This window comes from Silene latifolia, chromosome 8, assembly GCF_048544455.1.
Source record: "Silene latifolia isolate original U9 population chromosome 8, ASM4854445v1, whole genome shotgun sequence".
NCBI lineage: Eukaryota > Viridiplantae > Streptophyta > Magnoliopsida > Caryophyllales > Caryophyllaceae > Silene > Silene latifolia.
Window position 1 is genome coordinate 87082769 of NC_133533.1, and position 72089 is coordinate 87154857.

At 40.4% G+C, this 72089-nt stretch overlaps 2 protein-coding genes across 4 annotated transcripts; both read left to right on the plus strand.

The window, feature by feature from the left end:
- Positions 1-18038: 18038 nt before the first annotated feature.
- On the plus strand, positions 18039-21909 carry LOC141597048 (disease resistance protein RPS2-like). 3 transcript variants are annotated; one of them, XR_012522672.1, is made up of 3 exons: positions 18039-20966; positions 21195-21378; positions 21508-21909. XR_012522672.1 is itself a non-coding variant. In XM_074417366.1 (2 exons), exon 1 carries the CDS (start codon positions 18209-18211, stop codon positions 20924-20926), a length of 2718 nt encoding a protein of 905 aa, XP_074273467.1. In that variant the 5' UTR covers positions 18081-18208; the 3' UTR covers positions 20927-20966; positions 21508-21909. The 3 variants fall into 3 exon arrangements, 1 of the variants encoding a protein (XP_074273467.1); XR_012522673.1 differs by having other exon boundaries at positions 18095-20966; positions 21496-21909; XM_074417366.1 differs by lacking the exon at positions 21195-21378 and having other exon boundaries at positions 18081-20966.
- Positions 21910-22371: 462 nt separating this feature from the next.
- LOC141597049 (diacylglycerol O-acyltransferase 1A-like) lies at positions 22372-47971 on the plus strand. The gene is made up of 16 exons (XM_074417367.1): positions 22372-23244; positions 26079-26159; positions 26281-26354; positions 26469-26544; positions 26804-26871; positions 27613-27736; positions 28168-28254; positions 28767-28868; positions 28961-29097; positions 31268-31349; positions 31471-31491; positions 32029-32091; positions 32412-32459; positions 34367-34429; positions 47127-47180; positions 47449-47971. The coding sequence occupies exons 1-16, from the start codon at positions 22945-22947 to the stop codon at positions 47551-47553; spliced, it is 1485 nt and encodes a 494-aa protein (XP_074273468.1). The 5' UTR covers positions 22372-22944; the 3' UTR covers positions 47554-47971.
- The last annotated feature ends 24118 nt before the right edge of the window (positions 47972-72089 follow it).

Consider the following 72089-nt stretch of genomic DNA (forward strand, 5'->3'; position numbering starts at 1 on the left):
GCCAACATACGACATATCCAGCAATCAAGCAACACCTATAACCACAACACAATCATCTATCACTACCAAGCAAACTCTAACTGCAAAGACAAGGATACGGACGATGATGACGACATACCTATAAGGAGAAACTTGGCAAAAGACCGCTACCCGAATCAAGTTACGCTCTCCTAAGGCACAAGAACCTTCAAAGGCTTCCACGGAGGTTTTATGGTGAAGGGAAGGGAAAGAGGCGACTAAAGGATTGAAGAAATGAGGCGGAAATGATTTGCGGATTTAACAAAACGCGATTATAAACCCTCGCTGAAAACCCGTTACTCAATCGAGTGTCCCACATACTCGATCGAGTGACCTCCTACTCGATCGAGTAACCACGCTACTTGATCGAGTAGCCTCTACTCTATCGAGTACCACTCACAACTCGCAACCCAAGATAACTTTGGCACGCACTTCTAAGGACTATTATCGCTCCCAAGGTCAGTCAATGCTGGTCAAAGGGTCTCCAAAAGGGCGGGTATTACACTCTTCCCCCCTTAAAAAGAACTTCGTCCCCGAAGTTCAACTCACCTATCTCAAAGCACAAGACACGGGAACACAACGACATCACTACTTTTTCGACACAGGTCACTACTCCCCTGAAATGCCATCCCTTATGTCATCATCATCATTGTCTAACGCTCTCTCTCTCTCTCTCTCTCTCTCTCTCTCTCTCTCTCTCTATATATATATATATATATATATATATATATATATATATATATATATATATCGACTCTTACAAACTATCATATAAATCACCAACCTCGCAATACGAACCAGCACAATCAAAACCAGCACAATCAACGATCACCCATCATATATGAGATTACCCCACTCACTAGTAACAACTATCAACACGAAACATATCTTATATCAACATACCGCATGACTATGCCACCATGTTACTCAACAACGCGATTCTACTACGACACATGGCACCACAACTATCTCTTTACGACCGTCTTTTAAAACATACTATCAACTTTCACTTCGACGCATGAATTACTCAACGAACTAAAGTAACCACTTACAACTTCATACAAGCAATATGACCAATAAACAACAACACATTATAAACGAACAACAACATAATTTCAAAATCAGCCTTTTTATTTTGCGACATTACTCTTCCCCTCTAAAAAGGAACTTCGTCCCCGAAGTTCACTACCAAATTACCACACATGTTACTTATTACTTGCATCGTAACATAAATCAAAACCATATTATTTATTATGGACATTACTCATGTTATTCGTACAACCAGTAACCCATAAAGATATATGCAACCATGTTCGAATAACTAGTCACCGTCAGCAGGCATGTGTATATTATTTGAATTTGTATATATATATATATAGAATTCGGCGAGAAATCACTTGTAGACAAAACGGATGTAAAATGAATGCAATAAGAATAATTACACTTCATTATTCGTTGCAAATACGCCTTTAAAACCAAACACGATCTCCAACAATTGAAATTAACGGTTCAAACATGTTACTACTCATTAATTACCATGTTAAGCATCAAATATGTAATTATATAACAAGTAAACGATTTTAATTTTTTCAAAAGTTCCTGTAACAGTGCTACTCGATCGAGTAGGTAGTGGTACTCGATCGAGTGCCCGCTACTCGATCGAGTGTCTAGGCTACTCGATCGAGTAGCCATGAGATCAGAATGCTTCATTCTGCCACACCTGTAGCTACTCGACCGAGTATGGGGTACTCTGTCGAGTACCTACAGGCCAAAATCTTGGAAAACCTGTCATAACCCGCATATATAAATACATAATGTCACATAACATGAGCCGGGATGACTTCCCGACTCCCAGAATCCTGCAATCAAGTCAAGCTAGTAAATCCGGCCTTATGGCCAACCATACAAATCCGAAAATAAAAGTTCTAGCTATCAACAACTACTAACATCCAACACCAACGACCATCACAAGGATAAAGAAATAGGAGTATCACTTCTGCTGCTGCTACTGCTCCTCCTCTATCACCTCATCATCACCACCATCGCCTCCCGACGTGCCCGCTCCCGATGACCCAATGCCCGCATCAACCCCCGCTCCAGCTCCAGGGCTCACATACCATGGGGGTCAAGCCACCATAAGCAAAGGACTGAGGCGTCCCCCAAGCTGACTGATCCACCCCGTAAGAGTGGAAAACCCCACTATAGTCCCTGACTCCACTCCACCAAACTGGATGTGGTCCCTCGGTCCCTATCCCCTGAGTGTACGCCATCTCATGCATATTCCTGAGTGTCAGAGTGGATGACACTCTCTCTACCAAATAGCTCGAACGCGTCTCCAGGGTGTCGAGGTAGGGGTAGCACGGAAAAGGGTGCTGCTGCGGTGGTGCTACCGGCCCTGGTCTAGTCTCTGCGGTCCTCTCCCTCACTCGACGGGGTCCTCTCCCCAACCTAGGCCTCTCCTCCACTACGGCTGCATTCTCTCCCTTCTTCGGCTCGGGCATCACCTGGAGGATCGTGTCATCAATGAGGTACGTCCGCAACTGTCGAGGTCCACCATCACCCTCCTCGTCCTCATCGGAGTCCACAGCTATAACCACCGGGTCTAACGGCTCTGTCGGTGGAAGGTGCTCAGGAGCCGGAATCTTCATCCAGCTCATGCCCCACACCCTCCAAGCTAGGCTGCCATCAGCTAAAGTTCTCAACCATTTCAGGTCGAGGTAGTAGTCACGGTCCATAATAGGCACCGGTGTAGCCAGAGGAACGTACTCGGAAGAAGCCTCAAAGGAGGTTAGCTTTTCAGCTAACCGAGTGGCGATCGCACCACAACTCAAGTACCGAGAAGTGGTCGTAGTCATCAAAGCAAGTCTAGCGCAGACTATGGCAGGAGCATTAAAGACCACCCTCTCAGTCCGCTCCGGGTTGAGGTAAGACATCAGAAGCAACACCTCATGGTTGTTCAGTTTACTGATATCCGGTCTATCATAAAGGAGGTTCGAAAGAGAACGAAGAAAGATCCTCAAGGTAACATGCTGAACGGCATTAATCAACATGTTGCTTGAGGTGGGAGCTGGCTTTCCAGTAAGACAAGGCATTAGGCGGCAGACATCGCACTCAGCAGGAATATCAGTGATGGAATCCTTGGGAGGCTTGGCCAACCCAAGGTGAGACGCGAAAAGGTCCATGGTCAACAAGAAACTTGTGTTCATCAAACGAAACTCAACGGTTTGGGCAGCTGGGTTGTAACTAAACGAGCTCATAAACTCCAAGGTAAGGAAAGGGTAGGAATGTTTCCTCAGCCGGTACAACTTCGTAAATCCCAAAGTCTCAAATATGTGACGGACATCCGTCTCAATTCCCAAATCCTCCAAAAGTGAGGTATCCACACACCGAGTTGGCCTCATTTTGCGTTTTTGCAAAACCACAAAACGCTCCCTTTGTTTAAAGTCCACAAACATAACCGTAGGCTACTCCGGTACCGCGGGGTACTACGGGTCCACTACCCTCCCCAGGCTCGGGCTGTGAAGCCCTCCCCCTCTTGCTCTGTCGGGTCCCTATGTTCAGTCTCGGCATCTGTTTCAGCATATAACTTAAACCAACTTGCATAACATATAAGGCACATAATTCATACAATTGAACTTGGATACGAAACTAGGTACACACTTTCACCAGTAATTTCCCAATTTGATATACAAATTCAGTTTATAGCAACTCATATTCAATAGTTGTGAAAAGTTTAGCATGGCAAACACAACATACCTAACCAATTCTAACATCCTAGCATGATTCAAATGTTACTCTATATACACACCTAATAACATGTGAGGTATTTGTACATGCTCATAGAAAAGTAATTTAAAACATATCATCAACCCTCAATATTAGAAACAAACGACTCAATTAGACTTGTCAGACGGTCTCTACAGCTGTAACAATTTTGACATATTCACCATCAATTAACATCACCATTATCATATTGAAGTTTACCCTTACTTAAACAATCATATGCAACACCAAATTCCAGATATAGAAAACGAATTTCAATTTGGGGCACTTTTCAGACGGAGTTTTAAGGCACTTTTAGGGTGAAAATCACTAAAATTCAACTTTCAACATGGTATATACAACATGTAGTACTCAATTTCATCATCCAACATGTAGAAAACAATCAAACAAAATTTTGATTTTTGTAACCCTAGAAAATTTCGGCCCCCAAATCGGCAATTTCTAGCCTATTTTACAGCAATTAATCACCAACATTCATGAAAGGGAAGCATGTGAATCATATTGCAACAATTAAAAGCAACAATTCGCCCATATGAATCGAAAATTTCAGATTATACCATCATCCCAACAAATTTAAAGGTATAAAAACATGTAAATATGGGAGAAATCATACCTTGATTAGCTAGGGCAAGTAAAAGAACAAAATTAACAAGCAATTAACCCAAATAATCACCAACAACACAAGAAGAGAGGAGAGTTTTGTGAGAGATTTGAGGCTTATGGTTCAAAATAAGAAGAAAGAATGAGGAAAGAAAGATGAAATAAGGGTTTTAAGAAACCCGTGGGTGACTCTGTACTGTAGCCTACTCGATCGAGTGACTAGGGTACTCGATCGAGTGCCCTCTACTCGATCGAGTAGGTGCTATTTCGTCGAGTATCTGCCGAAAATTTCCACATCCCGACGTCATAGCTTCCTAACTAGATCGAGTGAGGTCTACTCGGTCTAGTAAGCACTCGCACTCGGTCAAGTAAGGTTGAGTACTCGGTCAGAAATACGAGATAACTTGAAGATTCCTGCAAAAACAATATCGCGTGTCGATCCCAAACTAAGTTCGGAATTCGCCACTAGTCATCACACTTACTCATTTATTAACATTACTACTCAATCGTGTCATACTGTCTCAACAAATAAGGTTTATGTCATAATACGATACAACAAATTACCCAACTCGGTTTACCTGCTACCGAGTTATTCATAGGCATAATCCCGTCATCATACCATACTTAAGCTTATCTTACCACATTACTACCAAACTCATGTTCACATCAACATGAAACATATAATTAACGATAAATCATTCTTTCATATAAATGCATACTCTACATAGCAAATTAAGGCCTATCATGTCCCAATTTCAATATAAACAAAATTATTCTACACCAATTAATCATTACACAGCGGAAAGTTTCAATCATCGAGCATTGTATACACGCATTATTAATTACTAATTCTCGTACTACATCTCATCACTTCCTTAATTATCATCATTATAGCTACGGTAGAAATTATAAACTCATATAGGATCACCGTTATTAACAACTTGAAGCAAATACCAACACGATTACTATTCATACTACAACATACACTTCCACACTTTTCACGCATTTTTATATCATAAAACCTTTAACGTTTTTCTTTAACATCACGTAAGCCCACTAATTCTACCAAAACTTCACTGCACACAATTCAAATGCAACCATTACACTCATACCGACTTTAATAAAGGCTCAACCTCGGATACTTCCGACGCAATCTATATACACATCAATTACATATACACGGACTCCACATTCCCATGCCCAGTGACTGGCTTAAGTACCATGGGGCCAAGATTTTGAAATAAGGGCGCCTACTCACCCAAAATCTAGCATCAGCGAGGCTCCCATTATACATACACCAGGTTCATTTTATTAGACTCGCTACGTTCATTATTTTCATTGGTTACAGGTTCCAAAATCGTCGCTCTGATACCACTTTGTAACACCCCCATATCCAGAGGAGCCTTAACTAGGCCTTCCTTATCATATAAGGGCATTACCATCTCGGTTGCCCGAGGACAGTAATAATCAAATGTCGATAAAAGAACTATTATGTTATATTACAAGTGATTTAAACCAACAAACATTATAAAAGTTACAACTCAAAGGATACTCGCTATTACTATCAAATCTCGTGAGGACTCATCCCTGCCCGGACTCCAGCTATCAACGACATCAACACCTGCTAAGACAGACTGCTCACCATAAGGGATCACGGCAGACACATAAAATAACAAGACAACCACACAAGGTCAGTACTGATGTAAGACATGACAATACCAACAACATCTATCAATACAACACAACACAATCAGTCACACACACAAGCACACCCACTCCGATCAATCTCCGTCACCGACTGTCCACTGGACCAGCCCTGCCAGTGGGGGACCGCAGCCATTCCCACCTAAGCCCCGCTCATCATACCGAGCGATAACCCTGTACCATTAATAAGCACATCTCCTCCCGTGGCGGGTTCCACGGAGGGCGAAACTAGGGCGTGAAGCCACTCCCGCAAGTGACTCCACTCAGCCGAGAACGCATCTCGAGAACCAGAGACAAACAATCACAAACCGCTGCAATACAACAACAACCAACAACCATATATACGCTGCCACACAAACACAACCACAATTTCACAACGACGACACAACAATCGACACACTAGACTATCCACAGAAACTGAGTAGGCGAACCTACCTTTAAGCAACTGCAACCAATCCATGCCAACATACGACATATCCAGCAATCAAGCAACACCTATAACCACAAAACAATCATCTATCACTACCAAGCAAACCCTAACTGTAAAGACAAGGATACGGACGATGATGACGACATACCTATAAGGAGAAACTTGGCAAAAGACCGCTACCCGACTCAAGTTACGCTCTCCTAAGGCACAAGAACCATCAAAGGCTTCCATGGAGGTTTTATGGTGAAGGGAAGGGAAAGAGGTGACTAAAGGATTGAACAAATGAGGCGGAAATGATTTGCGGATTTAACAAAATGCGATTATAAACCCTCGCTGAAAACCCGTTACTCGATCGAGTGTCCCACATACTCGATCGAGTGACCCCCTACTCGATCGAGTAACCACGCTACTCGATCAAGTAGCCTCTACTCTATCGAGTACCACTCACAACTCGCAACCCAAGATAACTTTGGCACGCACTTCTAAGGACTATTACCGCTCCCAAGGTCAGTCAATGCTGGTCAAAGGGTCTCCAAAAGGGCGGGTATTACAGTTTGGTTGTGGTTGTTATAAATTGATTATGTTTGCTGTGTCTTGTCTCAGTTACTGACCTTGTGTGGTTTGTCTTGTTTGTTTTGTTGTGTCTGCCGTGATCCCTTATGGTGAGCAGTCAGTCTTAGCAGGTGTTGTCTTGGATGGTTGCTGGAGTCCGGGCTGGGATGAGTCCTCACGAGTTATGACAGGAAGTAGTATATAGTGACGAGTTGTATCTTTGTTTTAACAGTTTGGTTGCAACACTTGTAAAATAGTTTAAGTGTTCTTTTATTGACCTTTGATGATTACTTTCCTCGGGCAACCGAGATGGTGATGTCTTTATATGCTAGGGAAGGTCTTAGTAAGGCTCCTTGGTATATGGGGGTGTCACAAAGTGGTATCAGAGCGACGATTTTGGAACCTGAACAAATGAACCCAATGAACGTAGTGAGTCTAATAAAATGAACCTGGTGTATGTATAATGGGAGCCCCAGCTGATGCTAGATTTTGGGTGAGTAGGCGCCCTCACTTCGAAATCTTGGCCCCATTGCACTTAAGCCAGTCGCTGGGTATGGGAATGTAGAGTCGGCAGATATGTGCTTAATGTGTATTGTGACTGTGATAGTAATGTTTATGGCTGAGCCTTTGGTGAAGTTAGTAAGTGTGTCAGGGTCATGTTAGAGGTATATGTGATTGTATGCGAAAGAATAGAAATGTGTGATGTGATCTGGAATGAGGTAACGGCTATATTTGCTTCATCTTGTTAGTAATGGTAGTTTTATACGATCTTTTTTTTTATAAGTCATATAATAGTGCTTATGTTGGTAATTAAAATAGCTATAGAATTGTAATGAGAATTATAAAATGTTAATGGGTGAATATGATACATATATGGTTGAAAGCTTCCGCGTATGATGTGATTAATTTGAGTAGATTAGTTGTTCAGGTTGAAGCATAATCATGTTGTTAGTACATTTGAATGATACCTGTAAATTCAATGTTAAAAGAGCGATTAGAGTGATGTGTTTATAAGTTCATTAGCGGAACGATTTAATAATGTGGTAAATAATATCGTGTGAAGTTCGTTGTAGAATAATATGATATGAATCCGAGTGATGAAACCATTGCGATACAATTGAGTAGTAATGGTATAATGTGTATGAATATGATAACAAGTGACGATTTCCGTACTTGGTTTGGAATCGACACGTGATATTGTTTTGCAGGAATCTTCAGTTAACCTTGTAATTCCGACCATGTACCCAACCTTACTTGACCGAGTGTGAGTGCCTACTAGACCGAGTAGACCTCACTCGATCTAGTTAGGAAGCTATGACGTCGAGATGTAGGAATTCCTACGGTTACTCGATAAAATAGCGCCTACTCGATCACGTAAGCTACAGTACCGGAAATTATACGGGTTCATAAACCCTTTTTCTTCCTCATTCTTCTTATTTCCTCCTCACATATCGCAAACCCTAACCCCTAAATCTTTCTCAAGCTCTTCAATCCTTGTGTTTGTGGTGATATATTTGGGTGATTTTCATTACTTTGATTCATTCTTTCACTTCCTAATTGCTTAAGGTATGAATTTCTTTTATATATTGAAGTTTCCATTATTTATGAACAATTAGAATGATAGAAAATCCGAAATTTCGATTTATATGAAAGGAAAGTTGCTTGTAGTTGTTGTAATATGATCCACATGCTTCCCTATTATGATTGTTGTTGTTTATTATGCTAAAAATTGAATAGAAATTGCATAAATTGGGGCCGAATTTTCTAGGGTTTGAGAAATTAAGTTGATTTTTTGTTGTCTTTTACATGTTATAGGATGAAATTTGGGTGATGTATGCTGTATATATGATGTGGGAAGTTGATTTTTGTGATTTTCACCTCAAAATTTGCCTTAAAACTCCGTCTTAAAAGTGCCTCATATTGATATTCGTTTCATATGATTGGGATTTTGTGTTATACATGGATGTAATTTGAATGTAGGAGTCCTAGAAATTGTAATAGATGAATTAATTCATGTTGATTTTTGACAAAATTTTCGCAGCTGTAAAGACCGTCTGAACTTTGAAAATTTGAATTTTACTTGTAATTTGGGAAATTGTTGGTGATAGTGTATACTTAGATGATTCTTTCATGGCATAATTGGTGTATTTAGCATGTTTTGGTGCATCCATGTTGGTGTATTTAAATTATATGTTGAACAGATGCCGAGACTAAACTTGGGAACCCGACAAAGTAAGAGGGGAAGGGCTTCTCAGCCCGAAGTTGGGGAGGGTAGCGGACCAAAGAGTACCGGTATGTAGTACCCTTCGGTAGTTTTTGTAGACTTTAACCAACGGAAGAGGTTTGTAGCTTTACAGACTCGCAAGATGAGACCAACCTGTTGTGTTGACACGACTATCTTAGAGGACCTGGGTATTGAGAGGATGTCCGTCACATTTTCGAGACTTTGGGGTTCACTGGGCTATATCGTCTACGGAAGCATTCTTATGCTTTTCTGACCCTTGAGTTCATGAGCTCGTTTAAATACGAGCCGGTTGAGCAGACTGTGCAATTCCGTCTTATGAACACCAGTTTCCTTTTAACCATGGACCTGTTTGCCTCCCACCTTGGTTTGGCTAAGCCTCCCAAGGGATCTCTCCGTGACATTCCAGCTGAGTGCGGGGTTTGCCGCCTTATGCCCTGCATTACCGGGAAATCAGCCTCCACCGCTAGTAACATGTTGATTAATGATGTGCAACATATTACCTTGAGGATCTTCCTACGTGCTGTGTCGAGCCTTCTTTACGAGAGGTCGGATATGAGTAAGTTGAACTCTCATAAGTTGTTACTTCTGATGGCCTATCTTAACCCCGAGCGGACCGAGAAAGTGGTCTTCAATGCTCCCGCTATGGTTTGTGCCAGCCTTGCCTTGATGGCCTCTTCTAGTACCAGGTACCTGAGTTGTGGTGCTATTGCCACCCGGTTAGCTGAAAAGCTAGCTTCTTTTGAGGCTTCCTCTGAGTACGTTACCTTAGCCACTCCGGTGCCTACCATGGATAGAGATTATTTCCTCGACCTGAAATGGTTGAGAACTTTGGCGAATGGTAGCCTAGCATGGAGGGTGTGGGGTATGAGCTGGATGAGGATACCGGCTCCTGAGCACCTCCCACCGACTGAGCCTTTAGATGCGGTTGATTCTGATGAGGAGGAGGATGAGGATGTACCTCGGCCGAGACAGACGTACCTCATTGATGATACGATCCTTCAGGTTATGCCCGAGCCGAAGAAGAGGGAGAATGTGAGAGCGGCGGAGGATAGACCCAGGTTAGGGAGAGGACCACGTTGTGTGAGGGAGAGGACGGCTAAGACCCAGCCACAGCCAGCAGCACCACCGCAGCACCCATTTCCTTGCTATCCCTACCTTGATACCCCAGAAACACGTGCGAGCTACTTGGCGGAGAGAGTGTCCTCTACCTTGACGCTCTGGAACTTGCACGAGATGGCATATACTCAGGGTATTGGGACCGAGGGACCGCATCCAGTGTGGTGGAGCGGAGTTGGAGACTATAGCGGAGTTTTCCACTCCTACGGGGTGGACATGTCCGCGTGGGGAACACCACAGTCTTTTTCTTTTGGCGGTTTGACCCCATGGTACATGAGTCCAGAGGTTGGAGCAGGGGTTGATGCGGGTCTTGGGACTTCAGGAGCAGACACCTCAGGGGGTGACGGAGCGGAGGATGAGGTGATGGAGGAGCAGCAGCAGCAGCAGGAGTGATACTCCTTTTCTTTCTCTTTTGTTTATGGTTATTGGTTGTGTTGGATAGTAGCTTATTTCGGTTCATACTTATTACATTCAGTTTGTATTGGTGGCCATAAGGCCGTATTTGCTTAGCTTAGGCTTGTTTGCAGGATTTTGGAGTCGGGTTATCATCCCGACTCGCGGTTATGAGATGTTGTGCACATATTTATTTACCTTGTGATGTGTCAGGAAATTTTGGAGTAGCATTTGACCTGTGGCCACTCGATCGAGTAGCTGCAGGTGTGACAGAAAAAGAGCATTCTAATCTCAGGCTACTCGATTGAGTAGCTAAGACACTCGATCGAGTAGGGTCAGCTCGATCGAGTACCCTATACACTCGATCGAGTAGCACTGTTTCAGGGACATTTCGGTGATTAAAATTGTTTTAATGATTATATTCTTGCATGTTTGGATGTTTAACATAGTTGCTGACGATTAGTCTTATGTTTGGACCGTTAATTTGATATGTTGGAAGCCGTGCTTGGATTATGAATGCAAATTTGTGACGAATAGTGCAAGTAGTAGTTGGTTCTTCTTGCATTCATTTGTCATCTTCAACGTCTACTAGCTTAGTAGCCTAACTTACTTATTATCGAAAAGACTCGTTATTTATTTCACAGGATTCGCATATTTCCTTTATATACAAATTGATACATACATGTGTTCATGATTGTTGCTAAACATTTGAGTAAAGTAGCAGATGCATTTATAAATTCATGTTTGTATGATTAATGAGTAATTCAACAAGGGATTTATATCTGTTGGGTAAATGACAAGAGATAAGTGTTGGTAATGTGTGTAATAATTCGGTGGTGAACTTCGGGGACGAAGTTCCTTTTAGAGGGGAAGAGCAATGTCGCAAAATAAAAAGGCCGATATTATAATAATCTTGTTATTTGTTTATAATGTTTTCTATTGTTCCTGTTATATTTCCAGCATGAAGTTATAATTGTTTTCATTGTTTGATGAGTAATGTGTATTTTTAAGTAAAAGTTGAGTAATTTGCTATGAAAGGTAAAAGTTGAGTAATTTGCTATGAAAGGACGGTAATAGAGAGATAAGTATGTCAGGAACGGTAACGAAGTAGTACAGTTTTGAGTCATACATTTTAATAGGATTGTTAGGTAACATGTTTGTGTTATGTGACACATTTCGTGTTGGTAATCATGGACTAGTGAGAGTATAGTTCCATAGCTGTGTGGCTAAAAGTTCGGAGTAGTATTATGGTCGTTAGTTGTGTTAGCACATGTGGTGAATTTGGTAATTAACATTACGATTCGTAGAAGTTGGTGTATATGGTATTAGACAGTTGATGATGATGATGTGGTGGGATAGTACTTCTAGAGAGTAGTGACCAACGTCGGAAGAACGGCGGTGTCGACCTTGTTTCCGTGTCTTGTGCTTTGGGGAAGGGTGAGTTGAACTTCGGGGTCGAAGTTCTTTTTAAGGGGGGAAGACTGTAATACCCGCCTTTTAGGGACCCGTTGACCAGCATTGACAGACCTTGGGAGCAGGTAATATCCCTTAGTGATGCGTGCCAGAGTTACCGTTTGCCTTGCTTGCCATTTAGGTGGGGTGGTACTCGATAGAGTAGAGGCTACTCGATCGAGTAGCTTGGGCACTCGATCGAGTAGGGGATACTCGATCGAGTACGTTAGTTACTCGATCGAGTAGCGTCTTTTCAGCGAGGGTTTATAATCGTGTTTTCTTAAAACCGAAAATCATTTCCGCCTCTTTCCTTTAAACCTAGATGTCGTCCCTTCCTCTTCCCTTCACCAAATACCTTCCATGGGAGCCTTTGAGGGTGCATGTGCCATAGGAGTGCATAGCTTGAGTCGGGTAGCAGTTCCTTTGCCAGATTTCCACATGTAGGTATGTCGTCATCATCGTCCGTGTCTTTGTGTTTTCAGTTAAGGTTAAAAGGATAGTGATAGAGGATTGTATTGTGTGTATAGGTGCTTCTTGATTGCTGGGTGTTGCGTGTGTGGATATGGAATTGTTGCAGTCGCTTAAAGGTAGGTTCGCCTACTCAGTTTCTGTTGATTGTCTAGTGTGTCGATTGCTGCGTTGTTGTTGTGTTATTGTCGTGACCAGGTGGTTGAGTATACATGGTAATCGGTTGGTGTATGCTGTTTTGTTGATTGTTGTTGTATTGTAGCTGTCTATGATTATTGTCGTTGGTTCTCGAGGTGTGTCCTCGGCTGAGTGGAGTCACTTACGGGAGTGGCTTCACGCCCTAGTTTCGCTCTCCGTGGAACCCGCCACGAGAGGGGATGTGCACATTAATGGGACAGGGTTATCGCTCGGTATGATGAGAGGGGCTTAGGTGGGAACGGCTGCGGTCCCCCACTGGCAGGGCTGGTCCAGTGGACAGTCGGTGACGGAGATTGGTTGGAGTGGTTGTGATTGTGTGTGTGTTTGGTTGTGGTTGTTATAAATTGATTATGTTTGCCGTGTCTTGTCTCAGTTACTGACCTTGTGTGGTTTGTCTTGTTTGTTTTGTTGTGTCTGTCGTGATCCCTTATGGTGAGCAGTCAGTATTAGCAGGTGTTGTCTTGGATGGTTGCTGGAGTCCGGGCTGGGATGAGTCCTCACGAGTTATGACAGGAAGTAGTATATAGTGACGAGTTGTATCTTTCTTTTAACAGTTTGGTTGCAACACTTGTAAAACAGTTTAAATGTTCTTTTATTGACCTTTGATGATTACTTTCCTCGGGCAACCGAGATGGTGATGTCCTTATATGCTAGGGAAGGTCTTAGTAAGGTTCCTTGGTATATGGGGGTGTCACAATTTTAGACTTAGGTTTCTTTAGGTCAATTCTGTCACTACAAGATGAACATCTAGCAAGGACAGTAGAGGAGTTGGTCAAGAGCGTACAAGATTCTTATGAAGAGGAAACAGTGGAGGTTTTAGACAATGTATGGCTTAGTTTACAAGCTTGTATGATTGACATAATGAAACTGAAAGGGCACAACAATACCCACTACCATACTTAGCAAAGGCAGCACAAAGAAGAGCAAGAACACTTCCAAGAAATTTAGAGGTTGATGAAGAACTAGTTAATGAATGTATTCAGTTTTTAATTACTTGTGGTTTGATAAAAGATTTAGAGAAACTAATGTTAGACATAGGTATCCAAGTTCCATTTTGAACAATGGGAAGGTGGCAGTTTGTATGACAAACAAACATTAAGGCAGTTTTTGACATGTTTGTTTGTCAATTCAAACAGCAAATCCTTAGTTCTGTATTTTGTTTATTGAACTCATTTTAGTTTATTCTGAATGTAAACTGATTATGGAAATGAAATGAATGAACTTAAGAGTTTGATGAAAGAACATGTCTGTTAAATGTGCAACAATTACTCTCAGCAAACAAGTTGTCCTCATTGAGTAATGTGACCTAATCATAAAAGTGCCTCATCAAAAGGGAAAACCATGGAACTAACCCCAAAATATGAGTACCTCAACATGAATTAAATCTTCTGGTGGCAGCAAATATAGGTCACTAAGTGTCACTACTGATCCAACACCAACATACAACCTCTCAGTCCAATTGGAACTTCACTGAGGTTGCATAGACCACTACTCTCAGCAAGCAAGTTCTCTTCATTTAGTAATTTCAACACCAAAGTCAAGCACATCCAATTATCATAACACACAGAAAAAGAGGGAGTCAACATGGCTACAACAATTTAAACTGTTTGGCAACAACATGGACCTCTTTTTCATATAGTGATATGATCAGTAGCCTGTCAGGATGTTGGGTAACCTCTCAGACCAGCAGGCCCTTCATTGAGGAATTATCAACATATACAATCCCAACACATCACAGAACACCTATACATTACAGAAGAGCCAAAGAACTTGCAGAAAATAGAACACCCAAACAACCTGTAGAAAACATAACACCCAAACAACCTGCAGAAAACAGATAATCCAAACAACCAACAGAAAACGGATAACCCAAACAACCTACAGAAAATAGAACAGCCCAAACAACCAACAAAAAACAGAACAACAAATCAATCAACAAACCCAAACTATCGATATCAACAGCAAATGCAGAAATGCAGAAACAGCAACCCACAATACTCAACATAAAACATTTAAAAACATTTAAAGGGAGAGTTTAAGAAATGAACCTCCCTTGAGCATCATTTAGTTCTCCGCTTTTTACCAAAATTCATAACATAATCGAGGAATCTCTTGGATTTTGGTGACAACTCAACATCTTCATCGATGGCGTTAACTTTTGCAGCAGCAACAACAGCTTCATAAGAGAAAAATACCAGCAAAAATCAATCAACAGCATAACAAAACATAAAAATATAGTGATAAACGACATTAAAAAACAATTGAAGGAAGAGTTTTAGAAATTTACCCTTTTTTTCATCCTTTATTCTCTGTTTTTCCAAGTGAACCGCGCAAAAAGCTTCAATTTTTTTTGATTTCGGTGACAGATCCGGAGATTTACATGCATGCAGTTCTTCAATATCCTCATCAACAGATCTATCGGCTTCACCAACAATTGAAGCCTCTTGATCTACAAAAGTATCAGGAACAAAGTTTGTCGAGTCCATATCAAACGGAGACGTGGACTCCGTATCATCGTCAATCTGAGAATCAAGTAGTGATCCATAACCAGAGAGAGAATCATGTACTACATGCCTAACCCCACGAATAAACAAGACCCCGTCCATGGAACTGTGGTAAGATGGCTTCTCAACAGATTTTTTCTTATTTGATGAAATAGAGGAATATGATTTTTTTGAGGGAACTTAGACATGATCGGAACGGAAAGGTTTAAGAATGGAAAATAGGAGTATATAGAACAAGAGAGCGAGAGAGAGAGAGAGAGAGAGAGAGAGAGAGAGAGAGAGAGAGAGAGAGAGAGAGAGAGAGAGATGGAAAATAAAGCGACGGCTGGTGAGAGTGAGATTTAGGTTTTTTTAGGGAGAATATTCTAGAGAGTATTGAAGAGAGGGGGAGGGACGGATGGGTTGGTGTTATTTATGAGGGAGTATTGAAGAGAGGGAGAGGGACGAATGGGTTGTTGAGATTTGTGAGGGAGTATTGAAGAAGAGACGGTTGGTTGGTGAGATTTTTTGGTGGGAAATTTAGAGGGGAATGAATAAATAGAGGGAGTCATTTATTAATGGGTATGTTAATTGGGTTTAGGGTTGTTAAGTGGAGGGTATTTTGTGTAAATATAAGGGTTACATAAGGATACTTTGGTCAATTATTAAATCCATAAAAGGAAATAAGACAAATGGGTATATTATTGTGGGATGTCCAAAATAAGAAAGTGGGAACATCATTGTGGAATGGAGGGGGTACGTCTTAGTTTATTTACGTGTATTTTGTTCTATTATGATAGGTTAATATATAAACCCTACCTTAACCTAGTTATTTTTTAAGGAGAGATTTGTTAGGCAAACACATTGAGAGTTTTAAGAGGCAGATCTGAAAAAACTGTGCTCATCTTTTGTAATCTGTAATTTCTCCCGACATAGTGAATTATTCTCCCTCGCCCTTGTGAATGTAGCTATCGCATTGATAGTGAACCACGTTAAATCTTTGTGTCTTTTATTTTTACATCTACTCCATATCGTTTCCGCACAAGAGTAACCAAGGATTAATTTACACAATTCTAATTGCTGCTTATGCAACTACAGAATGGTTTTACTTGGTTCATTGGTTGCGAATCACTCCACATCATGACATCATGTGCTTCACCGCATGAGAAGTGAGGTAGTGGCATAATCAGCTAGAATGAGGTTAAGGTTTTTATATAATTTGATTATTAATTTTCGAAATATTGGTCTATTACGGTATATAAATGTGTATTTTGGTCTATTACTGTATATATAAATTAAATCTGTATTTTGTTTAAGTAATTTCGTCTAGGAGTTGAAGTTCTTATGGTACTCCAATTCGTATGGTTTGGGGTAAACAAACGACTAGAATCGTAATTCATGTGTTTTAGCAAGGTCCATTCACAAGGTTTAATGGCTTATCATTTTGCCATACAAAATGGTGGGACTTATGAAACTTATATAAATGGCGGAATATGAACCTTATTTTACGATTTTAGGTCAAAATTGATAGATGAATATCTCAATTAAAATTTTAAGATGATGGTTGAGATCCAACAATTATATTTATTTCATATCACGCCACCTCACTTGAATTTTCAATGGTTTGAAGAGTAGTTAGTGCACAGGTTCTCCAATACCATGCATTGAAAGTCCAATCTGTGAGTTATTGGAGGTTGTCAGGATTTGAACCCGTGACCTTTAACACTGACTCTGATACGGGGGAGTTTGTGCATTAACTACTCTTCGAGCCCAATGGGCACTCGAGTGAGGGGGCATAATAGGATATAAATATACACAAATTCACGGATAATGACCGTCTATAATGAGACCGAATGATAAATATAATAGTTGGGTCTCAATTATCACCATGATAAATATAATAGTTGAGTCTCAATTATCATCTTAAGGTTTTGGTTCAGATGATTCATCTATTGACGGTCGCTAATTCGCTATGAAAATTATTGATAAGTTCCGTTATCGGGCTCGGACCGGGCCGTACCATGGGGTGAGTTGTATCTTGACAATTATTGTGCGAGAGAGATGGAGTACTACTTTTAGTTCAATTATTATTAGGTGTAACGGTATACTTTTAGCAATCACAAATTTATCAAGTTTGAAGGCATATCCGTCACAGTGAAGACGGATACATTTTACCATAAAATACCCACTTTTTTCTTCTTCGCAACACTTATTCATGTGGTCCCTTTCTTCCACTAACCCATTTATTCTGGTTTTATCTCACAAAATATCAATCATTAAATGGTAACCCGTCACAAGGGAGACCAATTGTTTAGCAATTGGTCTCCCTTTGTGACGGGTTACCATTTGTGGCGGATATTTTGTGAGATAAAATGATAACAAAATAGGTTAGTGGAGAAAGAGAACCACATGAATAGTGTTGCAGAGAGAGAAAAAGTGGATACTTTATGAGGTAAAATGGTATCCGTCATTCAAGAGTGACGGATATGTCATGAGAATTTGTGTACTTTTAGAGACTGATAGGAGTATGTTTTACTGTAAGAAGGAAGAAGCCAGGCAGTTTCTTTATGTGTGGTAGCTAGGCAATTGACTATTCAAACTTAATAAGTCAACAAAAAGTTTTAATACTCACTCAATTTGTTAGAAAACAAAATTAACTAACAGCTAATAACACTACATCAAAACTCCTTAATTCCAGTGAATAAAACTTGGTCCAAATTAAAGCACAACAAAATTAGATTGCAACATTGTTCAGTTATTTTTAAAATGGACTTTGTGACACCTTTGTTGGGTATTATTGATACTTCTTACACTTTCGTAGCAACTCGGGTCAATCATGTTAGAAAGTTCAGACGTAATATGAATGGGTTGATGACTAAACTTGAGTTACTGAAGAATGCTAAGGATGATCTAAAACAAGAGGTTTATCTCGCCGAGTTAGCGGGCAGGAAGAGTACCAAGCAGGTTACAGGTTGGTTAAAAGTAGTCGAAAAGGCCGAAGCTGAGGTCAATGATCTTATCCGTGCACAAGCTACACATCAAGCTGGGAAATGTTGCAGTAGACAATCTGGTAATGTAACTTGGTATACAAGATATAAGCTTAGTAAGAAATCGCTGAAGAAGGATTTCGAAATTAGTGAACTGATGGCTAGTAAGCCAATTATGAATGTTATTGCTGGTGATTTGCGGCAAGTAGAAGTAATACCATCAAATCCGACATGGGGATTGGCTGCGACATTAGAGACCGCGATCAGTTATATTGCAGATGATAATGTTGGAATATTGGGTATATATGGAATGGGTGGAGTAGGGAAGACAACCCTTTTGAAAGAGATCAACAACGAGTACTTATCGAGACCTCATGATTTCGAGGTAGTGATATGGGTAAGTGTTTCTAATTCTAAGGATTTTGGTGTGGATCGGATACAATGTTCTCTTTTGTCGCGGTTGGGTTTGTCATGGGATGAGAACGAAAGCCAGATGCAGCTTTCTTCCAGAATACATTCCTTGATGAGTAGCATTAAGTTTTTACTATTACTTGATGACTTGTGGCAAGGCCTTGTTTTTGAGGACATCGGAATACCTTTGCCTAACAAGGAAAATAAATGCAAAGTTGTGTTCACTACTCGTTCTACGGATGTTTGCTGCGACATGGATGCTAGTAAGACCATGAAAGTTGAATTCTTGAATGAAGAAGACTCATGGCAGCTCTTTAGGGAGAAGGTAGGTGAGACGAATGCTGTGGATTCATGTATAGAGAGTTATAAACAAGCGATTGTCAGGAAATGCGGGGGTCTGCCACTCGCTCTTATTACAGCAGGAAGGGCCATGGCGAACAAAAAGACCGAGGAAGAATGGAAGTATTCATTAGAAGCTCTTAACAATGCTCCATCAGAATTCCGAGGTATGGGAAATGTATTTTCCATCTTGAAGTTTAGCTATGATAATTTAAGTGATGATTCATTGAAGATGTGTTTCTTGTACTGTGCATTATTTCCCGAAGAATTTCCTCTTGAGAAAGAACAACTCATAGACTATTGGATTGGGGAAGGGTTTTTAGATGGTGAAAATAATTATACGCTCCATTACAAGGGGCACGCCTTCATAGGTTCGTTGAATGCTGCGTGCCTGCTGGAAACAGGCGAGGAAGAAAACCAGGTAAAGATGCATGATGTTGTCAGGAGCTTTGCGATATGGGTAGTTTCTAGTGGAGGAAAGAATAAGGAAAAGTTCGTAGTCCAAGGTTGTAACGGACTATCTGAGACCCCGAATGTTGAAAAATGGAAGGAGGCTGAGAGAATTTCGTTATTAGACAATGAAATCAGCATGCTTACAGGGAATCCTATTTGCCCTAACTTATCAACCTTGTTGCTCAACTGGAATTGTAGTCTAAGCAAGATAAGTTGCGATTTTTTCCATTATATGCCTTCCCTTAAAGTTTTAGACTTGTCGGTCACTACCATCCGGGAAATCCCTAAGAGCATTGGCCAACTTGTTGAATTACGTTTCCTAGATTTGTCGAGGACTAACATAACTTCACTCCCTAATGAGTTAGGGTGTCTATCGAAGTTGAGGCACATGGATTTGCAGCGAACTCATTTGCTTAAAACAATCCCTAGAGAAGCCATTTTGAGACTTTCAAACCTGAGGGTGTTAAACATGTATTATAGCTATGGAGAGTGGGAATCACCAACACCATCTCTCGAGATGGAAAGAAGGAAAATAACATTTTCAGACCTGCAATGTTTGAAGCACTTAACTGCACTTGGAATTACAGTTGCCGAAAATTCTGCTTTGAAAGAACTTTCTGGTTTTGACAACTTGTTAGATTGTATTCACTATCTTTTCATAAAAGGCTGTCAGGGGTTGAGGTATCTAATGGTAGCCTCTGCTGATGGTGGTGGGGAGAAAGTGAGACGGGTAAGCATCTATAACTGCGATACTCTGGAAGAAATAGACTTGGGTTCCGATGAAGGGATAGATTGGTTGCCTAGTCTTGAGGTTCTATCTTTGCATACTCTTCCTAACTTGAGAGCCATTTGGCGAAAATCAGTAACCCCTAGATGCCATAGAAATCTTCGGTACATTAAGATATGGTTTTGCCCAAACTTGAAGAATATATCTTGGATTTTGCAGTTACCTAAGCTTGAGAAACTTTATGTCTTTCACTGTGAAGAAATGGAAGAAATTATAGGAGAAAATGATATTGCCGAAGGAACAGAAGAGCTACATTTTCCTCAACTCAAGATTATATCATTTCGAGGTCTCTCTAAGCTAAGGAGTTTCTCCAAAGTGGTACTAAACTCACCAGTGCTTCAGTCTATAGCTGTGATTGATTGTCCGGAGCTTAAGAAGCTGCCATTTATGTGTCATTGTACATCCGATTTGCCGACAGTGCATTGTAGCAGGAATTGGTGGATGGACTTGGAGTGGGATAATTACGTCTCGGCCTCTAGTTTAGTACCTCAGTTCATTGCAGTTTGATTGATTGCAAACAAACACAGCAACAAAGTACACAGTTTTGGTAAGTTTCAACTCTTGAGTATGTCATTTCATTTCATTTTATTTATGGATTCATGCTGCCCGCGGTCACTGCTTTTTACACCCGATTAACTCCCCTTATTTCACTCATTTGTTTACCTTTTATATTCCTTTTGAGAATTATTATAATCAAAACTTGACAAGTAAACAAATTATTGGGGTGGAGGAAGTATAAAGTTTGGAAATGTAACTAACAGTGCTTCTTCTGAAGCACACACGGACAACAGCTCCAACATGTCCAACGTTTTCATCAAGGGACATATAGACGGTGGACAATACAGAAGATTTCTTCTGAAGCCACTGGCCTCAAGGACCTATATTCAGTGGGTTTCAGCTGGAACAAGATCAATCAATGAGGGGTCAAGAGCCATCTGAGGAATGATCATTTTCTTAATGTTAGTGACTAAATTTTGGCTACTGACCCTTGTTTTCTCAATGAACCGTTCCTATATTCATTTAATTTTTTACGACTTTTTTTTATCTTTTCACTTTTGATTATGTTCTCACTTCAGGTTTGCTTTCAGGCAGGACAGGCGGCAGGCAATAGGTAACAAGAAAGATGTACCATTGTACTCGACATCAACATGAATACCTTCCTGAAATAATGTGTTATTTCAGCTTTTGCCTTCAGCGAAACCTTATCTGTAAGAAATGAGTTATTCTGCTACCAGCAAGGGTGTTTGACCCTGCCTGAAAGCAAACTTGAAGTGAGAACATAATCAAAAGTTAAGCCCAGAGTAGTACCATCAAGTACAGAAATCGGGTGGACATCAAGTGGATAGACTAGGTGGTACGACTAAGGCCGTTTTTCTGGTGGTTGTGGCCTGGTGTGATATTGTGTAAATGAAACGATCACTATCAACTGTCGAATAATCCTCGTCACTTTGTAATAGTAATGACTTTATGCCTTCTTTCACCCAAACAAACGTCACTAGTCTACTATCCGTTCACTAATGGTTCTATCAGTAGGAACATATTTGATATATGGACCAGGTAGCCATTGATCCCTGCCCACATGAACTTAGGCAAGTCATTAGAAGCAGCAAAAGCCGCAGCTTACGAAGGTGGTTGAAGGCTTGAAGCAAAAGCCAAATCATATATGAATTCTATTTATGATAGCTCTGTGCCTCTTTCTATTAGGAATACTAGGAATGCTGCATCCTGCAAACCACACTAATCATATACGGAATACAATTCATGAGATAGAGTTTATAACTAATCCTAGTCTATCAATGACATACAACCGACGTGGAGCGATAAACAATATACACAAGACATTATCACATAAGTCATACAGCACCCAAATTCAACCTAACCCGAATGTTTATTATCATAGGCTGGTTGTTAAAAATAACTTGATAATAACCTAACTGAAAACGACCAATCCCGAAATGACTTTATGAACCCGAATTAAATTCTTGCAAACCCAATAAATCCAAATTCATAGTAATCCAACTTGAACACGACCTGATTGACCCCTTACCAGGTCTACTCGTGACTTAACAACTAAGATAGCCACCAACATAATACACTTTACACTTTCCCATACGTAAGGCTAAATATCTCCCCTTGCAATTCAATGTCGGCATTAAAAGTTTAAAACTTAAAAATGATTCGCAAAATGAAAATGAGCGTACACATCTCTGCCCATCACCTCCTCTCTCTCCTACCCTCTCTTAACACTTAAAACCATATACATCCAATTTCCACCATCAATCATTTTCAACCTCCATTTTTAATCAACATTCTTAAGTTTATTCAATCTCCTTCATTTTAAACGCAACATTCAATTCAATATACAAATCACATTAATCATACTCTTCAACTCCTTCAATTCTCAACTCTTTTGACTTTTCTCAATCAATTGAAAGTTTCCCAATTTCGGATATTTTTGTTGTTGTCGAATCTTATTTATTTACATGTGCATGAAGTTATAGAAGTTTCCAGAAAACCTAATTTCGATGTCGATCTCCGAATCGCCGGAGACAGTAATAAGGCGGCGAAGTGTTGGTAATGAATCGCCGAGTAATAATGACGGTGATAGGATTGTTGATGAGAGTGATGTGAATCCTAGAACTAATTTCGAGAGCACTAGGTGTGAAGTTGAAGGTGACGGTGACGGTGAAGGTGAAGATAAGGATGTTAATGGCGGACGTAGTCAAGATTTTCAAAATGCGATTAAGTATACGTATCGGCCTTCTGCACCGGCTCATCGCAAGATTAAGGAGAGTCCGCTTAGTTCCGATGCCATTTTTCGTCAGGTTTGTTGCTTTTGTTGAATGCTTATTGTTTAATGTTGTTTTGAATTTTGTTTTTATGATGTTCTCTGTAATGTGTTTAGAATTAGGTGATTTAGTCTTGTGTGAGACGGTTTCATGTACAACAAAGACACTAACGTTTATCTGTCACGACTTGTTCATATGCTTAATTGCATGCGACCGACCGTCTCATATGTATTCAAGTCATAATGAGTGAAGAATACGGCGTTAAATGACTTGTTGTATGCATAAAATTGTACCGAAGTTTTTGTATAATTGTCAAGTACTGTGAAAGGCTTATGCATGTAGGGCAAGCAATTAATCCTATTATTTATTACATGAGAAGCACAGCATTAAATTGCTTGATTGTATTCCTACAACCGTCTGATGTGATGTTTATTTGTGTAGTTAACTTATGGTTTTAATTACTGAAAGCCATGTGTAAGCTCATTTGCAATGGAATTTCTTTTTCTAGTTGTAGTTTCGAGAGATAATTTAGAGACTAATGTAAGTTGAGGGAAGTTTCTCATTTTTGATGCACTTACGAAAGGTAGGAAGAAACACAATAAAAGATATACAGAGTATGAGTTATGGCGAAGCTTGTTTGTTTGTCACATTTTGGCTCCTTTTAGACGGAAAGACAACTAGTGCTCACTTAGAGATGAAGTTTCATGTGTATCTTTGTCCATGGCACTTAGTTGAATAGTGTTAGCTTAAGAATGTTATAGTTAGCCGATTATGTTGCTTGAGGCACTCCCTCAATTGTACTCAACTTCTAGTGTTTGTGGGTTTTGGGTGTTGGGACATCTCTCTCGCATTAAAGATCTTCCCAAATCATGTAAAGAACTCAATTGGATGAAATAGTTAACATGTAAAAAAGTTAATAGGAATGAAGTTGGTGAAATTGATTACTAGATTGGACATGATATTAAATCGTGATACGTAACACTCTAGCATACCATGAGTCCATGACACAATGGTGTAGTCGATAGAAGCTTTTGTTTTTGTATAGGTTATAGGCAATATTAATCAAAATATCAAATATAGTAATGGCCAAAAACATCTGTCAAATATTTGGCGTAACTAACAATAATGAGATTTTAAAAGATCATTGCAAAAACGGAATTTTTTTGCTTCTCGGGGAGGGGGTCATAGACTCATAGTTGTAACTCTTTTCTTACCACAAAAGGATGTTTATTTAGGACACAATGATTGAATATATAAGGTTAGTATACATCAATTGAATCATTTTGCTTTGGTTTGTCGCACTTATATCTTAAAGACCTTTTGATTCACTAGAAATGTAAATTAAGATATGAAGATTACCACTTGGACAAGGGGTAGGGTTAATGGGTAAACGAGTTGCCACTTGGAGAAGGAAAATTGAAGAAACTTTATGATCAAATCAAATACTCCCTCATATTCACTCATTTTTCCCCCTTCCATTTTGTACAAGAAATAAGAAAATAAATTTGGACCACACAAACACTCTACTCCACTGTACCCCATAAGCAATTGAATTTGGACCACACAAAAATTTTCAAAAAAGGAAAGAGGGAAGAAATCCGACTACCATGAACAAGGAAAGAGGGAAGAAATAAGTGAATAGGAGGGAGTATATGATTTAGGAGGTATTCCTTCGAAGTAGATAGGTAGGAGTTGTTGATCAACTTGAAGGATTCATGCGAGGTTGTTGTTCTTAGTTTAAAAAGGAGCGAGACACTAGCTAAACGCCTCAGTGCACCTTAAGTATGTCATTTAGATCATCTAACGTAGTGCACTACTATCCCTAGCTTTTTAGTTGCATGTAAGCGGTCTTTAAAATCCAAATAAACGTGTTGCATATGATTTTACTTTTAGGTTATGTTTGAATTAAGGGATTTGGAGGGAAAAGAAAGGGAGGGAGAGTAGGGGATTTAATATCCCTTGTTTGGATAGCAAACAAGGGTGGAGGAAATGAAGGGGGAAAGATTTGGAGGGACCCATTTTTCCTCCTTCAAAGCAAATCAAAATCTCTTCACAATAGGCAAGATTTGGAGAGAAATAGTGTCCAAACACACATACTCTATTGCCCCTCCCCTCCCTTTCTCTTCCCTCCTTCCCCCTCCCCTCCATTTCCCTCCACTTTTGCTATCCAAACACACAACTATGTGTGTAAAAGCAATGCACCTTGTGTCAATAGAGTGCGTGCCTTTACCTCGCGTCTTTGTGTTAATAAAGCGCGCGCCTTTCCTTGCCTCATACTCCTCATTTTCACGGACCGGAGCCTCACGCTGTGCCAGTGTCTGACACTAGACACTTAGACATCTCATTACATGCGAAAATGGTAAAATATGCAAATTTTTCATAAATTAGCCAAGGACATGCACCCTTTCGGGTATTTCTGAAGGAGTAACATAGCCTATGTTAAGCAGCAGCAATTGATTCCAAGATCAAGATTGAAATAACATGTAATAGCACGGATATTGTTTTATCTTAATATGATGGTCTCAGATTCTAGTTTCTTGGTATTCTCGAGAGCAGTAGCTTGTGTTACAATCAGTTTCTAAAGATGATGTTATGCCTTCTTCGACAACGCCATGGTTAGCTTTGGTTAACAGAGATAAAGGCATAAAATCTGATTCTAAGATCTTGAGTTGTTGAATAATAGCTATGTTAAAATAGCCTTGGCTAAGATGCTATGTAAAATATTGCTGATTCGTCCCTTACATCTCTTATTGCACTTTCATTGGTATTCTAAATATTAAGTGATTAAGCGCTTTTTATGATATTTTTTGTTTGATTGTATCTATTTAAAACCACGTGATATTGACCATCATAATTTTGATCACTTGCAGAGTCATGCTGGTCTCTTCAACCTCTGTGTAGTAGTACTTGTCGCGTTGAACAGCCGGCTTATCATTGAGAATCTAATGAAGGTTTAGTGTTAGTGAACTTCGATCGTTCTCCTCTTTACTCATTCGTCTATTTAGTTGACTACCTGGCTTTATTGTCTTTTCCAGTTTGAAATGATTGTTTTTATCTGTTAAACTTTTGCAGTATGGTTTGCTAATCAGAGCTGGTTTCTGGTTTGGCTCAAGGTCGCTCAGAGATTGGCCTCTTTTTATGTGTGGGTAATAATCTTGACACAGCTAATATTGTGACAGATCATTTGACAAGTTGTAGAGATAGTGCTGCTTCCCCTTGTGTATTTTTGGCTATTCCTGATTTTTTTTTTTCATTTGTAGTCTTACACTCCCAATTTTTCCGTTGACTGCTTTCCTGATCGAGAAGTTGGCACAACGACAGCGTATTTCTGATCCGGTAGGTGATAACTTACTGTGACTTGGTAGCCGTTTCTAGCCTGTTGATAATTTCTATACTTTGTGGTAGTTAGTGCGTTCTTGCTTTTCTTGTGGGCTGAACCGGTGGTGCTTTTAATGATACCCCTCTCCTGGTAGTTCAAAGGAGTGGGAGCCTATGTAAAGTTTTAGCTCTTCAAATCCTGTCCGTTATTGTTCTTTCTACTAGTAACTTTTTTTTTTTTTTCCATCACTCGTTAACCACACAAATTTCTGGTCAGGTGGTTGTCTTGCTTCATACACTTAATGCGGGGATCTCCATCTTATATCCAGTTTTTGTAATACTGAGGTTGGTTTCCTGGACTATCTCATGTGTGTATATGATTTTAGAATAGTTAGACATGGAATATATTCCTCTGAATTATTTTTGGATACTATTATTGTTCTTGTACATGGAAAACTCTGTAACAATGTTTGATATATTGAGAACATGTGTTCTCTTTTTTGATAGTTTAAAATGACCAATGTCTAAGTTGCTTTATTTTGCCCTAATGTGGATACCTTGTTCAACAGTCTTTTTCACTGAGATTTTATATCTTATGCTTTACCTATCACTATTGGTTTTGTTTAACCAAGGGCGGTCATGTTTGTTACATCATTGAGACAGTTACAACACAAAAGGTTCATCTAGCAAATCATTTAAACTAGTTTTTCTTGTATCCTCTTTACTCGGTTGCATGTAGTGGTGGATGTGAAGTCCCTTCTTACATTTGAGGAAGGCCTTGGTTTTGGACCATGTCGTCTTCATTTTTTTTTGATAGAAACAATGCTAGATCAGGTTGCTAAGGGTCTTTATCATTTTGAGCATCAGATCAATGTAAGTTTCTTTTAAGAGGGCGCCAAGGGTGTGATGGTCAGTTACACAAAGAGGCGAAATTAATGAGTATAAGAAAGTCAAAGTTGAGAGTTGAAACCGCAAAGAAACATCTCAAACAAGTGTAAATCAGGCAAAATGGTCATGTAATTATCAGATTCGTTTCCCATAATCTGGGGAATTAACTTATCATCATAGGATTTAGCAATTTTGCAGGTGTGATTCAGCTGTCCTTTTTGGCGTTGCACTAATGCTCTTTGCTTGCACCATGTGGTTAAAGTTGGTATCATACGCACACACAAACTATGATATGAGGGCTATTGCCAAAACTTCTGCAAAGGTAATGAAATCTTTACCTTAATTTTCTTCTTTGTGTAACTTGACAACTTGTGGCATAGTTTCATCTTTTAAATAATACGTGACATCCGTACACGACATAATGATATCCGTTTCAACTAAAACATGTGTGTAAGTGTCATGTGTGTGCGTTCATGCCTATGTGCTGAAAGTCGCACTTGAAATCTGCCTTTCAATTATCAGTTGCCTTATATCTGTCCTGCATCGCCTGTCCATTTCTGGGTTCCAAAATGTCGTTATTGTCCTTGTTGCAGCTCCTTTAACAGCCAATTACACCACATTTACTGTTAACTGTGTCGAGTAATTTTTTGTTTGGTCTCATAAGTTGATTGTTTGATATAAGAAATGTGTCTTGGTCAGCTGGGATGTAGTATTTGTACTCTTCCTTATTGGATTTTTTTTGTTTGGTTTCAGGAGGATAAATTGACTGCAGAAGTTCCTTACGATGTCAACTTCAGGAGTATAGTGTACTTCATGCTTGCTCCAACTCTCTGTTACCAGGTGATTGTCATCCTTGACCTTTAGGTGCTTTTGTCTTCGCTATGACCACGTAGTTGATGTTGACAGAAGTATGGTTTTTTCATGCGTAACCTTCACATATATAGCATATTTGGGCCTTTTTTACCTCATATCAATGCATCACGATAGTTCTCTTAAGTTCTGGTAAATAAAATATCAGGATCCTTTACTCAATCCACTGTACTTATTGGTAATTGTTTCAGAATGATATTGATGCCTTTTGTTTAACTGCGTGGTCGATTGTTTAGACGCATATAAATGTCATTTATGCTTCATGAATGTTCCCTACCTGACTATTATAGCTGTTCTTTCTTTGTCCATCTAGACTGTTCTAGTTTTTTGCATGTTTTTTTGCCTTCTGTTAATCTTTGTTGGTGAATAGAGTGTACTGCTGTTTAATTGTTTACTTTTTAAAACACAACTTTTTCTGGTCAGTGTCATTTTATAGCGTTTTGATTTTGTCACTTACATCTTCTGGCTTCTTTATTGTGCAGCCAAGTTATCCTCGAACGTCTCACATTCGAAAGGGATGGGTTGCTCGACAACTTTTCAAGCTGGTGATATTTACTGGACTGATGGGCTTTATCGTTGAACAAGTCCGTATATTGCATCCATTAAACTTCTTTATTAGGGGCCTCGGTTGAATTCTAACATCATCTTGACATATATTATTGTGTGTTTTTTGTAGTATATCAACCCTATAGTACAAAACTCACAGCACCCTCTGAAGGGCAACCTGTTGTATGCAATAGAAAGGGTTTTGAAGCTCTCTGTCCCAAATCTTTACGTGTGGTTATGCATGTTCTACTGCTTTTTTCACCTTTGGTAAGTTGTCCTCTTGGCTACTTAGTTACTTTATTCTTCAAAATAATCCTACATGGAATGGGCATTCCAGTGTATTCTACGGAGTATTAGTTTGCAGCTTTGTACTTAATTACTAAAATTATCATTGCTAATGAGTAAGGACTTCTTAGTTGAGAGACTTGTGATTGTGTACATTGACGCTGTTATGTATAAGAAGTTTATTGGTAGCACAAGAGATTAAGAAATGAAGTTAAAATTTTGAATAAGCTGGTCTCTGGATTGTACGAGCTGTGATAATCTCCTGAATTCTATTTAGATACAGTATTTGTTCAAGCTTTTTTAAGGTCTTATTAGTTATTACTTGCACTGGTTATGTCTCACTTAGCGATGTGGTATATAGATTGGTAGTTAGGTTCATCAACGAGGTGCTGTGCTGCTTAAATTATGTTCACTACCTTATGTTTATGATAACTGAAATATGCTTATTCATCTGGTTTTATTGAAATGATGCTATAATGACTATTAACGGAACATATTCTACTCTTCTAATTTGGGCTGTACAGCCATCTTAAACCTATTATTTCTCCTTCTTTCTCTTATAGCTGTTGCATGACTTGCATCTACTCATCTGGTAGCATCAGACATGTCTTTTACCTCTTCTCTCAGAAATTTCTCGGCTTAGATTTAACAAAAAAGTTCACAGGACTTCTCCTTTCTTAACTTGGGACTGATAGGTGCAACTTTTGAAATTTTTTGCGTGTGTTTTATCAATGCTGTGAAATTACCATTTTGGAATGTTTTTTTATTACTACTTCCTCCACATCTATTTGTTCCTCACATATGGTTTAGGGCTTTAGGCACGGCTATAATGAAAAGGACTTAACAACCTTCACATTAAAACAAACCGACTCTATATTGAACTAGTAATAACAGAGAGCTATCAGCCCGCCAAGCCGCCGCCCTCCACCAAACTATCACCAATTCTAACTCGCGTGACCACCCAAATCACTTCACCAACCCAACACTTAACCCTGCTACGGTACCACCACCGTCACGAGAATGCCAACCAGCACAAACGGAAAGACGACCACCGCCAGCTTTGTATGACGCCGGAGAATGCATCCATGGTGGTCATTTTCGAAAGTTTTATATAACCTTGTAAATCTAGTGTTTTATGTTGGGTTTGGGGAGGGGTGGAGGTCGAACAAGGAGGACGTAGTGATGGAAGAAGTTGTTGATTGCCCAAGCAGCCCCAATTGTGGTGGAAAGAGATGATTGCTGGCAAAAGAGCGTGTTTCATGGTGATCGATCGTTCGGTGATGAAAGGAGGAGAGAGGAGATGAGGACGGTGGTGACGCCGGCAGAAAACAAGAAGAGTGAAAAAGAGGGCGGCGGTGGTACCGGTGATCTTAGGGAGGAGAGCAGTGATGGTGTCGGTGGTCTTAGGGAGGATAGTGGTGGGCTGATGTTTCCTCGATAAGGGAGGTAGGTGGTGAGGAGGGAGGTTAATGATGTTTATTGGTTGGGTTAATTATAAGTGGGTTTGTTGGGATATATGACTAATATTAGGGATACAAAACACACACTAATGAACATCAATTTTGGAAATGTTAGGGGAGGATAAGGTTATGTGGTCAATAAAATTGCCATTTTAGGAATGAAATGAAATGGGAGGAGCAAAAAGATATGTAACAAAGAGGAGGGAGTATAAAGTATTCAATCTGCTCATGTGTTCTCCTCATTCTCAAATTCTTAACCGCGTAGATCAAAACTTCTGGTCTTGTTTGGTTTAGAGCCTTTGTATGGATCTGAATATCAGACAATTGAGTCTGGATTGTAGCTTTAAAGGAGAAAAAGATGGCGAGAAGGAAAGGTTGAGCTGTTGAAGAGACCTAATATTTGTTGGGAAACTCATTTGTTCGCTTGTTTGTTTTCTTTCAATCAAGCCTAATTTGAAGCTCGATGTAAAAAGATAAAAGTTTTACCTCTGAAGTTCTAACCAAAACATGGAATCTGATGTGCTTATTGTAGGGCTTCTATTTCGGCAAAATTGTTGTGTAGACTGCTGATCATGCTGGATCCTCTTTTTCTGATGATGACTGAAAAAATATATGCTACAGTCTAGAATCTAGATATCATGCTGAATTGCTGATGTACATAAACAATCATTAATGCTGCCTTCTAATTGCAGGTTAAACATATTGGCCGAGCTCCTTATGTTTGGTGACCGCGAGTTTTACAAGGATTGGTGGAATGCAAGAACATTTGAAGAGGTATACATTTATCTTAAGTTTCAGCGAATGCCCATAGGAATACATGAGTTGCTAATGGTTTTTTTTTTTTGTGAACTCTATTTTGTTGCATGTGCTTGCTACATTGATAACTTTCTATCAGTATTGGAGAATGTGGAATATGGTATGTATCCTTACTGAGTACTGTCTATTTAAGTTTTTGTGAGGTTTGCCAGACATGTATTTCTATCACATTGCCCACAGTATTAGGTAGTTATGTTTAGAAGGCTTGATACAGTGAGCTAGCCAGTTTGGATAAAGCGAGTTCACTATGTCCGTTCGGTACTTCTGTTAATTTTGTTTTTAGAATGGATGGATGAGAACTGAGAAAGAAACTTCTAGGTGGATTAAAATATGCTCGAAATGGACAAGTAGCTGACAAAATTGTAGGGAATTATAATCAAATTTTGAGGGAGAACTGTTTTCTTTGACCCTTGTTTAATATTCACGTTGGGGAACTTTTGGGGGACCCTTGCCAAAAAAACACTGAAATGGCGTGGATGTAGAGTAACACCTGCTGCCAGTTTAAATGATTTGCATCCCCTAGCGTATAAAATTCATTTATAAGATGTGTCATTTTAACTTCAACTGCTATATTCATGTTTTTTTAAGTTATTATATGTGTACTGTCCATTCATAGAATTCACTTGTTTTGCCACAGCCTGTACATAAATGGATGGTTCGGCATATCTATTTTCCATGCTTGCGGAATGGAATATCAAAGGTTTGACACTACTTAGCAAAATGTGTTCTGTTCTGGATCATTATGGCTTAGATGCTTGTTTTTCCAATTCCTCTTTGCTGTCAATGATCTCCGACAGATAGTTATACTGGATTTGTGTGCGCTTCCTCTTAAGTCTTGATGAACCAATTGGTAGACAATAGTCATCCAGCAGTATAGACTCTTAAAGATTTATTCATGTTACATAAACAAGCTGTCTTCATATCAATTCATCATTAAGAAAATCTGTTTGGCTGCTGCCTACAGTTCATTGTCAGAACTCGGTGTTACTAAGTAGTTCATAACCATGCATTTCCTTCCAGGGAGTTGCGGTGCTGATTGCCTTTCTTATATCGGCCATATTTCATGAGGTATATTTTAATTTCAATCTCGTAAATACTTGTGCAATGTTAAAGCCACTTTGATGTCTAAACTTTGTGATATGAGTCCTTTCATGTTATAGAGTTCTTCCTTAAATTGGTAACCGACACTAGCAACTAGCTTGGTTTGAAGTCATTTTAGGATTCTACCTCTAGTCGAATTAGGCTTTAAGTTACCACAGTATTAAATCTCAGTTTTAATTGTGGTCGTAGTATTGGCTGTCATGGCATATTCTCGCTAATAATTGTCATATCGCCTTAAAACGTGCTAAAATGCGTCGCGGTAAACTCGAAAACCTTTTATAGCTCCGTCACACATCGGTGTCGTGTAAGATATTTAAAACGATGGCTTTAACCTTTGATTGCCTAGTTCATAGCCAGATTGCTATGATGAAATTCAGGGGTTAACAATGAAACTTCGCATGCGGAAAGCTTTGGTGTTAAGAGTAATCTAGATAAGCCTGTTCTCTGCCCTTGTAGCCTTGCCTATTGTCTATCCTTTGGTATCCTCTTTGTATCACTAATATACATAACACCCCGCCTCCAATGGGGAGATCCTCCATTGAATACAAGAAGAAAGTCCAGGATCCCTTCCACAAAATGGAAATAATTTTACGTTTTCATGGTTTTGCGTATCAAAGAAAAGTCAAAACGCGATTTACCTCTTGTTTATCTTCATTTTCGTCTTGTTTGTTGTCGAGATATCGTTTTATTCGTTGTTTAAATCATGTCGTTGGTTGTTGAAATCCTGTTGTTCTTTGTAGAAATAATGTTGTTTGTCGTATGAACTGAAAACGATATTCTATGAAGCGTTGTGAAAATCGTTGACGCTCGTACTTGAAATTGAAAAAAAGGAAAGAAACCAATTTTAGAGTTTTAGAGAGAAAGGGCAAAACTGAAATTTTATGAAAAGTTGGGGTTAGCTGTGAAAAGTAGGGGAGAAAATATAGAAGCTCCCTTAGATAATAAATATGTCTCGAGTTAAAAAAAACGATAATATCTGGTGAGGGATGGATGACGGATTGACGGGTGAGATTAAGCTTTATCCATCCACCATCTATCCGTTTCACCCGTCATCCGTTAAGTCAAAATTTTCATCGTTCTTTCTAGGGTAGGGTGAATCGGATTTTGATCGGCTGCAGGTGAAATTGGCATCCTACTAAGTACTAATGTATCTTTGACATACCCGTCACTTTTTGTCGGAGTACAGAACACTTGCTTTTTATCTTATATCACAGTGCTCTATGTCAACTGTTTTTCCATTAAAATGTACAATATTTGTATCATGTTTTGCCCCTCATAAAGTCACAAGGTCTCGAATTGTATTCTTTCTTATGTATGACCAAATGTGGATTTGTAATAGTGATCTTTCAAAGCATTCTTCTACAAAGTTCTAGCAGTTTTCCCCTTGCAAAGTTACACTTTTTGCAAGAATTTTGTGTTGGTCAAAACATTCTTGTTGGTCAGCCTCAAAACTAAAGCGGAGTAGGAAGTACCAATCTATTTAGCTTGGATAATCTACAAATTAGTAATCTTATTGGAACCTCATAGAATTTTTAGCTATAAAGGGTACTTAAACTAAATCTTTTTCAAAGTTTTGGTAATTCACTTTTGCAGACTTGCTTCTACAATGGGGACATATTGTCACATTAGGGCACAAACCTTTCGTAATTGTGTCTATCATATACGGTGAACACAAACCTTAACTGACTGTGTAGGCTTTATTTAGCCTTTGAGAGCTTGAAGTGTTACAGTAGTGTTATTTACTGTGAGCACAACCGATAAACCCTCTAAAAAGAAGGAAAATTGTCCGTATTGAACTAATAAACGTTTCATGTATGTTTTCTAGTTGTTGATTTTGACATGCTATGCCAACACATTTGGAATCTGTTTTGCAGCTTTGCATAGCTGTTCCTTGCCATATCTTTAAACTATGGGCGTTCTTGGGCATTATGTTTCAGGTAAAGAATCCATTCAGCCTGTCCAATTTTTTTATTTCTTTTTCACTTTTCAGCAACTCTCCTATAGGACTGTCCTATAGCATAGGACGGGCCCAATAGAAGAGAATATAGCCCAATATGAGGTTAAAGAATAGAAAAGTAAAAAGAATTCGTATTACCTTCTGACACGCCTAAAATGTCGCACTAAAAGACGGCCAAATTAACAATTTATATACCACTAAACACACTAATTAGCACTAATTATAAACTAGTAAAATAGCAAGCAAGGGATCGAACCCAAGAGAAGATGGGTTTTGCAAAAGTGAAATTAAAAGAGTATTTAGAACAATTGTGACAACAATAACAACAAGTAAATAAAGGGGGGGGGGGGGGTTTGGGTGACATTTTAGGCGTGACATTTTACTTTTTCCAACGATGACAAAAACTCATAAGTGACACCCCTTCGGGTGGGTGCGGCAACATGAATGTAGGCTTCAAGCCCAACTTTTTCTAGTAGCATACGAGTTATGGGAAGCATTCCCAACTCGATAAGAAGGTTCTCATTAAGAAATTTGGTTTGTGCCACGGTAGACACCGAGGCAAACTTTTTCCAACTTGAGAGGGCCGTGTCTCGGAGGCCCTCCTTTCCCGAATACTCATTAGCATAAGAATCCGAGGCTCCCTTGGATCCTTTGGAGGAGGAAGCCGCGGTTTCTTTCCCTTTTCCCATTATAGAACAAGTAGAATCTCAGAAAAACACAATTTTTGAACAAAATTTTGGGTGAGGCAATTGATCAAACACCTAATATGCACTACAAAATTTGTTGTGCTAATTAGTTATTTGCTAGAAAAGAACACCTCACAAATTAAAAGGTTGTTTTAAGGACGATAACAACACAAAAACACAACTAAATTTCGAATTGGAAGAACACAAATTCGAATTTCAGTAACTAGAATTGACAAGGAGAAGAATAAGGTGTTATACCTCCCTTTGATCCTTGCTTGGGTTGTTTTGTGAAGAATGCAACCCAAATAGCTCAAATTCGTCCCTTAAAACCAATTTGCAAACCCAAATCTACAACTTCTTCAATTCGTCCAAACCCTAGCTTGAAATGATGATGATTCCTCGGATTGTATGCAATTTACCTTACCCAAATCGATGTTGGGATGAAAGTTGATGAAACTTGAAGGTAAATTGATGGATTTGTATGATTTGAGAAGGATTTTGGTTGGTGATTTAGGGGTTTAGGGTTAGTGAGGAAGAGAGAGGTAGAAGGTTAAGAGAATTGGGGAAGAACTAATGAAGAGTATCGTGCGAAATTTGGCTAAAATCCGCATACTCTCAGAAACTCGCACGGTGCGAGTTTGGCCTCAGAAAAGTCGCACCGTGCGACTTTGCTGCATTTTTTTGTTGCTTAATTCTTCACTTTAGCTAATTCTTTTACCCAACATTCTTCCTTCCTTTCTTCACATATGCCCTTGAGTTGATATCCTAACACTAGAACACACATTAAACCATTCTAATATGCCAAAAACATTAGTGAAAATGCAAATGATTTAATTTATTATGCAAAAAGTAAAGGATGCAATAAATTTAAACATGAGAAATGCAATATAAACAATGCAACATGACAAATGCAATATAAACAATGCAATGCGGAATTTAAATATGCAAGGGAAAGAAATATTTATAAACTTTTGCCGTTTATTTAACGTCGATGGCTCGACAAAGTTGCACTTTCATCAATTTGAGTAGATTGGATCAACAAGATGGAGTGTTTCCACTTCACCCACTTCAATTCCTTCATGATAATGCTTTAGCCTTTGCCCATTCACTTTCAAAACTTTCCCGGATTTCAAGCATTTGATTTCAATTGCTCCATATGGGAAGACACGAACCACTTCATATGGTCCCATCCACCTAGACCTCAATTTCCCGGAGAAAAGTCAAGTCGATTTTGGAAAAGTAAGACTTTCTCTCCCACTTGGAACACTCTTCTTGAAATCATATTATCATGCCATGCTCTTGTTCTTGCCTTGTAAATGGAAGCATTCTCATAAGCATCATTCCGGATTTCCTCCAACTCTTGTAATTGAAGTTTCCTGTGAAGACCCGCTTCATCCAATTGCAAGTTGAATGACTTGACCGCCCAATAAGCTCGATGCTCAACCTCCACGGGTAGATGACATGATTTCCCAAAAAGTAAGCGGTAAGGTGACATCCCGATTGGCGTTTTGTAAGCCGTGCGATAGGCCCACAAGGCATCATCTAACCTCAAGCTCCAATCCTTGCGGTCGGGATTCACCGTCTTCTCAAGGATAGCCTTAATCTCCCTATTAGAAACCTCGGCTTGACCGTTGGTTTGAGGGTGATAGGCGGTTGAGACCTTATGAAGTACCCCATACTTTTTGAGAAGAGCTCCAATGGCTTTGTTGCAAAAGTGAGTACCCCGGTCGCTTATCAAAGCTTTTGGAAAACCAAATCGAGAAAAGATGTTGGTTTTGATGAATTCTCCAACCACCTTTGCATCATTGGTCTTGGTGGCCTTAGCCTCCACCCACTTGGAGACATAATCCACCGCCAAAAGTATATAAACATTCCCACAAGAGGCGGGAAAGGGCCCCATGAAGTCAATACCCCACACATCAAATATTTCGCAATAGATCATGGGTGTTTGGGGCATTTCTCCTCTTTTTGAAATATTACCAACTCTTTGGCATCTATCGCATGTCTTCACCATGGCATGAGCATCTCGGAATAATGTGGGCCAAAAGAAACCGCTTTCCAACACCTTTCTAGCCGTTTTCTTGGCTCCAAAATGCCCGCCACAAGCATACTCGTGACTAAACCGGAGAATTGACATGATTTCGGTGTCCGGCACACACCTCCTTATCACTTGATCGGCACAAAATTTCCACAAATAAGGATCATCCCACACATAGTACTTGGAATCACTCTTGATTTTGTCTCTTTGATGTCGAGTCAAACCCGGTGGAAATTTGCCCAAGACCAAGTAATTCACGATATGTGCATACCAAGGTTCGGTAGACATCAAGGCAAGAAGGGCTTCATCCGGGAAGGCCTCCTTTATTGAGCTTTGTGGTACCAAGGAGTCTTCTTGGATGATTCTACTAAGATGATCCGCCACCGTGTTGGTGGAGCCTTTCTTGTCCTTGAGTTCAACGTCAAACTCACTCAAGAGTAGTACCCATCTCATCAAACGGGGCTTGGATTCTTTCTTTGAGACAAGGTGCCTCAAAGCGGCACGATCCGTGAAGATGATGACCTTGGCTCCAAGAATATAAGATCGGAATTTCTCTAAGGCAAACACCACCGCAAGAAATTCTTTCTCGGTAGTTGTATAGTTCCTTTGAGCTTCATTCATCATTGTCGATGCATATTGAATAACATGAGGTGCTCTTCCCACCCTTTGGCCAAGTACCGCGCCAAGGGCATAATTGCTTGCATCCGACATGATCTCAAACGGTTCATTCCAATTGGGAGGTTGAATTATAGGTGCCGAAATAAGCTTCTCCTTGAGCATATCAAAAGCTCCCTTGCATTCTTCACTCATGGCAAATTCACAATCCTTTTGGAGTAGCTTGCATAGAGGAGCGGCGATCTTGGAGAAATCCTTAATGAAACGCCGGTAGAACCCGGCATGACCTAGGAAAGACCTCACTTCACGCACATTAGTAGGATAAGGCAAGGTGCGAATGGTATCGACCTTTGCCTTATCAACCTCAATTCCCCTAGAGGAAACAACATGTCCCAAGACTATTCCTTCATCAACCATGAAATGACATTTCTCATGGTTGAGAACGAGGTTGGTATCAATACACCTCTTTAAGACCCAAGTAAGATGACTCAAACAATCCTCAAAAGATTGACCATGGACGGTGAAATCATCCATGAATACCTCAATAAAGTCCTCAACATGGTCCGAAAAGATACTCATCATACACCTTTGGAACGTCCCCGGGGCATTGCAAAGGCCAAAGGGCATCTTTCTATAGGCAAACGTTCCAAAGGGGCATGTGAAGGTTGTTTTTGTTTGGTCCTCGGGTGCGATTGGGATTTGAAAATACCCCGAGTAGCCATCCAAAAAGCAATAAAAGGCCTTTCCCGCTAACCTCTCCAACATTTGATCCATGAAGGGAAGCGGGAAATGATCTTTTCGGGTGACGACATTGAGCCTACGGTAGTCGATACATACCCTCCACCCATTTTGAACTCGAGTGGGGGTCAAAACACCTTCTTCATTCTCGACTACCGTTAGCCCGGATTTCTTTGGGACAACTTGGGTTGGACTAACCCATTGACTATCGGATATAGGATAGATCATACCTACATGAAGGAGCTTGAGTACCTCTTTCTTCACAACATCCATCATTGGAGGATTCAAACGTCTTTGTGGTTGTCTAACGGGCTTTGCTTCATCTTCAAGAAGAATTTGGTGCATGCATAAGGTGGGACTAATGCCTTTGATGTCGGCCATTGTCCACCCAATTGCTTCCTTGTGTTGCTTAAGAACTCGGATGAGAGCCTCTTCTTGCTCCTTAGTAAGCTTGCTTGAAATAATCACCAAGAAAGTTTCTTCACTTCCTAGAAATTCATACTTCAGTGGCTTGGTAAGGGCTTGATTCAACGAAGAGAAGGCTTGACAATAGAGGGAACAGGTTTCTCCTTTGGTAGCTCTTCTAACAATTTGGAAGAAAGGAAGAAAAGTTCGTGGACGAGGAAAACTCGCACGGTGCGAGTTGAGTTACGCTCGGGAAACTCGCACGGTGCGAGTTCCTGCTTTTTCCTGGATTTCTTCCTTTTCTTCCCATTCTTCCATTGGGGGATTTTCCTCTAGGTCCTTGATTGTTTCCTGCAAATCACAAGACAAAGCATACCCCGTATCCTCTCCAACCAATCCATTAGTCAAAACAACATTTAATGGATCAACTTTGCACAATTCATACACGGTTTGCACAATTGGCTCAAAAATTTCAAGAAAACACAAAGATGAAGTCTCGGATGGGTATTTCATGGCCTCATGTATGCTATACTCAATCTTTTCCCCCTCAAATTCCATTGTGAGGCGACCACTAGATACATCAATCTTGGTGTTAGAAGTTCTCATGAAAGGCCTTCCCAATAGAATGGGAGTGGAGCCTTTCTCGGGTTCCATTTCAATCACATAGAAGTCGGGGGAAAAGCATTCCCCCACCTTCACCAAGACATCCTCCACAACCCCTTTAGGATAGATATTGGACCTATCGGCCAAAGAAATGACCGTACGAGTCAGTTTCAAAGGTCCTAACTTAAGTGACTCATAAAGGTAGTTGGGCAAGACATTAATGGATGCACCTAAATCAAGCATAGCATGTTGACAATCCAAATCACCAATTTTACAAGGGATGGTGAACATGCCCTAGGTCACTACATTTTTGTGGGCAACCGTTTTGAAACATTGCCGACACATGTTCACTAACCCTTACCTTTTTCATGCTCTTAGCCTTGTTGGTCCTCTTAGTAGTGCACAACTCTTTCAAAAATTTTGCATGCTTGGGTACACTACTAAGAAGATCAAGAAGAGGAATGTTTACCTCCACTTTACGAAAGATATCATAAAGGCTTGAAGTCTTCTTGTCAACTATCCTTGTATCATTCAAAGCACTTGGAAATGGAGCTTGTGGCTCATACTCCGGAAGAGGTTCATGTACCCTTACTTGTTGGGGTGAAGATGCTTCCCCTTGTTCCACTACCACTTCAATTTCATCTTCAACCACATCTTCCACTTCATGAACAATAGGAAGTGGTCTTGTCTTCTTAGGAGCTTTGGGTGCCTCTTCCAACTCTCTACCATTCCTCAAATAGACCGCTTTTGCTTGTTCCTTGTTCGGTGGAGGAATGGTGTGAGATGGGAGACTCCCTCCTTGGTTGGGTTGGGAATTGAGTGCAGTGGGGATTTGACCAACTTGGGTCTCAAGGTTAACAAACCTAGAGTCGGTGAGTCGGTTTTGTTGAAGCACGGCATTTTGAAATTCCTTGGTATTTTGTAGCAAGACTTGACTTTCTTTTTGCATTGTCATTTGATTCATAGCAAGTGTTTTCATCATCTCTTCCAAGGAATTTTGGGATTGGTTTTGATTTTGATTTGGCTTTTGAAATGAAGAGTTTGAAGCCCCTTTTTGATTTTGATTTTGATTTTGGTTTCCACCCCACCCCATATTTGGATGAGATTTCCAACCTTCATTGTAAGTGTCAGAATAGGGGTCAAACTTCCTAAAACCAATAGCCTTCACCGCTTCAATTGCTTCCTCCGTTTGCAAAGATGGACACCCATCGGTGGGATGAGTTGGGTCATTACAAAGACCACAAAATTTCACATGAGAAGTACTCCCACCACCTTTTGTGAGTTCCTTCACCAAATTAGTGAGAAAGTCAACTTTCTCCTCCATATGGTTGGAACTTTGCCTTGAAGAGAATGTTCCACTTGACTTCTTAATTCTCCTCCCAAAATTCCTAGAGCTTCCCACCAACCTTTCAATCAACTCATTTGCTTCTTGGACCGACATGTACTCAATTCCACCTTGGGTGGCGGCTTTAATCATTCTAGCATCATCCTCAAGCAAGCCACCACAAAAGTTCAAGAGAAGGTCGTGGTCGGTATACCCATGGTATGGGCAACTAGCAAGAAGTTGTTTAAACCTCTCCCAATACTCATACAAGTTCTCCCCATCCAATTGTTCAACATTACTTATTTCCTTCTTCAATTGAGATGAGAGACTAGCGGGAAAATACTTTTCTAAGAAAGCCCTCTTCATTTGATTCCAGTGGTGATGCTCCGGTAGGAGATAGTAAAGCCAATTATTTGCCGCGTCCTTAAGTGAGAAAGGGAAGGCCCTTAGTTGAAGTTGCTCATCGGTAACCCCATTAGGCTTCATGCTTGAGCAAACAACATGAAATTTGTTGAGATGCTTGTTGGGATCTTCCGTGCTAAGCCCATGGAATTGGGGCAATTGGTGAATTAGCCCGGACTTCAACTCAAAGGTGGCATTTTCCGCCAAGGCCGGAAAGGAGATACACAAGGGCACTTGTGTGAGATCCGGGGCGGTAAGTTCTTTAATAGTTCTAGGCCTTGGTGGGTTCTCTCCATCATTATGTGGTTGTTCTTCCATGATGATTTGAATGGGTATGGGTTGTTCAAAAGGGATGTTGTTATCTTCTCTTTGGTCTTGTTGAAAACCGGAATCAATTTCTTCAATAACCGGGTTGTCTCTTCTAATACCTCCTCCTATCCAAGCAAGTGATCTTTGAATCTCCGGGTCGAAAGGAAAAAGTGGTTCTCTTGAATTCCTAGTATTGACCATAAACAATTCTACACAAGTGCACACAATCAAAAAGTTCACACAAGTGACAAACAAGACACTAACAACAAGTAACAAAGAGTAACTAAAACAACTATTCTAAACACAAGTAACACACTAGCAAAACCGTTACCTTCCCCGGCAACGGCGCCAAAATTTCGCACGATACTCTTCATTAGTTCTTCCCCAATTCTCTTAACCTTCTACCTCTCTCTTCCTCACTAACCCTAAACCCCTAAATCACCAACCAAAATCCTTCTCAAATCATACAAATCCATCAATTTACCTTCAAGTTTCATCAACTTTCATCCCCCAACATCGATTTGGGTAAGGTAAATTGCATACAATCCGAGGAATCATCATCATTTCAAGCTAGGGTTTGGACGAATTGAAGAAGTTGTAGATTTGGGTTTGCAAATTGGTTTTAAGGGACGAATTTGAGCTATTTGGGTTGCATTCTTCACAAAACAACCCAAGCAAGGATCAAAGGGAGGTATAACACCTTATTCTTCTCCTTGTCAATTCTAGTTACTGAAATTCGAATTTGTGTTCTTCCAATTCGAAATTTAGTTGTGTTTTTGTGTTGTTATAGTCCTTAAAACAACCTTTTAATTTGTGAGGTGTTCTTTTCTAGCAAATAACTAATTAGCACAACAAATTTTGTAGTGCATATTAGGTGTTTGATCAATTGCCTCACCCAAAATTTTGTTCAAAAATTGTGTTTTTCTGAGATTCTACTTGTTCTATAATGGGAAAAGGGAAAGAAACCGCGGCTTCCTCCTCCAAAGGATCCAAGGGAGCCTCGGATTCTTATGCTAATGAGTATTCGGGAAAGGAGGGCCTCCGAGACACGGCCCTCTCAAGTTGGAAAAAGTTTGCCTCGGTGTCTACCGTGGCCCAAACCAAATTTCTTGATGAGAACCTTCTTATCGAGTTGGGAATGCTTCCCATAACTCGTATGCTACTAGAAAAAGTTGGGCTTGAAGCCTACATTCATGTTGCCGCACCCCACCCGGCGGGTGTCACTTATGAGTTTTTGTCATCGTTGGAAAAAGTAAAATTGGGGAGGGACAAGGTCCCGGGAATCAAATTCCGGGCATGCCGCCTCACCCATACATTGACATATGATGAGGTTCGTGAGGCCTTACATATCTCTAAGGCCCCCGTGAAGGAAAAACTTGATAAAGCATTGATGAGTACCTTTTGGAACGATATTACGGGTGATATACGTCATGGGAACTCAAAGAACACCACCATCCCCAACCCGGTCCTACGCCTCCTTAGCCGTCACATCAACACAAATTTCTTGGTCATGACCGAACCCACCAAAATGCAATACCATCAAATACAAATTCTTTGGTCAATGACCCCTAAGGAAGGGAGAGTCTTGGGATTGGGTGGACTTGTTTATAAGTGGGTGCCTTGAACTTCAAAAGAACCCCAAGGGTACCATTTTTATTGGTGGTATGATCGACTTAATCGTGCAAAAGACGGGTGTATCATTTCCACCCAATGCTTACCCTCTTGATGGTAGTGGTCTCATAGACTATCATTACTTGAAGCACTCAAAAGTGATTGAGGTGGTTGACAAGACCGCTCCCTTGGTCATTTGGTGCATGGGTGGACTAAATTCCAAGCACTACATGTATTTACCCCGTTCCTCCGACTTACCACCCTTGGGTTGGGGGAGTGCGAAAGATTTCTACATGCCCCCCGATGATGATTTTGTGTACCTTTGGGTTGATAGAGCCCAAGTAGTTGAGCCGGAAGAGGATGAGGGAGGAGAGCAACCACAAGTGGGGGAGGCCTTGACTTTTGGTGACATGCCTCATAGTGATGCACCATTTGATGAACCCATGCCTAATGCCCCCTATGATGAGCCACATTTCACTCCTCCCCATATGCAACAACAACAACAACAACAACCACAATATCCTTTTCCGGGCCACCAATTCGACTACCCGGGTTTTCAATCATGGCAAACCAACATTACCAACCGAGTCTCAAGCATTGAATCTACCCTCTCCCAAATACAACTCACGGAGAATGCTCGGTGGGGAATCACCGAAAACCGCTACCACCACTATCAAGAAGACTTGGAAGAGATGCGTTATACTTCAAACGCAACTTTTGATATGGTGGCCGCGATGAATGCCCAATTTATGCAACAATTCCCCACCCAATATGAAGGGTACAATGCGGCTTAGGTTGAGGAGACAAACGCCGAAAGGGCGAGGATGAGAAGAAGAAGAGAAGCAAGGAGAAGAGGAGGACCTCCGGACTTTGGAGGTGCCTCGAGCTCACACTCTTGAGTGAGTTTAGGTGTAGTGTTTACCTCACACTTTGGGGACAAAGTGAAGATTTAAGTGTGGGGTGGACATGAGTTGGTATCATGTATATTTTGTGATATATTTCAATTCCATGCATTGTATTTCAATTGAAAAAAAAAAAAAAAAAAAAAAAAAAAAAAACGAAAAGAAAAAGAAAGAAAAGAAAACCCGGCTAGGATGAAAACCCGAAAGGGCATCCTAGGCAAAAATGGGAAAGTGGCCGAAGTCGGAGTGAAAACCCGAAAGGGCGCTCCGGGCAAAATGAAAAAAAAAGTGCGAGCCACGAGAGTAGAGGTGAGGAAAAGAGCTAAACCGAAAACCCGAAAGGGCGGTTTAGGCAAAATGAGAGAATTAGGAAAAATTAAAAAATCATGTGACCTCTTTGAAGCCTTGAAATCATGTCACATACTTGACTATTTCCATTGAAGTTGGTGACATAAGTGGTGGAGCTCTAGAAGGCCGGAAGGGTAGGATAGTGATATGCCAAGACTAGGAGGGGGATTTTGAAGCTTACTTTGTTACTAGTGCTTGGTATACTTGAAGCATGGGATTGTGTTGACTTGTATTGTACTTTGTTGGGAAGTTGTGTTTTGATTGATGAGTTGTGGAGTTGATGTGAATTGTTGAAGAATGGAGGTGTTTGAGGTTGCCAAATTGATTGGAAGGAGAAGCTTTAGTGACCATGGTAGCCTTGTATTACCAAGTGGAGTGATAAGGGGGAGTAATAAGGAGGAGGTGTTGAGTTTTGGGAAGGATGTATGGATGAATTGGTGGACTTAGGACCATCTTAGTTGAGGGATGACACAAGGAGGGGGAGTGAGAGAAGAGAGGTTCGAATAGGTGGAATTTGGGTCACTTAGTCACTTATTGGAGCTATGAAGGAAAGTGACCATGAGCTTAGTTGAGGGATGATATAAGAAGGAAGAAGTGAGGTGAAGAGAGGGGATTAGGAATGCCCATACTTCTTGGCCTAGGTGGTGAGTAGTTTTATTCTAGTTTGCTCGGGACGAGCAAAGGGCTAAGTGTGGGGTGTTTGATGAGCTCCCATTTCTACTACATATTGGCCCTATTTTGAGCTCATTTGGTAACATTTAGGGGTGGTTTGTGACGATTTTTACATTGTTTGACCAATTCCGAGTGCTTTGCCATCTAGCATAAGAGATTCAATAGGGGTAATTAGACACAATGAAATCACAATTAATGCCCAATTACAAGTTAATCCTTTACTTGCTAATTAAGCCAAGAAGAAATCACATTCATTAACTTAATAACAAGGTGTTGCAAAGATGAGATTACAAGGAAATCACACTTAATAATCTCAACAACAATAAATTAAGGAACTTGATTAATTAAGCAACAAGGAAATCACACTTAATTACTCAATACAAACAAGGATTCCAAAATTCAATCAATAAACACAAAAGGATTAACAATGATAATTAAAATTAAAGAAGGATTAAAGGATCTTACAACCAAAGTTTAAGCCTTGAGCCGGATTAAGATAGGAGATTAGTTCTCCATAAGTAGATCTAATACCCAATTCAAAAGATGAAATTATCCCCAAATTACAACCTTGATTAATAAAAGTGACAAAAGATCCCAAACCTAATTGCAAAACATTGTATTTATAACATCCCGTAACCTAAAACCTATGGGCTTAACAAAAGACAGGCCCGTAATACAAACGCTAATCAAAAACTGTCAAACCCAGAAAAATCGCACCGTGCGAGTTCTGAGTCTGGAAAACTCGCACGGTGCGAGTTTGCTCCTGTAGTCCGCCTTTCTTTCTTGATTCCTTTGCTCCTTTGGAAGGCCTCCTTGGTGCGTTTCTTCAAGCCTATCCTTGGCTCTTCCTTGGACATTCCTCTTCTATCTATTGGCTTCTTGATCTCCACTTGAACCATGCTAGATGGCAAAGCACTCGGAATTGGTCAAACAATGTAAAAATCGTCACAAACCACCCCTAAATGTTACCAAATGAGCTCAAAATAGGGCCAATATGTAGTAGAAATGGGAGCTCATCACCTTCCTTCTCCACTGTCACCACAAAAACCTTCTACCACAACTATAATTAACGCCCTCATCACCGCCACCTCCTCATCTACCGGCCACCTACTCCACTTCTCCAACCACCGTCACCTACTCCATCGCCACTCTAACCCACATCTTCACCAACTCCATAGCTGCCGTTCTCATCAACATTGTTCCATCTTTTATCTCCTCCACAAATCAATTTGGGATTTGATTGATCTTCAAATCTCAAATTTAAAAATTGAGATTTCATACTTCTAAACTTCTATTATTTTTTATTTTTATTTTTGACTTAAATACCCATGTTTTTATTTTGAGAACTTTGAGTTGAAAATTATGAGGTTTATATTTTTATTCTATTTTTAATTTAAATACTCATGCTTTTAGATTGAGAACTTTGGGTTTTAAGTTGAAAACTATGAGGTTTAAATCAACTCAAAACTCTTGCATAATTAACTCATAACTATAATTGGTCCATAATACACATAATTCAACATCTTAAGGTTGTAACTTCAAAACACAAAGTTTTAATTTTGAAAACTCAAGTATTTGTTCTATTTCTTTTCAATACACAAGTTTACAGTATTACATGCTTTGATTTTGTCAAGTACGTTTTTTAGACTGATAACTTTCAATTTTAGTTTGAAAATTGAATATTTTAAATAACTAATTAATTGCCCTGAGATGATGTTTGTGTGGAGGAGTTAGGGAGGAGTGTAGTTGACGTTTGAGGCAGCAGTTAGAGTCGTCGTTTGTAGGTGGCGGGATTAGGGGCTGGGTGTAAACTGTAAATTGACTTAGGGAAGGTAGCCAAATAGTTTGAGAAATGGAGAACGCATAATTGTGATTTGCTATCAAGTTTTGGGCTTTTAGGTAACAGGCCGGTCTTATGCTAAGAGACCGTCTCATTAAACAATTTGTGTTCACTTTTTTTTTACTGATCAGCCTAAGAAATCGCTCCTAGTAGCTGACACTGCTATGACATATTTCTGTTACAGGTTCCGTTGGTTCTGATAACAAATTATCTGCAGAGGAAATTCCAGAATTCGATGGTATGTTTGAGTGTATTTTTTATTTGTTTAAGTTTGATCTAAGAGTTAAGCAGGTAACACTGCCATTTGCTAACCTGCGTAATATGAATACACACACACACATATCATTGTGATCCGTCTGTTAGCTTTTTATATGGTTAGTTTGTTGTTTTTTTTTTTTTTTTTTTTTTGACAACAAGGTTAGTTTGTTGTTTCTGCAACATACAATCAGGGATTCTTTTTTGGCATGTCTACTACAAATTTCTGAACCTAATTTCGTCTATTTCAGGTGGGGAACATGATCTTTTGGTTTATTTTCAGCATTTTTGGTCAACCGATGTGCGTGCTACTATATTACCACGATTTAATGAACAGAAAAGGCCAGTTATCATAGGCTTCTTCTACAATGCTGACTTGTGGATGAAGTAAATTTCATTCATTGGTTATAATACTTTTATGCTGCTACACCAGGCAACGGTCTTCACCATGTCGTAGCGGCACTCTTGACTTGCTTTTCTGTACAAGCAATTTTGAGGGAAATGACATTGAAATTATGCTAAATCCAATCACACATGATCAGGATTTTAGGAACTTCTGGGAAACTGTACATGATTTGCTTTTGTTTTCCCTTACGTCCTGTACTGATCTGCTCTTTATAGCAAGGCCGGGGCCGTTTGTTTCTGTCTTTGGAAAGTTCATCGTTTTGTTTTAGTGAACATTGTACCATCTCCGTATGCTTGCAGGATTTCTGCTTGTGATTATGACTACCAAGCGTTCGGTGAAAGATGTGAAGTTGACCAATTTTATAATAACCCAAACTAGTACGTTTGCAGCATCCTTAGTCCTTTCACAGTTTCACTTGGTTTTTGCCAATTTGTGAAATTTTGTAATTTCCAAATATATTGAAAGGGTTAATATCAGAAATTCAAAGAGTTAGAGGAAGTCTAACTTTATCCATTAAACAAGTTGAAATTTTTGATAAAAGCCGGCAAAATCTAGCCGGACTACAAAGTTTGACTTGAAATGCTCGAGACCCGATTTGAAGTAACATGGAAATTTGAAAAATAGAATTGTCCAATTTGAGGTCAAACTGAAAACCTTTACAACCAGATTGACTCTTATTCACCCATAATCGAAATCAAAATCGATTGCAAAATGATGGGCAACTCCATAACGACTCAATTTGATTATATAGTGTAAACATGAATTAGATGACACTACACTTGCACAAAATCTCATTAAACCATTTTCTCTCACAAATGACCCAAATAGAGGAGAGAGAGAAGCACATGGGAGTGCCCCCACCTTGTCTCCCCTATCCATTTTGTGAGTGGCATTACCCGTCACTTACTCCGATCCGTCTTTAACGAGACTAACTGGTACTTATTTTGATTTATCATAAAATTTATTTTAACTAAACTGAACTGAACCTAACAAATGAAATTAAATAAAACAACATAAAATTCAAAATTTGAGATCCATTTATTCATTTCACATTTCTTTTTAGGATCTTGATGTCTTGCAATTAATATTCACAAATTCTCATTTGTGATGAATATATCCGTCGCAAGCTTGTGATGGGTCAAATACAATTAAAGTGGGGTAGATAAGACAAAAGCAAAGTGCTTAGAGAGTAGCATTCTGTTTTGTCTTATCTACCCCCCACATGATATTACTTAACCCGTCGTAAACTTGTGACGGATAATCCGTCACAAGGGAGACTCACTGATTAATATTATGAGCCTAGAAGACATATACCGTTGCAGCAAAAAGTTGACGAAGCATTGAGATAATCAGTCATTACATATTGAATTGTTGCATGACCAAAACGTGTTCCTTTCTCTGACCACTCATGCTTTGCAGTTCAATGTTGACTCACCAAATATTCTGTCAATTTACTTTGGAAACAAGGGAACATAGGTAGGAGGCCGCAATTAATTAGAGCAATTTCCGCTTCATTAATAATAACCCCACTACTTTTCACATGATAGATACCCTCAACAATTTGCTTTATAAAATGTATAATACCAATAACAAAAATGCTCATTTCACATTTTCAGGAAGAATCCTCTTATCACTTCCAAATATAAATTCATTAATTGCAGAGTAGATGGAAGAATATAGATGCAAATCTTATAGTGATGGAAGAATGGAAATAGAGAGGTGCTCTTCCACCTCCTCATATAGTGGAAATAATAAACATACTTCAGAAACATCATCAAATAGTAACAATAATGGGGTTGTTTTTGAACATATAAGAAGTTACAGTACATCATCATATGCAGCAACATCAGTACAACAACCACCCAAAGAGTTGAGGAAAGACAAAAGGGTAAATGGGTCATTTTCAAAAACAGCATGGTGTTTTGGAGATCCAGAAATGCAGAGAAAGAAAAGGGTTGCTGGTTATAAGAGTTATAATGTAGAAGGCAAACTTAAGAGGTCTTTTACTAAGAGTTTTAGGTGGATTAAACACACATACTCTAATATGGTTCATGGTTCTTAATTTATTTACTGCATTTTAAACATGTAATTTTATTACAAGGGAATCAACAAATTTATCCAAGTTTCCGTCTCTATTTCCCTTATTAATATTGGAAATTTGTATACCAGATTTGCTGACCAACTGATGATTATTTCTGTCTACTATTTCCCTTATTAATATTGGAATCAACAAATTGCCTTTAAGTATTTCTCTATGATTTGTGATGGCATGGTCTCAAAATTCTTGTGCAGTACTAATGTGTGATACTGTTTATTTCATAGCGACGGGCGACGAGTGAACAATGAAAATTCTGCTGCGGTTTCAGCCTTGTCTAAATGGAGACTCAAACACATTGATTGAAATTGGCTGCATGAGTGAATACGTTTCTCAACGCTAGACTATAGTGGTCCTTGAATTTTCATCTAAGCATTGGTTGAAGGTCACACTTCTTTCCTTTTCCGTTGACATTTAAACTCAAAATCACAGCTTTTCATCATAGATAATTGCTACTTGAGGATCAGATTAGACATTACAAAGTAACTTGCCAACTTATAACAATAGTAATAATACATATGTAAAACCCGCTTCCATATGTGTGTGTACATATAGATGGTCACACACTCGAGATGCTTAATCTGTTCTCGGTGCTATAAGAGGGAAGGTGACACAGGTCTACACCCAGATAGAATGTTATTGTTGCGGCTGATATTAACTGTAACAACTAACACCCCACGTTAATTGAAGAGGTTCAGTGATAGACTTAAATGATTAGTGCTTAAAGAGATTCGAAGTACTACTCATATCAACAAAGTGCACTTTCTTTTCTGGTTATCCATGCAAAAGAACTCCAAAAATTAAGCGTGCTTCACTAGGAGTAGTCTTAGGATGGGTAACCTCCTGGGAAGGTCTCGTGATGCGCATGAGTGAAGACAAAATGCGCTGGAAACAGGGGCGGATCCAGGCTAAAAAAATTTACTCATCGGAAAATTTTCTTTCTAAAATGCTACTTTTAGACCTGTCAAAACTCAACCCGACCCGCCCGACCCGTTTTTCTTAGGGTTACAAACCCGGTTTTTTCGACCCGTTGGGTCAAAGGAAAATCATGAATTTTATTAAAAATATTAATATTTATATATTATATTTGAAAATATAGTTAAAAAATTATTTTTTTTATTACTTAAATTACAAATTCAACTAAAAAGTCATTTTATATACAGTAACTTTTATAATATTTAATAATAAAATAATTATTAAAAAACTTTATTTTAATAATTATGTCAATATAATTAAATGTTTGCCACTTTGCACGAAATACCCAAATTTTTGAAACGATTTTTGATCCTAAACACGAGTTATGGCCTCTTTAAGTTTTTTGGATAAAAAATTTGGGTATTTTGTGCAAAGTTGGCCACTTTCAGGGGTACCGCGTGAATTATCCGTTAATGTAAATGTTAAATATGATTAAAATAATAGTTTTAAATATGTTTTACTTTTTAAAAAAATATTTTTTAAATTAAAAAAATCGTTTAAAAAAGACGTTAAAAATTATTTCTTGGCTCGTATTCTGACCCTATCCCGACCCGTGATCCGTATGTCCCGACATGTATTTGACCCGACCCGTATTCTAACCCGACCCGTAATATCCGACCCGGGACCCGACCCGCCCGATCCGTTTGAAAGGTCTAGAGGGAGTATATAAGACTTGGACTTGATAATTATACATTTATACGTGGTTTGCCCTAAACTACTTCATTTTAACGTATTTTTCGCGATATTTGAAGCAACAATAATTTTAAATTATGAGATTTTTGAGACATTATACTACAAATTACTTTAGTTTTTGTGCAATAAATAAAGTGACTATGAGTATGGGGTACCGGGGTGGACATTTTGTATGAGAAGTATAAGAGCATCCGCAAAGGTGAGGCTCCCCATATTTTCTCTTTCATTCTCTTATTCGTTCACCTCATTTTCCACTAACTTTTCCATTTATCCTCCCAAATTTATATTTACATCTATGTAATAATGGATTCCCCCACAATATTAATTTACACCCAAAAATTTGGGAGGCTTCCCAAAAGCAACTCAAAACCCCTTACTTTTTCTTTGGGGACCTTCCTTACAAATAGAGGAGCCCCATTTGTTGATAGGGTGTGTGCAATAATGGGGTTCCCCATTTGAGGAGAGAGAGAGCATATGGGGAGGTTAGCTTCCCACCTTTGCGGATGCTCTAAAAACCTCTAGCCCAAGTAGCAAGAAATGCAAGGATACACTCATACAACAAGAAATACGTGTAAAAATAGGATAGGTATAATACAAACAAAAAAGTTGAAAATTTCTCTCTGTTGGGTTTCGAACCCACAATCAAAAGAGTAGGGGACAAGTATTCTACCATAAGACCAAGTGTATCTTCATGCTTTTATGTTACACCTTGTTATATACTCCCTCCATACCAGACCAATGGTAACACTTACCTAATACGGCAGTATCACACCAATGGTAACATTCCTTATTTGGCCCACAACATTACCAAGTTATCCTTATACCTTTTTTATATTTACACAAAATGTCATTACATACCCCACCTATCAACCCACAATTAAACCCACAATTACATACCCCACATATTTATTTCCCTCTTTACCCCTACTTTTACCCTCTTTTCTTAAAAATCCCATTTTTTACCACGTTACCATTTGTCTGGTATGGAGGGAGTATATTTTTGTTTCTTCAGAAAAGAGGCTGGGCTCCAGCCCATATAGCCTTTGGGTTGGATCCGCCCCTGGCTGGAAAGGACTCGTGTTGATCTGTGGGCCATGTACACAGCCTGACGAGCTATAATAAGTAACCGCTCCCGACCCGGTTTGGGTCGGGGTGTTACATTAACACGCAAAAACACTCGGGAGCATAGTGGCGGAACCAGGAATTGAACCCAGCGGGGGCAAACGGGTAATGGTATAATGGGAGCTCGAAAAAATTTCGAAATTTTAACTAAAACTTTTACGATTTTCATCTGCTAGCGGGGCGAGCTTCCCCCCCCCCCCCCCCCCGCTCCACCACTGCGGGAGCGCTTCTATCGATGAAGTAATGGGGTATATCTTCTGTTAGTTGTTCTTGCTTGTATTTTTTGAGTTCGCTTTTGCATTCAACTTCTATAAGACCATCCTCAAGCAAGGTCAATTGTTCGGTCATGACCTTGTTTGGGTCAAGTTAATTACACATTAAGAGGAGATTAGGATGACCCGTGAGTGAAGAAGGTCAATTTGTAAGGTGGAGTAAAATGACCCAAGGATTGACTTCCCATGTGGCAAATTATTATTGGTTACAATATTTAAAATCCAATAAAAAAAACTAATATACAAACATTAAAAGTACAAATAGTACAAAAGACTAGAAAAGCGTAAACCTTCTTATGCTTTTCCTACCTCTTCAACATTCAACCAACTCCCTCTTCAATATCAACTCAGCCACCACCTGCATGCAAAACAATTAAATGAACATTTGCACCAACTTTCCATTTAATTGGATAATAAAATTTTTACTGTCTAAAAATTTACTATAAAATGGCCAAAATCAGATTATTTATATAAAAATTACTCCTTGTTTTCTGAGTAATTTTTTCATAATCTTCAAAATCATAAAAATTATTGTCCTCTTTTACATAAGAAAAAAAAAAACCAAACACTTATAATCTTTTCTGATTTTCAATACAATATGGATTTAAATCATTTTGATTTTTTAAGTTATGAAAATGACGATTATATATCACCTATAAATACTCAAAATATCGATCTAAATCAAAGTACTCCAATTCCTACTTTTACGGAATTAGTTTCGGGTGATCAAAATTATGAAAATTTTGATGGTTTTGGAAATCCGATTTTGTTGTCCCAACTGCGACTCAAGATTTTGCTGAGGAAACCCCTAATTTTTGTGCAAAAAAATCCAAAAAAAAAACGACATTACCATAAAAAAATCAATCCAAATCACCTCGTGAAGGTCGAAATTGGACCGAAAAAGAGGATGAAGCTCTTATGTCCGCTTGGTGTTTACATACCACCAACTCAATAGTTGACAAAAACTAAAGAGCAGTCACAATATGGAGTAAGGTACACGAGTTGTATGAACAAACTCGGACGGAAAGTCAAAATCAAAGTAAAATTGGGGTTAGGAGTCTTGACGGAATAAAAAACCGTTCTAAACGACTCAATTTCCTAGTCAACAAATGGGTTGGTTGCTACGCTAAAATTTTAAATAGACCACCCGCAAGCGGCACTAACATTGAAGACGACATTGAATTAGCTCAAAAATTATTTCGTATGGAGAATGAAAATAACGATTTTGTAGATTTTCATGCTTATAAAATCATGAATAAATACCCAAAATGGAGCGTACAAAATTTTCAAACGAGTTTAAGTGGAAACATTAGTACCTCGGGTTCAAAAAGGTCGAGGTCGGAAATGGATTCTAGCCCTCTTAGTGTCAATTACCCAACCCCGTCTAATGTTAATGTCCCGACCCCGTCTAGTGTTAATGTAGCAACCCCGTCTAGCGTTAATGTAGACGCAAACGACCGTCCCGAAGGACGGGAGGCAGCGAAAAAAAAAAAGCGGAATGGTAAAGCACCTGTGGTGCTCGAGTCTATATTTTGTGAAGATGATAGGTCACTCATTAGCGGAAATAGAGACACTACGATAGAGCAAATTGAGTTGGCAAAGAAGGATCGCAGCAGATGTTGAAATAGAACAAATTAGAGCCCAAAAAATGATTAAAAAAGCGGAGATGGGTTGGCTAATGTGAACGTGTGCCCACCTGCATATGCCCAGCCGATCTGTGGTAAATTGCAGCAGTCTTTTGAAAGCCACGCTCGGCGGCGTAAAAATGCTTTCGACCGGATCGTTTTAGATCAGTCGGTTTCGTCTCGGTAAGGTCTCGAAACGATTAGAGATGTTCGGAGTCGCCGCCAAGAATTTGTGGGATGCTTAGAACCCGTTCGAATCCACTTTATACCTCGGTAAAACGAAGCACAAAGCAGTGTTTGACATAGGTACTAAAGATAAGGAATCGTCCCTCTTTAGCATCCTATCTCTAGAATGACTCTCGTACGCCCTGGATAAGGTCGTCCACTATCCAAAGTTTCTGAGTAAGAGGTGAAGGTACGTATTGGGAAGCCCTTTAATCAGACACCCAATCCCGCCTGCGCTAGCGGCCTCTACTGATCGGTCTTGGTTGGTTGAATACAAAAGTTGATAAAGCGGTTTAAATGCATGAATGCGCATCCAATAATTTAGACCTAACATGTGAGAGCTTTCTAAGTCGGTTGATTTAATCCAAGTATCAAGTATAAGATATCGAGTTGGATTTATGATTGATTTGCATGCAAGACGGAAATTAAACATCCATTTACCGAGTTAGGTTTATGGTGCACAACGCGATCCATTTGTTTTAGTAAGGCATTTTGCAAATACGATTTTTGAATGAACAAATTAGTCGTCCGATCCGTCCTATATCCGGGTTAACCGGAGTCGGGGTCATCCTAGACTAATGCTGGAAGGGAAACAGACCCTGCACCAGGCAACCACATAAGGCGCGAGCCTGTTGGCGGTGTAAGGGGGTCTCCCCTGGTTTGAAAATAGAAAAGAAATGGCATGTTTAGGCGCGGGTCAGTCAACGGTGTAAGTCGCATTCTGACCATTTGAAAAACGTTTGTAAAACGTATAAAAAAATATTTGAAATGGTGAAAACCGATTACAAATATGAAAATAAATTAAAGAGGAAAGACGAGAACAAACACGGTTGAGTCTGGCCTGGGCACCCCATTGAGGCGCGAGCCTCTGTGCATAACAAGGGGCTTCTGTCTCAGGCCAAAACTCATTTTTGGCTCGTCTAACCTATATTTAGATTGTGTTATGCATGATTTAGCATGTTGTAGTCATGAAACAAGTAAAGACATGATAAAAGAAGGATTTTTACACCTTCATACTTACATGCTAAGTTTATGGCGAGAAACCGACGTAAGTGTATCAACTCGTTTGGTCGGAAAAGACTCGGTTTAAAACCGTTTTAGCAAGTAAAAAGAGTGTTTTATTTAGATTAGTGACGGTGTAGTGGTCGAAATGGTCGGTCAAGTGATTTAATGCACGATGACGGTACCAAACAATGTGTAAGGCTTGTATTTACGATCGGTAGTTCGTAAATACGCGTCGGATTGTGACTTAGGAAGTCGAGTCTAGAATTTTAAGGGAGAAAGAGGGGGCGGACACTCGCGTAAATTCTCAAATGGGGGCATTTGAGGGGTATTTATAGGAAAATGAGTGGTTGTGTGAGTTTTGAGCGACGTGGCCACCTGGGCTGCTCAAAGAGGCGCGAGCCACGTCGCGGGTCTTCGAGGTGTCTTGTCGCTTTCACACACATGCAATCATGATTTGTTCTATCCTAGGATTTGTATGCACATGTTTGGTACTTGACCATACATGAATCCGGGAAATCTTAACATGGAAGCATTTGAATGGTTTGTTTTTGTGTTTGACTCGGTTTGACTCGTTTTTGGAGTCGGGATTTGAATTTTTGAGTCGGTTTTTGGTCCGGTGTCGGTTTTGACTCTAGTTAGTGTCATTGCGATCCCGTTGTCATTCATTAAAAACTCCAGGTACTTTTGAATAGTTTTGAAATGTTTTATTTTCGAAATCGTTTTAAGTTTTCCAACGTAAAGTTGTACACGAACTGTCAATCAAACGCCGCGATTCCAAAGCATGTTATAGTCTGATAATCATCGGGTGTTTGTTGGAGTTTCAGCAGATACTGGGTATCTACAGAGCCCCCACTTTGACTGAGGCTTGGACTGGGCGAAAGTCAAAGTAGAGCCCCCAGGTCAATCGAAGATTACAACCTGGAAACCTAAGCGACGTCAAGGCGGCTCGAAAGGATTTGGGCCAAGGACCTGCTGTCGGGAAGGGCGACGCCAAGGCGACTCGAGGTTACGAGCAAAGGACCTGTCGTCGGGAACAGTTTAGAGTCTGTCGACTGTCCGTACGGGTCGTTTAAAGTTCGTTAGACTACGTACAAAGGCTCGCCAGCCATAAGAAGGAGTCATACTTGAGGCATCTTCGGATATGTCCTTGCATGTTTGCGGACAAAGGCTCGCCAGCTATGGTGCGTACATGAGGAGGGCTCGCCAGCTGCGGCGCGTTGTAAGGCTCGCCAGCCATGGGGCGTATATGAGGAGGGCTCGCCAGCCGCGATGCGTAGTAAGGCTCGCCAGCCATGGGGGCGGTTGGTTGATCAACCGTGAGAATAACCGCTTTGGATGGGCTTGTTTTGGAAATAGCGGACTCTTGATGCCGCCGTAGAAATAGTGAATTCTGAATTTCACTATTATTGTTTTTGACATAAGCGGGTTCCGCGAGGAAGGCCCATGTTGACATTTGAAGGAATAGCGAATTTTAAATCTTCACTACTCGTTTTTGAATTTGAAGTGGCGGTTTAATCACCGTTTGTTTGAGTTTTGAAGGAAATAGCGAATTTTGAATTTTCGCTATTACGTTTGAAGTGACGGTTTATGTTGCCGCCGTTGACATGTAAAGGGAATAGTGAATTTTGAATCTTCACTATTACTTTTGAAGTGACGGTTTATGTTGCCGCCGTTGACATGTGTGGTGAAAATAGTGGAATTTAATTTCCAACTGTTATTTTGAAAATGACGGTTTTAATTGCCGTCGTTCGAAATTTGAAGAAATAGTGATTTTGAATTTTCACTATTATTTTTGAAAATGACGGTTTTAATTGTCGTCGTTCGAAATTTGAAGAAATAGTGAATTTTGAATTTTCACTATTATTTTTGTATTTGAAAAATGACGGTCCTTAATGTCGTCATTGAAAATTTGAAGTTTATTATGCGAAATTGGGCCAAAGCCCAAAATTTCGCTACAATAGAGCAGGGAGCACCCCATTGAGGCGCGAGAAACCTGGCGAGATAAGGGTGCTTCTCTATTTTCCTGTAAAAAACGCGAGAATGGTCTGCATACCATTCTCATTCCATCGTCAACCTTTCGACAAACTAAAAACCGCCATTGTTGGTCTCTAGCTTTCTTCAATTCGTGCCATTATCAATATGTCATGTCAAGGTATGTATTTCCTCTTGAATCCATTTGAATTTGTTGGTCTTTATGATAGTTTGAATTAGGGCGAAATGTTTACCCTAGAAAATCGATTTGGACGTTTTCGATTGAGCCCATTTTGAGTGAAATTGATGATTGCATTAGGTTAGAAACCTGTTTAGGAGTATAGGGGTGCTTTTAGTTTGCATTTTGGTCCCCGTTCCCGCTCCCTATGCTCGAAAAACGTGAGTGAGGCGAAGAAACCGTCTCATTTCACAATGCCAAGTTTATTACTTGGATAGTAAGTCCCACTAGGTTGCATTGTAGTCGGGAAAGACCGTATTTGCCATTGTGGACCTTTGTTGGGTATTGTGGGCAAAATTGGAATTTTTGCCTTTTGTGACGGTCTTATGTCTGACAGAATAAACGCATGTTTGGGCTTGAATTGAGTCAGTTTGCCTTGGAATGGACCTTATTGGTAGTTTAGGTCGCTTTAAGGCGTGATAAAATCATGTTGCCTTTTTGCGGTCGTATTTTGGAATTTTGACCGGTTTGTGCTCAAATTGGCGTAGGAATTGCCTTTTCGATCCGTAGAAAAATACCCCATTGCATCGGAAATGTATTTTGATTTGTTGGTGGACCTCGTACGGGCCTCGGGGTGCCATTTTTTTGTGGTTGTTTTGACTCGTCTTTTGCTTGAAAAGAAGGGCGAGTCGTTTTTTGTGCGTTTTTTGTTTTTTTTTGAATTGTTTTTGTTTGGTTGGGTTTGGGCGGGGTTGCCCTTGTTCTGCTTTGCAGGGTTTTTTTTGGATTTGTCCATTTTACGCCGTCGTAATGCCGAAATTTCGGTTGACGTTCTTTGGTTGCAGGAGAGTGTTCGGGACAGGCTGGGTTCCTTGCTGCGACTTTTGAGGAGCTGTTTGGGACAGGGCCGGTTAGTATTACGGCCGGTGCACCTGCCGTGACAGTGGAGGACGCCTCCGAGGAGGAGGACCCTCTGAGGAGACTGTTGGGGCTGAGAGAACCGTTGAGGAGCCCGTTTATGGGGCTACTAGAGTTGAGAGAGCTCGGACTGGGTCTGAGGCTGGTACCTCCGGGAGGAGGGTTACTAGGAGAAGACGAGTTCCTGGACCGACCAGACGGACGTTACAGAACGTCGCCAGGATCGTCGAGATGCCTCCTATCCGTCACGTCGAGTCTCGTGGGCCGAAGAGGCGGAGAGTGGAGACGGTTGAGGATGACGCTCACGTCGCGGGTTGGGACGTTAGACGGGTTACAGCCCCGCGGGGGTTGAACCTACGGGCGGCGCCTGCTTAGGCCGAGGGTTTCATTGGTAGACAGTTTCTGCTTCGACTGGACAGGCACATTTCCTACCGTGCTCATGAGGGCTTGGTGAGTCGTGTCACCTAATTGAACTTTCGTCACTTTTTGAAGTATCAGTCTTGAATAGGTGTTCTGACGTTGTTTGTTTTGATTTCAGGAGATCGGCGCCATGAGGAATTTTTCGGGCTTTACTACCTGCCTGGGTTTTTACGACGTTCTCCAAGCCGGTACGAGGGCGTTGATAGAGAGGTCGGCTTTTGGGCCGTTGGTGGCCGCTTGGCGGGACATTCACAGGTCTTCGATTAGGTCGAACATGTGTCTGATCCGCGCCATGTTGGATCGGTACTGGGATATGACGTCGTCGTTTCACATGGAGTTTGGGGAGGTCGGTGTGACTTTAGAGGATTTTGCCATGATATCCGACCCCCTTGTGGCGAGACGCCTGTTGAGTTCACAGAGACACCGGAGAGGGTGTCTTCTCCTGCGGTTACTCGTCTGATCGGTACTGTTTTGCCTGAGCCTTCTGACGTTACTCCGTACCTGATCGCGAGCTCGTATGTGAGGAACCAATTCCGAGGGAGAGTGGTGGGTGCTGCTCCGGCGCCATTGGCGAGCTTGGAGGCTGAGGCTAGAGCTGATGCGCAGGAGGCGCGGTTGTGGTTGTGGTACTTCTTGGGTGCCACGTACTTTGGTGACAAGGGTGAGCGCTTGTCGACCAGGTACTTCCCCTCCTAGCTGACCTCGACACTTTGGGTCAGTTTGACTAGGTCACGCCGGCTTTGGCGAGTTTTACCCGGTATATGCACGCGACGGTGCGTCCGGAGGTAGTGGGGGATGGTAGTTCCCCTGCTTTGGTTGGTCCCGGCCTCATCTTGGAGGTACGAGCGCTTTTTGTAGTTTTGAGTTTAATTTTGATTTTGATTTTGATTTTGACAATTTTTTGAAAAGATTGGCTGGTTTGTTTTTGCTGTGTTTGGTTACAGGCTTGGTCGTATGCTTACTTCGTCCCCTTGCGTCCGGGTACTACAGGTGGTGTCCCCTCGACTTACCCTGCTATGAGGGCTTAGACGGTGGCTCGGAAGAAGTCTATTAAGTCGACTTACGAGGACTGCAGGCGTCGCGTGAACGCCCTTCGAGTTGCTGACGTAAGTTGTTGTTCCTTACTCCTTGTTTATAGAAATAGATAGAGATAGGATGACTAGGTAGCTTAGGAAGCCCCCAGTCAGTTTAGTAGCTTTGTCTTGAATGCAGTTTGTCGGGTGGCCTTGGGAACACTACACGGAGGTGTCGGCCGCTGTCAGGGAGCGTCTGCGGCCTCGCAGCTCCCAACGTTTGTACCTGGAGACGGCGATCGAACCGGTTTGGTACCTAGGTGAGCGCTTAGCTCGTTAGTGCCTTACTGAGATCTTCGTGGTACCGGTCGACCCGCCTAGGGTGTTGTTCAGGGAGTCGACTCCCGACGAGGTTGAGGAGCACCTTCACGGTCAGGGAGGTGAGGAGCTGTTGCTGCGGGAGATCGACTACGACACCTTCCGGTTGTCGAGGCTTGCCTGGTACTCGATCGAGGTATGTTTTCCTCTGTTCCTTTGTTTTCATTGTTTCTTTTGATAGAAGGGTTTGTTACCTTTGATGTGGACCCAAATTGCAGGGAGTCGACATGCTGATAAGGACTCAGCCCCTTGTTTCCCCGGCGGAGACCACCTTTCAGGGGCCGGGTGGCGAGGAGCTACAGCAGCGTTTGCCAGAGTCTGCAGTTGCTGAAGTGACCGACGTTGGCATGAAGTGGAGGTTGGTCGTTCTGAGGCTGAGTTCTTGACCCGAACATTTTTCCCCATTTACGTTTCGCCTTGCATTGTAATGAAGGACCTTTTTGGCTGTAGGTGACGACCCTTAGTCATCAGGCTCTGTGGCGGATGGTTAACCGCTGGAGGGCGCTTGCTGGTGACCTGGCTGCGAGGGAGGCTCGACATTCTCAGGTACTTTTGTGTGTTGTTTTTTGTGTATTTTGTGTTGTATTTCACGTTTTTTAGATCTTGATGATCTGTATTGTGTTTTGTAGGGTACTGCGGATCCGGTGGAGTTTGCTCGGGTCCGTGCTGAGTTGGATATAGCCAGGACGAAGATCAAGGCCCAGGGGTTGGGGATCACCCGTCGAGACCAGGAGCTGAGGCGTCATGAGGACGAGTTACGGAGCCGAGATGCGGAGATTGCCTCTCTCAAGGCTCAGTTGGCTGTGGCGGAGGAGCTTCGCGTCGTGATGGAGCACGAGACGTTGGAGAGTTCTCCGGAGAGGGAGCCTGAGTAGATGGTGGTATCTGCCTTAGCTGCGACTTCTCGTGAGATCGGGACTGGTCCGACGGGAGGCTCTGAGTAGTAGTAGTTTGTCCGTGTCTTGGACTCTTGCTTGTACACATTTATATTTTGCGTGAGGCGGTTTGTATATATGTGTTTTTGCATTGTGGTTCATTTTGTGATTTTTGCCTTTTTTGTGTTGTGTTTCGGAGTTGCGCTGTTGGCTGTCAATTCCCCTTTTGCTTCGCACTAGTTCATGCATCGTTAGTGTAGAAAACAGGCAATAGGTAGCACATAATAACAAGCAATTGATTGAAAACAAAACTTAACCATGACGACTCGAAGTTAAAAATTGAAATTCTAAATTTGAAAGGGTATTTTGAAAATTTGCGACAAGTCGTCACGTCTGGACTCCAAAAGGAATTGATTTGAAAATTGAGCAATTAACTCGTGTCTTGAATTAAATTGCATCGGAATTGTTGAAATTGATTTGTGACTCGAAAAAAAAAATTCAAACTCAAACCGTCAGGGATGATTTTTAGAAAAGATTTTTGCGAGTGTATTTGATTTGATTTTTTTGTGAGATCAAGACTCGAATTTGTGAGTACTTGAAATTTGAGGAAAATTGATGTAGTGTTATCAATTTCCGATTTTATTTTTGGCAAAATCGCGAAAAAAAGCGAAAAATTTCGGAATTTCGATTGGCATGGAAACGATTTGTCTGACATGGAAACGATCCGTCGCATATCGGGGCGACTAGCCCTTCCCCCTTAAAAAAAGAAAGAAAAATCCGTATGTTTGAAGCTGCGTCATGGGAACCGTGTCGGATTTCGTAAAACGCGAAAACAAGGAAATGTGAGTCTGAGGAAACACAAAATGTCCTGGACCATCCCGAAGAGGCGCGGGCATTCCGGCGGGAGGTTTGAGTTGTCAGGAGAAAACACAACTTGAATGGGACAATTCAAGGCGAGAATCTTGGGAATAGGCCTAAAGAGGCGCGAGCTATTGGGCGATAGAAGCCAGCTCTCCTTTTTTTCTTAAAAACGCGCTGCTTGTTTTTGTATAAATAGTGATGTTTGTGCTTCATTGTTTCATCATCCGAAACACAAAATCATCTCTACAAAACCTTTTCTTCTTCCACAAAAATATTTCATGGATGGTTTTGAGAATGCGTTGCGACAGTGGTGTCGGGATTTGTCGCCTCCCGAAAAGTATCAACTCCTTTGCATAGGAGTTGGTAAATTGTTGGTGCTCCGTCAAGTCAAGGTGCAATCCTCATTTCTCGAAGCATGCTCTCGGTTTTGGGATTCAAAACACCATGTTTTCGTTTTCCCGAAAGGTGAAATTTGTCTACTTGCCGAAGAAGTTGGAGCCATTGGTGGGTGGCCGGGTTGTGTTCCGGTGCTTTCTCCGACTCGGTTGTGCTACAAGGAGAAATTCTGTTCAATATTGGGCTTGTCGACAAGTCAAGTCAACTTCCTTCTTGCTTCACATGGTGTGGATATGTTGGCTCTTATCAACATCTTTTCAAACCGATTAGATGCCAATGTTTCGGAGGTGACTAGGAGAAGGGCTCTTGCCTTTTTCCTTGTCCATGTATACCTCTTTGTTAATGCTTTGAAGAAGGAGGGGCCAAAATGCTATGGTAGGATGATCCTCGTGCATGTGGTTGAGAAAATGAAGCATGGTAGAGATCCATCATGGTTGGTGCTTGGCGAGATCATCCAAGCTTTGGACAAGGAAGGCTCTTGTGGATAAGCTCCTTCATTTGAATCTCCAAGGATTCTCCAAGTGTGGCTATTGGAGAGGCTAAGGTATGTAGAGCCTCCGGTTGACTCTTCCTCTTATTTTTTTCAGTCACCTTACTATGAGGAAGAAGTTGTACTCGGATAGTTTCGCATCCACCGAGGCCTATTGGGCCGCGAGATTGGCGGAGGAGGGTGGTCCTCATATCCGTTGGGTGGTGCCATGGTGGCACTTGAGGTCCTTCACGGGGTTGCCCGCTTCGGCTTGTGGAGGTCTTCGAAAGATGGTGGGCCACTCGGCCGCTTTGGGAGGTACCAAACCCCGTTGCCACGACATGGGTGACTCCCGCTTATGTCAAGTGGTCAAGAGCTCCTACCTTGGAGGAGAGGTCCAAATACCGCAAGGACGAGGTTGTTGACTTGAAGTATCGAGAGGTTGGCAAGGCCAACCGTGCCTTCTTTGAGGACTATATCGATGGAGCTAGCCCTGATGTGATAAGGCCACCAAAGAGGAGAACCTCGGGTCCCAAAAATGCAGAGGGCCGTGCATGGGCTCGTTTCGAGACGAACATGGGGTCTTACACTAGACCGGAGGCCGTTGCCGTTGTAGATCCGTTGAGGATCCGTTCCGAAGAGGGGGCTCAAGCTAGGCGGGTCAACAAGAAGAAAAAGGGGAAAATGTATCCCGAGAGAAAAGGCAAGGGTAGAATGGAAGAGTGAAGACCTCCATTACCCACTTTATTATTATGTTGTATTAGTTTTGTGAGTTTTTTATTATGTTGTACTAGCTATGTTTTGTGTGTTTTGTGCTAGTTTTATTATGTGAAGTGTTTTAGTCGACACCTTAGCTTTGACAAGTTGTAGACTCGTCGTGCTTTATTTGTTGTTGAATTTGTAATCCCTCCCATTATTAATTAAATAAGAGGATTGCTCGTGTCAAAAATTGTGAACGCTTATTTCTTTCATCCATTTTGTAAAGGCAATTCAGTTTGAATCGTCCTAAACATTTGCACTTGGGAAAGTGGGATTTTTGTGGGAAGGCAGAAAGGCTCATTTTTTGTATTTTTGGGGAAAAGGGAATGTTTTTCCCTTTTTTTTTTGAAAGTGGATGTTTTTTTGTATGTGGGGGGTTTTCGATTATGGGGATGGTTGTTTTTTTATTATGGGGATGGTTGTATCCTTCTTGTGTAAGAAAGGACTGCCTAAGTATCCACCTGAAGAGGTAAAATCAAACCATGATCGTAGTTCGAAATGTTTTGTAACTTTGATCGGGTTTTGAGGTTGTATCCCTCATGTATAAGAGGGACTGCCTACGTATCCACCTGAAGAGGTGAAATCAAATCATGCTCGTAGTTCAGGGTGTTTTGTGAATTTGATTGGGTTTTGTGGTTGTATCCCTCATGTATAAGAAGGACTACCTACGTATCCACCTGAAGAGGTGAAATCAAACCATGCTCGTAGTTCAGGGGTTTTTGTTTTAGTGCAAATGGATGTTGCCTTTGACAGATCAAAGGACATTTGAAACGGGCAAGGTGCCGCAACTTAGACTAGATAAAACATGCAATTTTAAATCAGAACGCGTTGAGGAACTTGACTTGAAAAGGGTTAAGGTGGACGCTAGTTGTAAAACTAGGGTTAGGTCGTTGGCTGCTACGGTTCAAGGGTAGTATTTCTTGAGTTGGTCCAGGTTAGTCGGGTTTGTAAAATGCTCCCCATCTGGGTCACTCAGTCTCACTGCGCCCCCCGAGAGTATTTTCTTGACCAGGTATGGCCCGGCCCAGTTGGGTTTGAATTTTCCCCTCGGATCGACGGGTAACGGTGCTCGAACCGACTTGAGGACAAGGTCGCCTTCCTGGATGTTCCTGGGTTTAACCTTCTTGTTGAATGCCCGTTGTATACGTCGTCGGTATAGCTGGACGTTGTGCAAGGCGTTCAGCCGCCGCTCGTCTAGAAAAGTGAGTTGCTCGTATCTTCGACGGGTCCATTCTGTGGGAAATAATCTGTATACTTCCCTTAAAATTAAAGGATTATAACGAATTTAATGAAGACGATCACTAGTCATAAAAAAAATATATAAACAAAATTAAAGGATTCAGGAATAACCTTCGGTCCTAGCAAATACGGTCTAAGAACAATATCAAAATAGATATTCGCCTATCAGTTGCACCCAAGACGATATGAGATATGCTCTTCTGATTATGCTAGAATCGATCTAAAATTTTCTGTAAAATTATGTTGTTTTGTGTTTTTACTGATGAGGGGAGGCACAAAAATTGCTTAGGAAAAAAATTAGGTCAGAATGATAATCTCCCTCACTCCCTATATACCGTGTATAAGGAGTTAATTAGGGTAGATAATCTTCTTTTAATTTTAGGCCCATTTGACCGAAATAAGGAGTATATTTCCTTATTTTCGGTTAATCCAAACACTGTATAAAATGTGTTAAATTGTCATCTAGTGAGGATCGAACCCATGACCTCTTGGTTTGTGTATCCTCACTATTACCACTATGACACATTCATCTTGTTGATATTAAATATAACCGATTACATTTAATTACGAATTAACAGATTAATTCGTCCAAGCTAACATTGCTTACATTTAATTAAATATAACTTATTATATTCAATTTACGAATTGACAGTTAATTCGTCTCAACTAATATTATTTAATCTTCATTAAATAATTGTCTCATCAACACATTGACTAACTGTTTAGTCATATTAGGCATCAATGTGATCATATTTCTATAACCACATCTCTCAAACACATCCTATAGGTGTGACCTTTAGGGACCAGTTGATCACCGTCATCTGTATGATAATAACGTCAAACTTTCTAGCAAGCCAACCGTTATTAGGTAAACGTTAATCAACTGATTAAATATACGAAGTATACCCTTGTGAACCTGTAAGAGATTTACAAATGTTATCACACTAATTTGTGGAGGACACAAGCTCCAACAAACTCCCACTTGTCCTCACAAGTGTATGTGCGATAACCGATTCTCATATCCTAAAATTTCTCCCACTCAATGTAAAAAAATTTGCAAATCCGTATTCACAAAGGTCGTATTTTACAAGCGATCATCATCAAGAGTGGTTTTCCCGACTAGAGAGTAACTTAACTGATAAACGAATCAACATTCGAGCATGGCCATGCATTTCGCCACAACTCCTCGAGTGGCCCCGAGAAATAACTATACCTGATAAGGGTTGGATATTTTCCTCAACTCGAATCCCGAGATGTAAGCACAATATAAAATGACCCGGAAAAAATCTACTTAGCCTCCAGTTACGGCAGACCGTGAGAATGAAACCAAAGTCACCCAAAAACTGCCTTAATCTCAAGAGACAGTCGATAGTCAAAAGAATCGAATCTAGGAACACAATGGATGTCCTATCCACGACCTGACACCGAATGTTTTTAAACATTTAGGACTCCATTGCGTTGTCACAAAAAGTTGTCCTACTAGGTATCGTTATAGTCTCGCATCTGTGATCGATCAGTCAACCGTTTGACTTATGGCTCGTTGAACCCACCATCAATCGACTGCACAATATAATAGCCGGAGTTATCAGCTCACATTGGTGATTACGGACCAAAACAAATACAATGTAATCCAGTTCACTTTGTGGCGTTCAATGTTGTCAGTACAATCCACATGAAAAACAAAATATTATAATAAAACGATGAAGTTATAAATAGTATATGAAAAAGATAATGTATCAAATCCATAATCAAGTACTTCAACTCAGGAACACGTTTAATTACCATGGAATTAACGTGCCCTACATGCTTATCATAAGTCAACGGTTTAGTGAGAGGATCCGCGATGTTATCATCCGTCGCAATCTTGTCTATCACTATCTCCTCTTGCTCCACGTAATCACGGATCGGGTGAGCTTTCCGATGTACATGTCTAGATTTGTTGCTAGACTTTGGCTCCTTAGCCTGGAAGATGGCACCTCTATTGTCACAATAGATGGTGATCGGGTCATTCGAACTCGGAACTATCGCAAGTCCTTGTAAGAATTGACGCATCCATATCGCTTCCTTTGCTGCCTCCGAAGTAGCATAGTACTCGGATTCAGTAGTAGAATCTGCTACAACACTCTGTTTGGAACTCTTCCAGCTGACCGCAGCACCATTAAGAGTGAAGACGAACCCGGACTGAGATTTTGAGTCATCTCGATCCGTTTGGAAGCTAGCATCTGCGTAACCGATTGCGCATAGCTTAGTATCGCCTCCATAAGTCAATACCCAATCCTTAGTCCTCCGTAGGTACTTGAGGATGTTTTTAACAGCTATCCAGTGTGTTTCACCTGGAGTCTTTTGGTACCGACTCGTCATACTCAATACATATGCCATGTCTGGACGTGTGCATATCATGGCATACATGATCTATCCTATTGCAGATGCATAAGGAACACGACTCATGCGCTCAATACCTTCAGGCGTCGTGGGTGACTGAGACTTTCTCAACTGCATCCCAGTCGTCATTGGAAGGTTCCCCTTCTTGGAGTTGGTCATGCTGAACTTCTCAAGAATCTTATCCAAATAAGACTCCTGACTAAGTGATAACGTCCGTCGTGATCTATCTCGGTAGATACAGATTCCCAAAATGTGTTGTGCCTCACCCAGATCTTTCATCTGGAAATGGTTCTTCAACCATTCTTTAACCGAAGATAGGAGAGGAATGTCATTCCCAATCAAGAGTATGTCATTGACATACAATATCAAGAAAACAATCTTACTCCCACTCGACTTGATATATAAGCATGGTTCTTTGACCGATCGAGTGAAACCATACTCTTTTATCACCTGGTCGAAACGATGATTCCAACTCCGAGAAGCTTGCTTAAGTCCATAAATGGAACGCTTAAGCTTGCATACTTTCTTAGGATGTTCAGGATCTATGAAACCTTCGGGTTGCACCATGTACAACTCTTCCTCCAAATAACCGTTTAAGAAGGCGGTTTTCACATCCATTTGCCAAATTTCATAATTATGAAATACGGCAATCGCTAAGATTATCCGAATGGAACGTATCATGACTACAGGTGCAAAAATCTCATCATAATGCAATCTTTGCACTTGAGTGAAACCTTTTGCCACAAGTCGTGCCTTATAGGTATCTGGTTGCGCGTCTACAGAACGCTTTATTTTGTAAAGCCATTTGCACTGTAGAGGTTTTACCTTATTAGGTAAATCAACTAGATCTCATACGTCACTCTCATACATGGAGTCCATCTCGGATTGCATGGCTTCGAGCCATAGCTTTGAGTTGGAATAGGTCATAGCACCTTTATAGGTAACGGGTTCATTACTCTCTAGGAGTAAAACGTCATTCTCCTCGACCATACCAATGTATCTGTCCGGAGGATGAGAAACTCTACCCGACCTCCTGGGTTCCTAAGGAATATTAACCGTATCATCAGTTGGAGGAATAACTTCCTCCATCTGTTCTTCGGTTGTTGGTTCTGGAATCTCCGACAGCTCGAAGGTTCTATTACTCGTCTTGTTCTCGAGAAATTCTTTCTCTAAGAACGTCGCACTAGCCGCAACAAAAACTCGATGTTCGGTAGGCGAATATAAGTAATGACCAAATGTTCCTTTTGGATAACCTATAAAGTATGTCTTGACCGATCGCGGGACGAGCTTATCCTCGTGTCTCCACTTGACATAAGCCTCGCAGTCCCAAACCCGAATAAAGGACAAGTTAGGGACCGTTCCCTTCCACATTTCATATGGAGTCTTGTCAACAGCTTTAGACGGACTTCGGTTAAGTATAAGAGCAGCTGACAAAAGAGCAAAACCCCATTATGAATCAGGCACTATCGTGTGACTCATCATGGATCAAACCATATCAAGTAAGGTTCGATTTCTCCGTTCAGACACACCATTTAATTGAGGTGTTCCAGGTGGAGTTAACTGTAGAACGATTCCACAGTCTTTAAGGTGTTGATCAAACTCATTTGAAAGATATTCGCCACCCCGATCTGAATGGAGTGCTTTAGCCTTTCTACCCAGTTGGTTCTTGGTTCACTGCTCGGTATTTCTTGAATTTCTCAAAGGACTCACTTTTATGCTTCATTAAGTAGACATATCCGTATCTACTCAAATCGTCCGTGAAAGTGATAAAATATCTATAGCCATCTCTAGCGGTAATTGACATAGGTCCACAAACATCAGTATGTATGGGTCCTAATAGGTCACTAGCGCGCATTCCAACACCTTTGAAGGAAATTCGAGTCATCTTGCCAATAAGACATGATTCACACGTGCCATATATAGAAAAATCGAATGCGGGAATAGTCCCATTATCGACGAGGTTCTTCACGCGTTTCTCATTTATGTGTCCCATTCGACAATGCCATAGATAGGTTTGATCTTTGTCACCAACCTTTATTTTCTTATTATTCACGTGTAATACTTCTGTGGTTTGGTCTAAGATATAAATTCCATTCATGGAAACTGCTTTGCCATAAATCATTTCAATGAAAGAGAAAATACAGCTATTATCCTTTATTGAAAATGCAAAACCGTCTTTAGCAAGTACGGAAACAGAAATAATGTTCTTAGACAAACTGGGTACATAGTAACAGTTATTTAAAAATAACTCAAAACCACTAGGGAGTTGGATTACATATGTTCCCTTCGAGACAAAGAAAGAACTCGTGCTCCATTCCCGACACGCAGGTCCACATCACCTTTTTCGAGAGGTATGATGTTCTTTAGGCCCTGCAAATGATTACACGGATGAGAACCACAACCAGTATCCAGTACCCAAGTTCCGAAACTTGCATGGTTAATCTCAATCATATGAATATAAGATGACATACCAACAGGAGTGACACGGCCTGCTTTGATGTCCTCACGGTAGACGGGACAATTCCTCCTCCAATGTCCAGTCTTGTGACAATTGTGGCACTCTACGTCACTTTCCTTGCTCTTTGCCTTGCCCTGTGAGCCACTAGTATCACCAGGCGCACTCTTACCGTTTCCTAGCTTCTTAAACTTTGGCTTACCTACAGCTAGGTCGCCATGAGCCTTGCCCTTACCTTTGAACTTGTTTGAAATCATGAGAACATCCAGCTTCATGCTCCCACTCAATTTCATATCCTTCTCGGTCTGTACGAGAAGGGAGTGTAGCTCATGAGGACTCTTTTTCAAGTCATTCATGTAGTAGTTCGCCCTGAAAAGGGCAAAACCATCGTGAAGAGAATGAAGCATTCGGTCAATGACAATGCTCTCACTGATTTTACAATTCAGTGCCTCCAGCTTTTCGACATTCTCAATCATGTGAAGAATGTGAAGGCTAACCGGTTGGCCCTTCTGGAGTTTCGCGTCAAAGAAGCGACAGGTATGCTCATAAGTAACGATTCTCGGTGCTTTTGAGAACTCGTTAGTGAGCGTGGTGAAAATCTTGTTTGCACCTTGGGCAATGAAGCGTCTCTGCAAATTGGTTTCCATTGCAAAGATGAGTACGTTCTTTATCGCACCCGCTTCCATAACGAAGTCACTATAAGCGAGTGACTCGTTGACTCCTGCATTGAGGCCTGGGTTGACCGATATTGGCTCAGTTAAGTACTTAAGCTTACCGTCAGCAATGGCAGCATTCCGTAGTGCCGCCTCCCAGGTCCGTAAAGTTGGACCCGTCATTTTTCAGACGTGTGAACTGATTCATGTTGTCCATAAAAACTTTCAGCCAGGACGCGCGATCAAGTGTGGCACTTGTGGGATTTTGTTATTTCCAGCCATTTGTTGTAACAGTAAAATTAACGTGTTCTACACTGCGAAAATAAAATTGAATAATAAGCCTATGCATCGATTTGATTTTTAAGTCTAATGCAATACTGTTATAACGCAAAGACTCGTGCATTTATACAATTGAACTTCTCAAGAATTATATAAATGATCCCAAGACTCAATTTCTGTAAATTGATAAGCCCACCTCTTGGCTAATTCGACCTTTAGAATTCTTGGTCGATAAATTTCTGTAAATTCTATCTTTAGTCCATTATAATCACGAGAAACTCTTCGGACTATAATGTTGAGATAAACTAAGTCAACACAAACTACTTACCCAACGTAGAAGGGGTCATATTATGCCTACCGACGAAGAAAGGATTCATAGTTGTTTGCCCTTATAAAGACTAATCTCAATTTACGTTTTAGAGGAAGATCCCATCAACTTTATATTAATTCATTTTAAGTGAACTAATATCTAGCATGCGTGAATGAATAAACTAAGGTGATGGCTTAATAAGTATGTGACATCTGTATGTCCATGAAAACTAACATACATTCTATATGAGTCAATTTTCATGCATTTTAGTAGTAGGTGGTTTGGTTTAGGCGGAATATGATGCATTAACTAGCATGTGAATGAAAAACAATAAGAATAGTAAAATGTAAAAACAATAATAGAGTCCTAGTGTGACCTATCCTATCAAAATGAACAATAAATACAAGTTTTGAATCCATCCTTGGACCCGAGAAGCTTGTCTTGATGTTCCATCTTGATCCATGTAGCGGGAGTGAGCTCCAATCTCCATAAAGTCTTCTTTGAAATTACAATAATTAAAATTACATAATAAACCTATTTATTACAATCTAATTTCAAAACCCAAAACTAAAAATAAAGGAGATTCGAGATCTCATAATTACATAAAAAATCATGTTTCCTTCATTACGAAAACATAATTTGACTAAGGCCACACTAAGTATTACAAATTACAGCTCATTGCAAAAATACGTAAATAAAATTCATTCAAACGATTCATTCAACTAAATAAAATGCATCAACTAAAAAAAATTAAACATGCAAGACATAATTCTTTAATTACGTAGATTAATTTTATCCAAACCACCCATTTAAATTATCAAACTAGTTTTGAGACCCGTGCAATGCACGAGATGCTTTTCGATTAGTTCGGGTCTATTCACTTCCTTCTTATTGTCTATTGTCAGAACTCAGAATAAG

Excerpts from the sequence above, each read along its gene's own strand:
- LOC141597048 (XM_074417366.1), top strand. The coding sequence starts at position 18,209 with ATGGACTTTGTGACACCTTTGTTGGGTATTATTGATACTTCTTACACT.
- LOC141597049 (XM_074417367.1), top strand. The coding sequence starts at position 22,945 with ATGTCGATCTCCGAATCGCCGGAGACAGTAATAAGGCGGCGAAGTGTT. Across the intron at positions 31,350-31,470 it reads ATGCAAGAACATTTGAAGAG|TATTGGAGAATGTGGAATAT; the intron begins GTATACATTTAT and ends ACTTTCTATCAG. Across the intron at positions 32,460-34,366 it reads TATCGGCCATATTTCATGAG|CTTTGCATAGCTGTTCCTTG; the intron begins GTATATTTTAAT and ends TCTGTTTTGCAG.